At 41.7% G+C, this 55,788-nt stretch overlaps 1 protein-coding gene across 2 annotated transcripts; it reads right to left on the bottom strand.

Moving 5' to 3' along the window:
• Nucleotides 1–9,672: 9,672 nt before the first annotated feature.
• Nucleotides 9,673–46,688, bottom strand: LOC125013535 (CD166 antigen homolog). 2 transcript variants are annotated; one of them, XM_047594308.1, is made up of 16 exons: nt 46,410–46,686; nt 23,002–23,108; nt 22,565–22,781; nt 22,408–22,472; nt 21,919–22,006; nt 21,573–21,746; nt 19,121–19,245; nt 18,907–19,042; nt 18,449–18,561; nt 18,200–18,326; nt 16,967–17,085; nt 14,288–14,420; nt 13,319–13,348; nt 12,740–12,851; nt 11,499–11,631; nt 9,673–11,374 (listed from the first exon to the last, which is right to left on the bottom strand). In XM_047594308.1, exons 1-15 carry the CDS (start codon nt 46,468–46,470, stop codon nt 11,529–11,531), a joined length of 1,710 nt encoding a protein of 569 aa, XP_047450264.1. In that variant the 5' UTR covers nt 46,471–46,686; the 3' UTR covers nt 9,673–11,374; nt 11,499–11,528. The 2 variants fall into 2 exon arrangements, with proteins under 2 accessions (XP_047450264.1, XP_047450265.1); XM_047594309.1 differs by lacking the exon at nt 13,319–13,348 and having other exon boundaries at nt 46,410–46,688.
• Nucleotides 46,689–55,788: the final 9,100 nt, after the last annotated feature.

Below are 55,788 nucleotides of genomic sequence, written 5' to 3'. Positions count from 1 at the left end.
TTATTTCTCCCCCAGTGATTCATGAGCTCTCCCAACGCACCCATAGCCTATAGATACCCATACATGATACACCCACCATATAATACACAGGCCTATATATATATATATACACACACACACACACACACACACACAAACACACACACTGTTATGATACACATGCATTTATCCACTGTGTAAGCCTTTATAAGTCACAAAAAAATCCCCTTTATGACTAGATAAAATAAAATAAAAACAGAAAAAACATAAGTCATTTTTAAGTTCATGATCACTTTCCACACAGAGATTTTCACTTTCACTGTCAGTTAAAAACATGACTTTCACTTTGAATATGAAAACAATATTCTTATTTTCACTTTCAAGGGTGAACCGCTCATAAAATACACAAACACTTCAGTTGGAGACCTTGTATTGAGGCATACGGAATAAACAGGTGCATTCAAGGAGGAACGTTTCATACATTTGTCGAGTCTCATTTCATGAGTTTAGAGGAATGAGTGTTCGTTACACTTTTGTTCCATCACAGGCAGTCATGCAAGTCAGTTAAGTCTCAGTAGTGGTTAACACTTGTAAGACTAGTCTGACTTATACACTTGATTTATAAACACCATCAGGTAAGGAGAAACAAGCTGTAATTATAAGCACAGAGGCCCCATGTGTGATCTGATAATAATATAATACAATAAACACAGAAGGAGTAACATACAGCAGAGTTAGTCATTCTAATTTAAAGACATTTGCTTTGAATATGGTCCTTATGTGGGAAAACAGAAATACTAAATAAAGACAGCTTAAAGCAGGGAAAACATGGAACTAAAATGTATCCTTGATGGATAAACATGATATGAAATGAAATCCTCTATAAAATTGTATTTTTGTTAATATGTAATGTTAATACGCTACTTTGAGTAATTGGATCATGTGTTGACTCTGAAAAGAGATGTGACTGTGTGTGTGTGTGTATATATATATATATATACATAGATATGACCATCACAAATGAAAGTCAATTCACCTCCAGAAGACCCAGTGTGACCACATGTAGATATTTTTAATCAAAATGAACAAGAAGTTCAGTTAGATGTTAAAGTATCAGCTCAAATATGTCAATCCCTGTTGTAATCTTTATTCTTTCATAGCGCATTAACACATTGTTCACATGCTTTCCTGTCCACAGTCTTTGCTTAGTGTAATTTTTCCCCCATCATTTAAATGAAGGTAACAGAAGATTTTAGTCTGCTTTGCACAATGACAGTGTGAGCCAGTGTTCCCCAGTCAGCTGCAATGGAAGATTAGCAATAAATAAACAAGAACTGTTGTGTTAAAAACACAAACTTGACCCTAAAGGACAGTAAACCTCAGATAAACTTTGAGATTGAGATCTTTGATTTCCATAGAAAGAACTGAACAGAGGTTGTGTCTCATCTTATACAATGAAAATAAAGTCTTTCTGTGGCCAGTATGAACAAGTGAAGTGACTGCAACCAGAAAACAATGAAGCCTGCGCTGCACGGTATGAGTGTAATGAGTGCACACTCATTTGCCACTTCATTAGGTACACTGGTAAAAGCAAATGCATTCTTATATATCAATCCTGCACTAAATCTTAGCTTCGTGAAGGCTTGTACCATCGTGAACTGTGTTTCGAATTCTTTGACAAACCCATTTTCCGTCAGTGGGCTAGACTTAATAAATAGACTTTGTGTTCAATTCAGTCCAGTTTAACATCCTCCAAAATGATCACACAGTTGAATTACCACCGTCCTAACGTCGTTTCAACATAAACGTTATAACAGTCATGAAGAATGTTATATCAGAATACATTCGTTTTTTTAACTAGTGTACCTAATGAACTGGCAGGTGTGATATCGACTATGACAGCCACGGAACTGGACAACTCAAATTTATAATCAGTCCGTTTAACAGTTTCTAATAGTTTAAGATGTAGTGAGAGGTTCAGGGAACTGTGATGTGGGGAGAGAAATGGTCAACTTATGACATCTGCTGGTTGTGTTCAGATCACATGAGGAGCTTCTGAGTGCTCCATTCATTCGACTGAGTGACTAGGCATTTCCAAAAAGGGGTTGTATTTCAAATGAGTGTTGCTCTGTCTTAGTGTTTGTCATTATTGCTGAGTTACATGTTGTGTGTGTATGTAATTGTGTTACATTCAGAGTTGCTAGTACAACTTTATCATAAGTGGTGAAGTTTCCAGTTTTGCCTCATCATCTTAAGGCCTCTCGCTACCATTAACTTGGAAGAAACCATTTTTGCCCATGGTTGAGGTGGGTGCCCCCCCCCCCCTTTTTTTTTTCTTTAATCAATCTAATACTATTACTGAATCAGTGTCACTATTCATGCCATCTGGACAGTTGCACATGGGACATTTCTACAGACAACTGTCAAGTAGCTGATGAAGAGTATCTTGTCCTTGTGATCCCTCTCGGTTTGCTTCTTGCTTTGAGCAAAACATTCCACTAATCAATTTGCGAAGCAGAACAAATATGTTTAAATATTTCACCCACTTCATGCGGGACTTTCCGCATCCTTGGGAAATAAAATGAGGACCATTGTCACTCGCGAGTTGGTCAGGGAAACCAAATCAAGTAAACATTTCCGATGTCCGGCGTCAGTTTATGGGCATCCAGATAAATAGGGTACGCCGGATAGAAGAGCTTTCCGATAGTCGAGCTCGCTGTAAATAGATGCACGCGCGTAATCCTTATTTTTAGCTCGACAAAAAAGGTTACACAACCCGCATGAACCTTAGTACTGAGTCAAAGATGACACCAGAGGTTTATTTTCTGTCGGCTGGGGGTAAGTCCTGAGAAACATTTGCGGCTCTCACTTCTGTGTTCAACAACTTTCTTGGATTCACCAACATGCTGCAACATTGCTAAACCTGCAAGGAAAACAGTTTGTTAAACTCCAACAGCTATAAGCTATGAGAAAACATCTATTCATGTATTTTGGTCAAAACTTTGGATTGCTATAGGTTGGCAGCCACTTTTAGCGACGTAACATAGAAGACTAAGCTAAAACAAAGGCAACTACTCTTCACCACTCATCCACAAGACCTCTTCAGTTGTAAATGACTTGTGGGGGGAGTTTAGGTTGTTATTTCTGAACATCGGTGTGGAGCCAACCTGTAACGCACGAGACCAAGGCCTGTTTACGACCCAGTGGTCGCCCGAATTAGACAATGTTATTCAGATTCTGAAGCAGTCTTGAAGAAACCTCAAAGCTCAGTTGCCTTTTATTTTAGCTTCGGTTCAGTTGACTGAGCGTCTTCACAAACACAGAAGCGAAAACATTACAGACAATTTGCTGTGACTATTGTGACTCCAGAGATCACAGAAGACTGGAGAGAAACACTGTTCCTGAGACACCAGTGCTAACCAGTACCCAAATGTGGTAATGAAAATCTATGCCATGGCAATATACTGTACTGTAAATAAAGAGTGTATATACATCTGTAAAATAATGGCACTCCTGTGAACAAGTGATCTCAAACATAAAGATAATGTTGGCCTATCTGGGTGGAGACACAAGGATCAAAATATTAACCTGCACCACATGACAAAAAAAAAAAAAGATATTTTTCCTTCCTATTTTTTGTCTTTGTTATTATTCTATTATATTGTTCTATCATATTTTATTATTACCATTATAACAGAAAACAAACAGTAACTACAAGTCTGGTTGTTAAAGATTATCACACTGAATAACAAAAATTAAAACTGACCTACAGTACCGTGCAAAGAATTTTAGGTAGGTATGAAAAAATGCTGTCAGCTAAGAGGGCTTTCAAAAATGGAAGAGTTAATAGTTTATTTTCATCAATGAACAAAATGGAGTGAATGAACAGAATTGAAATCTACTTCACATTAATATTTGATGTGACCACCCTTTGCTTTGAAGACAGCATCAGTTCTTCTAGGTCCACTTACACACAGTTTTTGAAGGAACTCGGCGGCTACATTGCTCCAAACATCTTGGAGAACTAACCACAGATCTTCTGTGGATGTAGGCTTCCTTAAATCCTTCTGTCCATTCATGTAATCCCAGACACCCTCTATGATGTTGAGATCAGGGCTCTGTGGGGGCCATGCCATCACTTCCAGGACTTCTTGTTTTTCTTAATGACCTTGGCTGTATGTTTGGGGTCTTTGTCATGCTTCAGAATAAATTTGGGGCCAATCATCCTCCTCCCTGATGGTATTGCATGATGGATAAGTATCTGCCTGTATTTCTCAGCATTGAGGACACCATTAATCTTGACCAAATTTCCAACTCCATTTGCAGAAATGCAGCCCCAAACTTGCGCGAGGCTTCCACTATGCTTCACTGTTGCCTGCAGACACTAATTATTGTAGCACTCTCCAGTCCTTCGTTGAATAAACTGCCTTCTGCTTTTGACTCATCAGTCCAGAGCACCTGCTGACATTTTTCTTCTCCCCAGTTCCTGTGTGTTCATGCATAGTTGAGTCTCTTGGCCTTGTTTCCATGTCAGAGGGATGGTTTTTTGGCTGCAATTTTTCCACGAAGACCACTTCTGGACAGACTTCTCCAGACAATAGATGGGTGTACCTGGGTCCCACTGGTTTCTGCCAATTCCTCATCTTCAGTTTTTGAAGGAAAATAAGCTTGATGTGTTTTTCATCTGCTGCGCTAAGTTTCCTTGGCCGACCACTGCGTCTACAATCCTACAGAATCCCTGACTTTGTGCAAGTGTACGTATAAAGATTGATGCTGGTTTGAGGGCAAAGGGTAATAACACCAAATACTGATGTGACTTAGATCTTTTTTTCTGTTTGTTCGCTTTGCATTTTGTAAATGGATAAAAATAAACAATCACTATTTATATTTTTCAGAGCATTCTTATTTTACAGCATTTTTCCACACTTGCATAAAACTTTTGCACAGTACTGTATATCACGGTTCAGGCAACTAACTACATTTCAACACAATGTGAGTGCTTCTAGATTCTTTGAACGTGAATGTATATTAGTCAAGTTGTATAAATACTGTAGTTATTCTTATGCCATGCACTGTTAATCAGTGACAGTCATCAAGTTAATTCTATCTGAACCAAGACATAAGCTGAAAACAATGCACTGATCCCCCCGACATTTCTTCAACAGTTGTATCAATTTGAAGGCCGTGCTTTCTGTGTCTTACTGTAAATGTCTGTGGCTTTTACTCCCTAAACCAGCACTACAGCCAAAGTGTATCCAGTGGTATACGTCACTGAGTGAGTGCTATGAGTGAATGATAGACGGTAAATTGTAAACCTGCTGCCCATCACTTAAAACGTGCAGCCACAGCTCACAAACCTCTGCAGTCACCACAGACACAAACACAAAGCTGCAGGAAAATTTTTTTTTTAAAGCTGAATGAGACCAAGCCTAAGAAAGGCCATTCTCTGATGAATCACAACTGTTTTAGAGGCACTAGATATTAGGAGGGTGGTCATAATGTGCCTGATCAGTGTGGTAAATATGTACATTATGCTCATGTCTCCGATAAATCTCTCTTTCCTGCCATCTAGAGAATCTGAGAAACGCAGATTAAATAAATACTTGAATTAATCCTTTTTTCTTTTTTATCTATTTATCTTTAGAATTTCTTTAAAAATCCACCCAATAAAATGTACATATGTGCACAGAGCAATTCGTCAAATGTGTGACTGAAAGGGGTAAGTTCATTCTTTTGGTGAAATTGCAGGCCCAAAACTAAAATAAATAAATAAATAAAATTGAAGAAAGCACATATGTAAGATTTAGTTCAGTGAGAACATTTATAAGGTCAGAGATCTGTACGAGGAGAGGCCTTCACCATGGTAGTTCATTTAACGCTTCATTGAATCCCAACATACAAGAAATTTCTGTGGTTATTTGAAAACTAGAATGTTAACTCTAAGGTTTGTTTTTAACTTAAATAAAATTAAATTTTTCTTGCACGGTGGCAGCATGGTAAGGTCAGAGCAAGAAGGCTCTGAGTTCAAACCTACCAAGGACATGTTCTCTTGTCATGGCCCGATGACATGAAGTCTTACCTCTGCACAAAAACAACAAAGCTTGTGACCTAGAGAACACTGTGTCTACAGTGAAACTTGGTGGTCACACAGGAGTCTAGACGTTCATTTTATATACCGTGAATACTGTGGTAAAAAGGCTGTGCTAAGGCAGTGCTCCTCTAACTTGACAGACATGGAACATTTTTCTATATCTTTCAAAAGTGGGAAAATATTCCCATGTTGTGATCGGACAAGCTGACAGACTGATAAAGCTCCATATTACAATCTTTGAGTTTCCATACGTTGTATTTGTTCAGGGCAGGCTCACACAGTTAGGTTATTCAGCTTTTTTATTTATATAATTTTCCAGCTTACAGTGAAATTGGAGAGAGCATGTCTCTTCCAGTAACAAGAATGCAAACAAGACCACTTGTAGAATGTATAAATAGAGAGGAAATGTATATTTATATATAAACATATATATGGGGGTGGGGGGTATACAAATATATACTGTATATACAGTGACACTGGTAGTGTATTGACCGCCTGAGACCCAAGCATTTGTTTGGAATGCATCTTAATTTCTTTAAAATAAGATTAAAATCCATGGGTATTTGGGATTAGTAGGAAGTAGTAGAAGTATAAAAAACGAGCATCATCTTTGAACGGGAAGTAGTTTTTGAAAAACATAATATGTGGACACGGATTATTTTGGTGTATATTACAATTTAAGTCACCACTGTGTACTAAAATATAAAAGCAGAGTTAGAAACAATGAAATCCCAATGTCCTCAAACGAGTACTACATGTCATATTAAACTGGAAACATTAATAATAACTAAGTGGGTTGACCCTTCTCTACTAGTACATGGCAAACAAAAGTGTGTCCTTATGAGAACAACAGGTCTAAATGAAGCACACTTAAAACGTAAAGTCCCCATATGAGGACGCTGGGTCTCGGGAGATTAACTAAATCTGAATTTCATCTTCAAAGTTAAAATAGAAAAGTATTTCATGTAGCTTACACTTTATAACTGTGTGCACAGAAATAACTAATTTAATTTCACTTCATCCCAACGCCACTACAGTTTAGTCAGTATATTCTTGGGACACAAGATGGCAGCAGAAGCTCACTTTGGTTCTTTCCATGCCGGTTCAACGTCCATGCCTGGTGCATTTTTTGGTGTCAACTTGTAGGCGGACATTCAGCTCACTGACACTGCAACCAACCAGCTCAGTAGAAGCTGGGGAAAGGTCATGACTGATCATGTGCTCTGCCTGAATCTGTTCTAGTAATCAAAGGTCCAAGGTGTCTCTTTGCTTAAATTAAGACATTCCTGCCTTTTCCTCTTCATTAATGCTCTCGCAGGCCTTTTCCACCTCACCCTGGCTGTTCAGTAAATTTAAAGGAGTTCCCTTGATGTTGTACGCTTAGACATGACCTTCATATTAATGTGAGGTTAATTGAAATGGTGTAAACATACATCAGATCCATAACAAGATCACAGAATAAAAACAGTGTTATCAACTAAATAAAGTATGAGACCTTGTTCTGCCCGGTCATTAGTTTCACTTAAAATGATTAGATGATTATTAATGATGAATGATATTAATGGTTCACTCTGTAAAATCATAGTTCATATGTTGATAGTTGTTTTTAGACATCTTAACTATGGCTCTACACTGATCAGCCACAACATTATGACCGCCTTCCTAATATTGTGTAGGTCTCCCTTGTGCCTCGAAAACACCTGTGAGTCATCAGAGAATGGACATCGGCCTTCGGAGGCTGCCCTGAGGTGTTTGGCAACAGGATGTTGTTAGTGGGGGTCCTTTGGGTCCTATGGGGTAAGGAGAGGGGCTTCTGTGGATCAGGCTTGTTCCAGTGCACCCCACAGATACTTGATCAGTTTGGCTTCTACCATCACAGAGTGTCATTGTTACGTGGTGGGGGTGCCTGGTCTGGTCTAGGTGGGTGGTACATGTCTAAGTAACATCCACATGAATGCCAGGTCCAGATGTTTCCCAGCAGAACATTGAATTGTCACAAGATGGTGACAGTGGCTTTAATGTTGTGGCGGATCAGAGTGACAAATAGGTGTCACAGAGCAAATACATGACAGCTAAAGTAAATGCAGTTACTTTTCAGCAAATGCTAATGAGTTTTAAAAGGGTTCAAAACAGATATGATCACAAGTGGCCTGTGGTGTTTTTTTTAAAAAAAGTTTTTTTGAAATTTCGATTCCTTCTATTTTTGTGTCTCATGCTGTGTTTAAAATGACACTGCATGTATTGAAGAAATCTAACACCAACTAGAATTGTGTGAAAAAGTATTTGCCAACGTCAAAGCTGGTTGCAGAAACACCCAAGCCTCATTAACAGCTCCTAGAGTTCCGTCTAGCCAACAGTGAAATACACTATTTTCAGAAGTATGTCTTGAAGGTCTCGGCTGTCGTGCACCATTTCAATCCCTTTGGAAGTGATTGAAATACGCGAATCATGAGAACTGTTAGAGAGCTTTTATTTTGGCTCCACAGATCCACGGTTTGAGACGTTGAAACCAGAGTGAACCTTCCAAATTACTCTTTAGGGAACAGTGACAACTCATCCAGGAAGTCACAACAGATCCAGTGAAGGTGTAGAAGGAACTGCAAGACTATTTTTAACTTAGGGGGAATAACAAGACAAAAGATTTACGTCTGCTTTTGTTGCCGAGCAGGCTAGTCAAAGTACAGACCTGGACCCCACTGAGAAGACAATGTGGGACCTGTTCCTGCTCGCAAATCCTCCTGTGGATAATCTTTTGTTACTTTTTACTTTGTTCTTTTTACACTGTTTTGCTTTATGTTAATTGTATTTTATCCCAAAAATCCAGAAGCATTTTTTTATGCCTAAATGTGATTTAACATGTATAAACTACAAATATTAACCGGGTACGCTGCATGAACTTCTTATAACTGGGATAAGCTGAACTATCTGTTCAGTATTTTTACATAAATTTTCATTATATAAACTGCTGTATTGATTTGAAGGCCCAATAATTAGATCTACCAGGTCTGAATAAGGGTTAAAAGGGTTCATTTTTATAACAGAATATATTAATATATTGGGATGTGGTTGAATACTTCTTACAACACTGAACCATCTGCATTTAAACTGATAACACAACCTCCCTTTAAGCATAAAAATCGATCTCCGCAAGAAGATGCAATCCTGATATTGTAGATTAAAATTGAGTTGCAGTAATGTTGTTCTTTTGTTTTTTTTTCCAGATCGTGCCCTTGGCAAAAATCCCGGTTCAATTTTGACACGAGTTTTGGCTCATGCTGAAAGTTTGTAATTTTTAAATAATTCACTGTAACAGCAATATAGATATGAATGTAGAAATATTATGTATAATATATTGTGTTTTTTGTTTTTTTTTTGCTGTTACATAGTATGTATGTTGTCGAGTACCTGTACATTGCGCACATTTAATTTACAACTACAACATAGGATATCATTCTAAAAATAGTTTTATATTTTGCAGAAACAGCTCTAAAAATGCATGTCTCTCTTTTTTTTTGTATAATAATCTCACAGTACTGTTATCATACTGTAACTCTACCCCATGTTTTCAGGTTCCCGGATGCATTTACAAGTGACAAGAAAACTAAGGTCTGAACCAACCGCGTTGCTCTTTATTTCAAAAGATGATCAGAAACCCATGACAACATAATTAATATTCAGTGGGCATAACTTTTCCAAATGTACACTTTATTTTAAACAAAAGTACAAAAACAAACATCAGATATTTACAATACTTGCATGGCAATGTTCACTTTCTTTGGTCATTCTTCCAATTTGATGGTTTTTCACACAAGGTAGGCAACAAACAGCAGCTTGGAAGTCTGAGATTATCACATGCTGAATATATTATTCAACCAGACGCCGAGCAAACTACTGATGACTCAGAACTTAATTATTTTTATTTATTTTTTTTGCAAGCAATTTATCAAATCCAAGATATGAGTTATGTGACGGTTATTGAATTTTGCCTACCAGGATATTTAATCTTGAACAATATAAATAGCAAAAAAAAAAAAAGAAAGAAAAATTACATATTTTCACAACAACGTCCTGGTCTTAATGCATTTTCAAATTTAGCGAACGCTCTTAAAGGACCAAAATTGTGTACAGCTGCGCGTATTTCGTCGTATTCTACATAAGTATGACGTGAAACATGAACCCTAGTGCACATCACGAACTGAAGCAGTTACAGGTAGATTTTCAAAAGAAGGCAAACATATGATAAAGGCCACCTCGAGACAAACATCCCGTACCCTCGGTGGCCTCGGTTACAAAACTCTGCCATAGCTACGTAACAATCAATCGTACCTCAACACTGATGTAGCGCATACGAACTTACGTGAAGCCTTTAGAGATAAACTGAAACATCTCTTCGTTACTACAAGGCTCAAGTACTTTTTTTCTTCAGAGAAGCTTGAAAATGAAACTTTTTACGCAAAGCAACGTGCGCAGCCGGTAAAACAAAAGAAAAAATTAGCTGATCTGTGCTATACATTCTCCCAATAATCTACCTGCTTGTGTCGTACAGTGGCTACATCAAATGTACAGTACGTTTGAATCAAGACGAAAAGGCGAAATGAGTAGTTTTCTCACAATTAATTAAAGAAAAAAACAAACATGTAACACCAAAGAACTTCCTGCAAGTTGACGTGTAAATCATATTTCCATCTACAACTAATGCCGAGTATAACACTATACCCATAGCCCTTTCTGGAATTTCCTCTCAATTTCAACATTTTTTTCCGTTTCTTTTTCTTTTTTAAACTCCTGAATGATGCAGCTGAAAACAAATGAGCGGATTGATCACACCGATGTTGAAGGCAGAGGTTGAGGTGGCGTGAAACTAAGAAGCAACGGTGGTAATGTCTCTCGGGTCAGACGCGGACTAATGCAGGCCTACACATCCTTACAGCAAAGGCAACTGGTCTAGTAGTAACTTTACTTCCATCGACTAATGAAACTGAAAAACAAACAAACAAATTTTCTGCATTTTCTCGGTTTCCCAAATTCCATTCTAACAGACATGAATCCTAATAGTAGACAAGTTTACACGTGTATCAGTAGTGCAGACAAATTATGTATATCACATACAGTATCTGTTTTTATTTTTTCTTTCTTTTAGGGTTGATGGGCTGAGGGGTGGTGGAAGTTTGGATATGCTTTTTAGCAAAATTCTCCCTGAAACCAAATCCAAACTGTCTTCATCCCAATGTACACTCGATTTTTCTTTTCTTTTTTTTCCAAAGACAGAGGTGAAGAGAAATGTGCAAAAGTTCCATGTTCTTACTGCAAAGGAAAAGATTGGATTAAAAAAATAAAAAATAAAATGGTTTTTTTTGTTTTTCCAAAATAAAATCAATCAATCTTTTTTTTTATCAGCGCAACGCGGTGTGAATGTTTGGTTCTCTACCTTTGACATCCCCATTTCAAGAACGTTTCTTTACACCTCTGCTTTTTGACTGTTCTCCTCCACTTTCTCCTCCAGTTTTTTCTCCTCCTCAGAAGACCCGTTCTCCTTTTCACCGGTCTTCCAGCTTCCTTGTCTGTTGTGAAACAAAAAAAAAAAAAGAATCGCATTAACCTCTAAATATTCTTAGTTTATAGAAAACGTGAACCTAATCTGATGGTGGGAGGACTGCAATTAAAGCAGGTGCTCATAATCGATCAATAGTTAATTCTCATCAGTGGCTGATTTATTACCAAGCTGGGAAAGCAGTCAACCATCTGACCCAATGACCAAGACCCCCAAGAGGCCCTAAAAGGTTCACGACTTTCTTTTTGCTAATTTTGATCCAAAAGGTGAGGAGATCAATACCACTCTCACATCTGTCTGTCAAATATGAAGCGAGAGCTAGCGGCTGCTTTGCTTTCCTTAGCTTAGCTTATCCTAGCACAAAGACTGAAACAGCTTCCAAAAAGCAACAAATAATCGCCACATCCTGTCATTGTCTTCCTTCCAGCTAGCCGTTTCCTTTCTTTATGCTAAACTTGCCGCCTCTTGCCCCAGCTTTACAGCGGCACACCTGACAGTGGTATCAATCTTCTCATTTAACCACCGAGCGAGGACGATGGCACGAACGAAACAAATACGTTATTAACTGAGGCAGCTGCTGCGTTTATTCCCTGATCTCCTGGCCCCGTGCAAAAATGAAGTTTTTAGTTAATCACTTTGGTTTAATTGTGCTCGTATGGTCCATATTTGACATTCCTAAACAGAGCTGTGTTTAATCAAATTAGCATAAATCTATACACACACACACACGCAGAGAAAACCTGCTACCAGGTGGTGTTTTTCCAGCCCGTGTGCTCAGCGTGTACTTGATGGGGAGCTGGTGATGATTAGGTATGCACGAGAGTGATGCAAAGCTGTTCATTTCACAAACATATCTGTGTTTGGATTTCCATGGAAGCTTAGGGCTGAGGCTGTATGTCACATTTTAAGGCAGAAGTCATCTATTATTTTAATGTGATTTGATTAACGTCTTAACTTGAACCAGGGGATAAATGAAAAGTCGGTCTAAGGCTGCTGACAGTAAATTGACCCATTAGCTCAATGGGCCCGGAAACTGGAAACTAAACAAGAAAGAGTGTATTTATGCTCATTACTATTATAGAAATGCATTGATGGAAAAGTTCAAATTTACGTCTTACTTGGATTTCTTCATGTACACCCAGTATGCCAGGCCCAGAACCAGAGTGGCAACGAGGAGGCCGACTACAACTCCAACCACTACCTTGGTTTGGTCGCCGTCGTCCGACGGGTCTGCAACAACGATAGAACAGAAACATGAGACACCTGAGAGACACATTTAATTCTGAAAGCCCAGCCTGGATGCATGTAGAAAAATAAAAAAAAATAAAAAAATAAAAAAGCATCATGTGCCATTAATGCATTGATGAATGGACACACCCGCACTGTACATGAGCATGACTCATCGATTCGACTGTTAATAACAGATATCTTCTGTTTAATTTCGTCAGCCAATGAGCTTATGAACAATGTCGACAGCTTGTCAGGATGCTGGTAGCTCCATTTCCTCATACTCATCCATTTCTTAAAATTGATTTTCCAGTTGAACAGTCTGAGCTGATGTTACGAGATAAATATTTGATAAACAGCCTTCTTTCAGCGAGCAACATTTGTTTCCACCCATAGCTTCTGCTCAGCCACCCCCCCCCCCCGCCCCATCCCCACCGTTCCTTTCAAGCAAGAAGACCGCTACGACTTACCTCGTTTATCCATTCTCACCTCCTCATATACTGAAATCAGATATAAAATCAAAATTAATGGAAAAAAAAAGAGAAAAGAAGCATGTCTGACGTCAAGGAATATCACTACGCTACTTCTACTCTACTTTGGCATGCACGTGGTTCAAAGAGGGAAGAGATTAAACCCAGCATCCCAACATACACAGACACACGCTGGGCGAGGGAGGAAAGAACAGATGTCAGATGACGCCCCAAACACACAGGAATGACTGAGCAAGGGAGAGCAAAGGATGAAGTATGAACACTGCACCTTTTTAGACGACAGTGTGTGCGAAGAGCTAAGTGCATGCACCAGTTACATTTAGACAGTGAACAGTAACAGTAAAAAGATTTACCTTTAAAAAAAAGGTAAGGACCCACTTTAAAACAGCACTCATTTTTGTTTTTACTTCAAATATGATGTGTTTAGGATTTATTTTCTTAAATGGGGTGGAAGTCTAAAACATATTTAACTGATCGTAACATGTGCAATATTATACTCCTCAGGCTTTGACACATTCACCATTCACTACTTACTACTGTGTACAAATCTGTGCAACATCGAACAGTCATTATCTGTGCAATTCAATACTTTTTGTATATATGCCAATACTATTTTTTTATTCTATTCTATTTATCTTTTAGATTGTCCATTCTTAACTCTTGTTATTTTTATGACCCCTTTGAATGCTGCTGCAAACTGCAGTTTCCAAAATTGTGCACCAATAAACGTTTTCTAATCCTAATTCTATTAATCATAATTTAGGTGCGTTTTTATCTCAATTACTGCAAAAGCGTTGTCACTTCATTAACAGACATTGTGTCAAGTAAACATGCAGGCGGACGGAGGCAGTGATCGGAAGGCAGATAGGAAGGAAGATTTAGTAAAAGAAAAATAAGTAAATAAAGGTGGAGAAAGTCAAGTGGACCTTTATATCGCGCTGTACTTACGAGATGACACATTTATAGCTTGGGTATCAACGCCAAACTCATTGGACACTGTACAAGAGACGGTTAGATTGGCGGAGGGCACCACTGTGATGCTGTGTGTTATCTTTCCGTTCTCGAAGGGAGTCTCATCGAGCTGAATGACAAGAGAGAGAAAGAGGGAAAAAAAAGTCAAATGTCAGGGTGAACACCGTGAGATGCAGCTGGTTTCAAAAGGGGGACGCCACCGCCGTCGCCACTAGGGGGCGATGTTGGACCGGCGAGTGACTCAGCTTTTCCGTGACAAAGAAACAGCCTGCCAGCCTGTGGGATACAGACTCTTGAGGTCTCTGAGGAAAACTCCAGACACAAAGACAAAGTGCCAACACCCTTTTCACATCCTCTACATATGCAAGAGGATGTGGCAAATTTGCAAAATACGCTTGTGTATTCGGGGCTTACACTGTTCTCTCAGCGAGTGTGCTTTAAAAATCCACTCAGTTGTAGAAATACGTGAGGCGTACTACCAGAAATACATTATTCTTCAGTGTGCACCTTTGGAATTGTTTAATTGTTACACACCTGGGCCAATGTTTTAAGCTTATTTTTGCAGTTAAACACCGGACTTGAAAGGGCCGAGCACAGCCTCGGGTTCATGTGTAATTCACACTGCTTCATTGAGCGGCCCCTGCTATCAGCGTGCACACAGGTACACCACAGAAACAAAGGAGGAGGAGGATGTGGAAAAAGTTCCATTTAGAAAACAAGCCATTTTTATTTATTTATTTTTTTTTGTTTTTGTGACAGTCTGGGGCAGTCTGGGTGTTTTGGGGCCTCAGAGAAAATGAAGAAACGTATTATTTTGAAACACTGAGCACCACCGCCTGGAAGTGTTTGGGCCAGATAAGTTCAAAAGTGCGACAGCTGGGGAAAATACTAACAGTGCAAACAGGCATGCACGTAACAGTCCTGAGACTTGCTTGTTTCCTTGTTACTGCAGCGGGAGCGAGTACTCCCTAAGACGCTTAAACAGCCGCTGTTTAATCACACCGCCACATCGCTGCTAATGTTATTCATAGGTTTGTTGTGGGGAAAACACTGCCGTCATGTTTTAACAAGCCTATCAGTTGTTCATTTTAAAAAATAATCACAAAGCAGCTCATCGGATCTAAAAACAAAGCCAGAACTGGTGTTTTTGGTCAGAAGTGGATGTTGCCATCTCACAAAGGAAGACCACTGTCAGAATAAATTTCTATGACAACCGGTATCGATTCACAAACAGAAGAATAGTCCTACAAGCGGACAAAAAAAGAGGGAAACACTCAAAACACTCTGAATGATGCAGAATGACTTGAATACCTCAAGTCTCAAGTGCAGCTCAAGGTGATCGGAAGAATGAGTGGGACACGGGGTTCATTCTTTAAAGCTGTCATCTCTCTTGTTATTTTTAAGAGAGCATTGTGGCCGGCCGTGTTGGGAAACCGGACGAATTTAATAAGTACATGGGGGACTTTATTTCTCCATAATCTGTCAATGAGAAATCGGTGTGCGCTGCGACTTGATGGGTTGGTGCCGTGGTAGATGACGAAAATGATAACGGATTCTGTTGCTCGGCTACGGAAATGAAACAGTTTGCCACCATTTCCTGGTTTTCCATTGACTAATTCAAACAAAGGGCAGGCTTTGGCAACCAAAGCTATTTTATTTCCGTTTGTGACAAAAAAAAAAAAGCAGAAAAAAGCAGATGACGGCTAAATTAGTTGAAGAAGTCAAAACCCTTTTTTTGTATCAGTCTTATTTCTGCTGTAAAGTTGTGCTTTTTTCCCAGTGACTCTCTCAGTATATGGAGATTAAATCGTTTCTGGAGCCAGCTCCAAGTGGTCAATTGAGGAACAGCAGTTTTTTTTTTCGCACTTCCCACGCTAGCTAGCATGTAGTTGGTGTGGTGTCAGTGGACACTTCTTGCCATCTTTATAAGAAAAATTGCAAGCACATACACCATCATTGGCTTTCATCAGTGCAGACTGTTGTTATGCTCGTGGCAGGTCTTCACAAGACAATGACAGGTTGACCTCTGTGGATCAAAGCATGAAGCATGGGGAGGTGTACTGATCATAACAAGCCTACAGTGTGCTTGTTTCCACAGCCTCACTGTGTAAAAACCAACACAACTCACCCACAACTAATGCAGACGCAATAAATAAACTCACCGTATCGACATACTGATATTTTGCATTCGGCGTTGCAATTCAGATTTCAGATTTCATTTTGTTGAGGATCCGGAATAAACTCTCACAGCATCTGGTGTTAAGATGTCAGATGTCTCCAACCGTTAAGCCAATAGTCCGAACCAACCATCCTGACTTGTTATAAAATCCATCATTTAACTTTTCATCCTTTAAAAATGAAAGATCTTGATTTTCTCAGACAGTAAGCTGAATAATTAATACATCTACAGTCATGGTGCCAATATTAATACAGCGCATTTTCTCTCAAGTGTTTCTGAAGCCCGACCTAATGCAGGGATGTTTTTGTGTGCTGCCAACGAGGGTGCGCATGAAAAAAAAACAACATATATTAATCACCGTGAATAAAATATATGCGCATTGTATAAAACTGATGGATATGACCTTCAGAAAATGTTTAACATTTATCTGTGAAAGAATTTCACAGTGTGAGCTGTGAGAGCGTGAGTGTGCATACCAAGGTGCCGTTGATGCTCCAGGAGACTGTCGGCTTTGGGGAACCTTCAGCCTGGCAAGTGAGGACTTGCTGGCCGTCTTTGCTGAGCTCTGTGGACAGCTTCTGGATGACGGGAGCACCTGCAACAGGACGTAACTCTTCACATACATCTGAATGAGAGGAAGATTTGTGATGGTTGCATTTCATTCAAAATGACAGAGGTTTGATGCTTTTGGTGGAGCATGGATTTGCTTTTCTGCTAAAGAGTCAAATGAGACGATAAATGCCACTGTCGTGCCTGTGTCTTAAATGTGAGGATAGAGGAAGTCACTAATTAACATGCTGCTTCTTATTTGTTTAATCCGTACAGAAAAGTGTAAAGTGTAAGTGTAAAACCCAGCTGTGGCCGTGAATAACTATCTGGAATCTGTGTGTTTAGTGTTTTGCTGCCAATCCCAGAAAACAGTTGTCATTATACTTAGTTTTTTTTTTTCGTATGAATTAAATCAAGTAAATTTGGCAGCTTTACAGCTGACGTTTTTTTAAGATAGATCGTTTGCACGTGACGTCACAGGTAGCGAAGTCTCCATGGTTACAGCCGCTGAGTGGCAAAAAGTTACAGCTGAGCATGAGATTAACGTCAACTGGTTGAATCATCGGCTTTAATAGGGTCTAAACTGAAAAACTAAATAAAAATGATGAGAAGGAGCCGTCGTGCGATTGACAGTACCAACAGATTTGAAAAGCAGTCGGAGGTATATTTTTACAGGCTCCCGAAAGCCAAAGGAAAGAGAAGAAAAATGGATCGCAGCATTACGAAAAAACAACTGGAGTCCCGGCAGCGAAACCTGGTGTGGTTCACATTTAGTGTCAGGTAATATTAATTTATGCTGTATATTTTTTGATGAAGTCATACCTCAAGTTACTTCTTAAGTTACGTTCCGGAGGGCTGTCAGATAAGTTTGTGGATGTGTTGTTGTTTTCGCCTAGTTACGACCGACGGTAAATAGTTCAGTTCCAACACAAAATAACAATAAACGGAATATTTGCGATCACTCCTCGTCATCCTTTTAACGTCCGGTCGGACGCAACAGTGTTGTATGGGCTAATGTTACTTCTTGGTAAAACTCCTAGCGTTAGCATCTTTTATTTAGCTACACTATGCTAGCTACACTACATCATACATCATGCGGACTGCTTTAAAATTCACCCAACTCAAGGCAACCAAGAGTTTTCTTTAACGTCTTAACTTACCTTCGACAACAAGCATAAAAGAAGATTTCCGGTTCAGGGGTCCCAGCGTCACCTCGCACTCATAGCTGCCAGAGTCCATGAAAACGAGCTTGGTAAACTCGGGCTGCTTGTCCAATTTCTTGCCATCCTGGTTTAAATGAAGAGGATATCAACGCTGTCAACAACAATCACAAACTCTTCTTCAACTATTTGTTGTATATACTGTGTGTGTACATGTATATATATATATATATATGACATTGCTTTTACCTTTGTCCAGGACACCTTTGGTGTTTCGGGAGAAGTAATGTTGAGAGTTACATCCAGGGCATCACCGGCACGCTTGACGATGTTCCCAGAAGGGCTTAAATTGATGTCTAGGTCTAAAAGGAGGACATGATGGCGAGGAGATTGTTCAGAGGCCTGATAAGGGTGAGAACCTTCCTGTTGTTAACCATGCAACCCTTCACTTGGCTCACAGCCCTGCAGATGCAGCTTATTAGAGGCAGCACGGTTGACACTTTTCTCCACAAATCACCCGAAGACTGTGAGCCAAAGAACAACATTAGGACTATCTTTTCTCGAGCAAACACTTCCCCGCTCTCATTGTAACAAATAAAAGCGCAACAAAAGGGGAAATTACACTGACAATGCTGCAGGTGGGAGCGAAATTGCAGTAATTTCTTCTGTTTTTAGGGGCAGAAAATGCATTATTATTTTTTTCTTACAGTTGACGGTGACGTCCTTCTTGGATGATTCCATTGACGGGTTATCAATCAGAGAGCATTTGTATTCCCCGGAGGTGTCACGTGAGATGTTTTTGATGGTGTAAGTATCTCCGTTTTCTACTTTCATCAGCTCTCCCTACAATCAAACAACAATGATTTATGAGTAACGATTTATTTTCTCATGACTCTGAATCTCTGAGCTATCAATGCGTACCTTAAGGTGAAAGTAAAAGCTGGTAGGAGATGGGTTCCCATCTGCCACGCACTGTAGAGTCAAGTTGTCACCCTCTACGAGAGAGTCCTGAGCACTGACCTCAAGGACGATGTTCTCTGTCGAATCTGTGCGGGAAAATGGAGAGAGATGGAAAGTCAGAAACGTATCAGAGGGTGCGTCGAGCAGAGTGTGTTCCCTCGCCAGCCAGCTGACTGCAGGGGCGGCAGAGAAGTGTCTAAAGCTCTAACTTTGCGCCTCGGTGTTGGTTATGACCAACTTCAAAATGAAGCAGAGGAGTTGACTGAATTGCAGTTATAATCTGAGACACTCAACCAAGCAATCCTTTCAAAGCTCAATGTTTCTGCTCCATCTGTGGCAAAGTACGTGTTTAAAAAAAAAAAAGGTATACTATGGGTCACGATGAGCATCTGACTTTAATATTTAATGCAGCGTTCAGTACAAATCCCACTGTACCGATACAGAATCTACAGCCAATTTTTTAAACTCTAACCATCAAAGGTTTTATAACCATTGTCTGTCTACAGATATATAATACACACAGTCGATCTCTACTGACTGCAAAGAACATTTCTTGGTCTTCTTACGGGTCAGGAGCTGCTGTTGCTGTGCATTTATCAAAAGATTGACTTCGATTTAATAGTCAGAATTCCCTTTGTTTTTTTTTTTCAAATTCTCATCGTGTCAAATTAAAGAATTAAAGAGGATCTGGCAGAGGTTTACTCACCAAGAATACAACACAATCACATTACACCCATAGAAAAACCTCACCGCTTTAATAATTAAAGCTCAGAAATGAAAACAGCACCACTGTTTCATTTGTGTCAATACCAAAATGCAGCTCAGAAAATACTCAAGAGGAAAAAATAGCAAATAGTAAGTGAGATGAATCTTAAACAGCTCAACCTGGTATTTAAACAGTGTGGCTAGAGTGGCTTTCTAAAAGTGGTGAAGAGAAAAAGTCTGCCAGAGTTTTTCTAACTTTTCATTCCGTCAACAAATGGGAAGTGATCAGGCAGCAACTGCTTCCTTGCAGTCGTCGCACAGTCAATATTTTTTTTTGGCCTGAATTTGGATCTCTACCAAAACAGTAAGTGAACAGACAACCAAGAAGTAAAAAGTCTTTACTTAAAGGAGTAGTTCAACATTTTTTAACACATGTATAACATGTGGGCATTAGCTTAGTTTAGCAGAAAGACCAGTGATTGCGTATGAAGATCGATGAACCTTCTGTGACGTCACCCTTTAGTTTCCTAAAAATGCAGTTTTGAAAGCTCAGTGTTATGCCACTGGTTGTCGCCATCTTGGCTAGCTAGCTAGCTAGCGGACCGATAGTAACCTTAGGCATCGTAAACCTGTCACTCAAAGTAACCCCGCCCTTAATTATGCATAACTGAACACATACACGTTTATTTTTGCAATTTTGTGGACGACTATGGCTATGCGGCTGTTTAAGGAACTGCAGTTTTTGGCTCTTCAACTTCAGAGGTTGCTGTTTGAAAACGACTGAACACAGATATTCTTTCCAATCTCAACCAGGCACACACTGCATTATTTGAAAATAATTGCGTGGCATGATTATCATTCAGATTGGGGTGCAATGAATGCACAACCTTCAGTGATCTCAAGGGGGCAACAGTATGCAACCAAAATGGAGACTAATAGGATTTATGCAGACACTACGGAAACGGCGCAGAGCCTAGTGCAGTAACTGATTTGCAACTCCCTATAAATGGGTGCAGTACATGGGATGTGATTGGTCCCCTTGGTGGTAGCGTGTTTCCACCTTAGTGTTTCTGGTTGCTTCTCCATCTCCGCAATATTCGAATTGGTTGTTTTGCATCAACAAAGAATCGGTTTGGAGACATTTGTATAACTCGTGTTTGGCCAAATCAGCTGAACAAAAATTAACCCAAATGACAAACAAAACATTAACATGTATAATGACAAATAAAGCACTTTACCTTTAAAAGAAGAAAAACCAGAATGTGCTGCAACTTAGTAAGATGAAAACGATGCAGAAAGATAAAAGTGTGTGGGTGATGAACTAGTTGAGATGATGCAGTCAGAGAGGAGTGTATTCTTCAGTCAAAAGTGGAGGTGAGATTTGGTATGTGGTATGCTAGCTAATGTTAGCCTTGCCATATTTTGAGAACACCATCAGCTGCTTGTCAGTACCGACTTAATCGACTGAAATTTCTAAATGCTAAACATCACTCACAATAATGAGCGAGTTCAGGACTCTAATTGTCGGGAGAGGTGAATAATGTGATGAATTGGCCAGCACCAGAATTAAAAAACAAATCTAAAAAAAAAGCAGCTTCTTCGGAGAGGTAAGGCAAGCCATGGTATTAGTCTCTTAAGATAGTGTAACGTTACTGTGTGCTCTGCAAACAGCTCAGCTGCTGCAGAAAGTGTGTTCATTGTGACTCACAGGTAATAGTCAAGGTCAGTGGAGGGGACACCAGCTCTGCACCCACGGTGTGCTGAGTGCTGCAGGTGAACTGGGCGTGCGCGTCCTCCTTCTCAGCAGAGTACTCCAGGGTGGATTTGGTGGTGGAGAGTTTGGTAACAGGGTCTACCAGCACAGAGGACTGGATGGAAATCCCTTGACAGAAAACAAACAAACAGTCTGAAAACGCTAACAAGGAAAAGGAAAAGGTGCAATGGCCAAAACATGTCGGGGAGTGCAGCACGACTCATCCCAGCCGAACGCACATGCAGCTACAGGATAAAAACATATCCAATAGTTGAAAATGACAAGGATGAGGAATGCACACCTTGCCCATCAGCCACCAGAGGTTTATTGTTCTTCAGCCACGTGATGTTGGCGGCTGGATTGGCATCTTTCGCTACACATGTTCCTAGCTGTAGGAAAAAAACAAAAACTTGAGAAACAGATACAAGAGAAACTGTGCTGGGAAATAAAATATTTTCAAAAAATCACTTTAAATAACCAAACATGAGATTTTTTTTATTTAGAGCCTCTCCGGCATTTGAGGACTAAAGAGTTTTCCATGCAATAGACCATGAAATGCCCAAAGCATTTTTAAAGCCCCTCAGATCCTCTGGGCATTTTAATTGCAGTCGAAGTGGGGGTTCTGCTTTTTACTAATTCATGAGAACCTCTTCAAAGAACTCATTACAGTAGCAACACGCATGGTCTCTATTAGGCCTTAAGATACGTTCGGCCGAGCGAGGGATTTCCCCAGATGAGCGCTGCTTAAAATAATGTAGGTATAAGCAATGTTAATGATGAAAAACTTCACCTTAGCAAGTTTGCCAATCTCCAGCTCCGTTGCGCTGTCAGAAATCTCCAGATCTGACGGCGACTCTGTGATACATAAAAACGTATTAATGGACGGTAACTTTGGATGTGAGGCCATTTGTTGTTCGTTGATCCCAGTAACTGTAATTCTCACTCACTGTAGATCACCACATTGACTGGGTTTTCTATGATGTCCAACTGGGACACCACCATGCAGGTGAAGGTCCGCTGGTCGGTGAGCTTGGCTGCAGAAAGCAGCAGGCTGAAATTCGCGGCCATGCTCACACGGCTCTTGTATTCATCAGTGGCGCTGATTACAACGTCCTGGTCTTTCCGCTTTACCAGCAGGTCTCCCGAAAGGCCGTCTCCTTTGTCCTGCAAAGCAGAACGGTGTGCACTTGTTACAAGTCAGTTGCGTACGGCAGTGGCATCCAGTTCAAATAAAAAAGCACGCCTTGTTTTGTTCCACACTCTGCGCTGCATGCAGTGTCATATGGAGGGACAGCTGCACTCAGACTGGGCGTGGTCCAGATAAGTGACTAGTCAGACGGGCGTTACTACCATTTTGGAACCACTGACTTCCACTGCCACTTACGTATTTCCATTTAATGATGCCGGCGTCTTCCGCCTTCACGGCTCCGCTGTTGCAGGGGATCTCGACCGTTTCTCCATACAGGCCGACGACCGTCTCCAGGCCGGCGACTGCAGGAGAGAAAAAGAATATCAATTACTTTTAAAAGAATGGCTAATACGGAGAGCTTCAACTCAGCATGAATCTTTCAAACAGAGAACTGAAATCCGTTACTATTCTGAATGCTTCAAAGGCCGCTCCTTTCTGCACACATTTGACTGATATTTATCAATACCACTTAGTGGCCAAACACTCAAGGACAGCAGATTCTATAGAGTTCTGCTAATTTTGCAGCTCTCCCTTGGTTAAAAAATAAAAAAAAATAAAATCAACCTCTCCTGCCCTAAAATTCATTCAAAACATTGCCATGGAGACAAAGTGCTTGAGATGAGGGTGGTAGGAGGGTGCCAGAAGAGTATAAATGGGCTGCGTTGAGGGGTTAAAGCCAGAGGGCTGCATGGAAGAAGCGACTGCCATGGCCTGACTGAAAATGAGGTGTTCCTCTGTATATTTTATTTATTTTTTATTTTTTCTCCTCGCATTCAGATTTACATTTCAGGCCGCTCAGAGTTCAGGCTAAGGTAAATGCACGAGTGGGCGGGTGGAAGCATAAAGCTGACAGCTACAATCCCAAACAGCTCTCAACAGCAGTTCAGCAAAGCGCACGAGAACAAAGCAGCGGCCGGCCAGTTTCTGTCTGTTGAAGCAGTGACGAGTAATCTGTGCAAATGTACAGGAAAAGTGCAAAACGATGAAGATGCTCGAATATTCTGTGTGCACTGAAGGCTGAAATTGTCTGATTATATTCGTGCACAAAAAACAGCTGCGCGCTTTAATGTCATTTCCGCACCGAAACGAAACTTTGGCTCTCACTCTCCCACTTAACTCATCAGACATTTAAAGGTTTCCTCGGAGTGGTGCAGGCATGGGGCGCATTCATTTGCATTGTGCGTGATACTCATTTGAATCGGGTTTGAATGGAAGTAAATACTTTTACTATGGTTACCATTGTCTACATCAGGGCAGAGTGACGACTGGGACCCTGAATGCATATTTGCACGGTTGAATGTGATGTCAGGCTGAGCGCGCAGGTTCAGAGGTGCACAAATGTTTGTTTCCCGCCCGGCCTGATTTGCTTCCCACACGTCAAACCCTCAGCTGTCAAGAGTCATTTTCACATCAGGACTATTAAACAAGTCAATGAAATGTGCTATGTGCCGGTGCAGTGTATTATTTTACTAAAGGGACGACGACATCAAACAGTTTGGCACGAGTCAATAAAATCTGCTGTTATCGCCGTACTCCCGAAGCTCGGCTGAACAGCTTCACACTCCCAACACTTGTCACTCATCATTATGAGCTGTCAGCTCCGAAACAACACGGTGAACTGACCAGTGTACGTACAGCCTGTCTTTAAAACCGCTAGAGAGAGAAGACGGCAGAAAAAAAAACAGACCCTTTGACAAAATGATTTGCCCCGCAGATCTGATGCCTTTTAAGCTGTTCTCTGCCTTTTCTGCTATTGCCGTCACTTCAATGGACCCTGGTTTCACTTTAAAAGAAAAGCTAGACGTTTGGGAAATACACATGTGGCTCTTGGAAAGTGTTAGATGACATAAAAAAGACTGATACCGCTCTCTTATGCCTTGGTTGTGAAGCTGTAGTCTCCAAGCAGTCAGCAACCTTCGCTTGAAGATTTTATTTGAAGTGTTGGTAGTTTATTCCGTACGAAACTTAATAGCAACGGCTAAAGCAGAAGGTCTGCAGTTTGACTAATGTCAAAAGGCCATCTGTAAACACCTGAGGGGCCTAGTTTTGTGGTGCCTCCAGAGCTGCTGCCACTAGTTGCCATCTTTTCAGCCAGTTCAGCAAGTTGACCCAGCAGTAGCAGCTAGCATCTAGCATAAAGTCACGTGCAGACACAGGTATTGTCTGCCGGCTGTTCCTTAACCATATCCGAAAATGCACGAGTTGTGATTGCAATGGGGCTTATTCCTTCCCTATTTTAAGTTTTTATACAATGCTAAGCTAGCAGTCTTGTTTCTGGTGTGATACATGCGATATACATATATAACAGTTGCACTGATTTTAACTAAACTGAAATCATTCCTGGCTTCCTGGTGTCACTTTGTTTTTATTTTCATAAATTTTAATAATTTTATTTGCTACGGAACACTAGTTGTATATTATAAGTAGCTCGCAGGCTTCCCTGTTCAACATGCCAGCTGTAGAAAAAGATTTATAGGCGTAGAGACATCGGGAATTACCGGATGACAGAAAACAAAACATCCACATAAAGGAACAAGGTGTCTCTAAAAGGTGGGAGGGACAGGGACTATTATCAGCGCTTACAGCTGCATCCATGAGCCGGGGACAGGTTGTGCGAGCATCAAAGCACAGAAACCCAACCCAATAACAACTATCTGAGAAAAGCACAACGCCACCACAGCACTTCATCCACACAGATGCAATCCCTGCATTTAAATAAGATTCGGCGACATTTAGAAGTGACAGCGCAGGACAAAACAAACCTCACCACGTTTCAGGGGCTGACACTTTTACCGCGAATTCTTCACCAAACACGGGATAAGCTCTGTCACTTGTCGACTACAATACAATTAGAGCCGTTTCCTGCATTGATTCCTCTCATTGTGCCTGATTTACCATGCCTTGAATCCATTCCTCACACATTATTAAAAGATTTAAAAGCTTTCTTTCTAATCCAGTCTTGTATTGATCAACCTCAATAGATGACTTCGGTTTGAGAAAACGTTACACAGTGTATTACCCAACTTTGGGTATTTGAAAAGTTGGCATTTGGCCATGTTCAACACTGCACGCTCCCGACTATGTGAACAAAGTTTGCCTCATTGAAAAGTTGTTCATTTGGATTTTCCAACCGAGTAAACACCTGTCCATTCCACCTGAAAGGGTAACACACGCTGCTGATGTGAACGTGGCGTTCTTGTCTTTCTGATTTAAAACTAATGAAACGTGCAGGTTTCTGATACGGGCAGAAAGAACTGCACACGCTGAGTGGAAAAAAAGCAAAATGGACACATACTGAATACATTAAGAGCGGGCTGTTAATGAGCTCTCTTTGCAAGACACGGAGACCAGTTTTGCATATGTGTCAAATCCAATGACATCTAGCTATATTTTATTTTTGGAGAAATTTAGTGTGACAAAAATAATCTGTCAGTGCCTTGATTATGTGCTACACCTGGGCGTGCTGGTGCCAGAATACTAATGGTTGAGGAAGGGGGGAAAAAAAATCTAAATGTTTTTCTGAAGTCCACATGCTCTCAGGAGACCGTGCCGCACAACCTGCTCCGCTGAATATTCCAACCGAGTCAGTTATATTGAGGCTGCACTGCAAGCACTGCAGCCTTGGAAAGGTTATCGCATTTCCTGTATAATAGACTCCTTACATTTCACATTCAAATAGCCAATTTTTTGAATATTCAAATAAAGCTGCATTCAGCGTCTCTGAGAACTTTTAAAGAGTCTGCATTAAGGAAGAGGCACTATCTGCGCAGATTACACTGCTGCACAATGAGAACTAATCGCATATGTTGAGTTACAGAAGACAAAGCTCCTGCTGCTTACCGAGATAAGGTAATCCTTCGCAACAAAAGTAGGTGAACGGAGGTGGCTCCGCAAACACACACAAGTGCACACAATGGCGACCAAACGGCATCACTTCAAACATCTGTCTGTGAGGTGAGGGCGCGACGGAGAGAGATAACAGGTTGTTGAAACTGTATTTCACTTCCTTGTTTTTTATGCAGGTGTTAATAGATTTTTTTTAAAAAGATTCGATCTTAAAACACTAAGATCATAACCTTTCCCACTGCCACTGATTGGACTTCGGATGGCAAGTAAAGGACAAAAACTATTTTGGAATACAGACATAGGTCCTATTTTTGCCAGAAAGTACTTCAAAGACAAAGAAAGGTGAAGTTTATTATCCTGCTAGCTATGAACGACAAAAATAAAATCTATCTAAGAGAACTCCAAACTTACTTAGGATTTGGATGATATGGCGCTGTATAAAAAGTAGTGATCAACCGATATGGATTTTTTAGGGCCAATACCATTTTTTTTTTTTTTACACCAGCATTGGCCGATAGCTGATACATGCTGCCGACTCTTCTGAGCCAATATATTGAGATGATACTGTTTTTTTCACAGTTTCTGAGTTTCTGAAGTTCTTAAATATTTCATCTGGTTGATATGTGCTGCCCAGCAGGGGGCAGTAGTCTGAATTCATTATTCAAATGTTTAAACCAGATGAGCGACCATTAGCTTGTATCTCCAGCTCAATGTTTATTCAGACAATCTGAATGTTCAGGACGAGAGGACAAAGAGGCAATTTAAACAGCAAATCAGAGCGATCTCTCTCTCACTGGCTGAAAAAACCCTGTGACAAAGGTTCGACTTCTGCTTATAAATCATTCTAAAATATGATATGATAAACAGGATTCACTCTTTCCCAGACAAATCTAAAAAAGAAAAAAAAAAACGATTCTGAGAGCTCCTACAGTCCTCATATTGGACTCAAAAAAATTAGCTCTAGTAATGATAAATCAAGAAGAAGACAGAGACAGAGACAAGTGACAGAGACAGGAGGCAGCACCGCAGGAGATACTTTCATGTTCCTGATTAAGGTGCCTCTTTCCCTTAGAAGAGACAGGTGACGGCAGCTCAGATATAAGCTCACCAGGGAAATCAGCCATCCTCCCCGCACTAGTCTCTATATCCCTGTTTTGCTACCTTACGCCCTCTCGTTTGTGTGTGTGTGTGTGTTTGTGTGCGTGCGTGCTTTTCAGCCGCAACATCCAAAAGAAAACCGAGGCCCAAACTTATTAAGTGCTGAAAATGAGGATTGTGCAGCGAATGGAGATCCCATGGCACACGTCCACAAAGACTTGATGGCAAATAGCCTCGTTTCAGAAGCGGTTCAGCGGTGAGGGAGCAGACAGAACCACTTCAGCTGGATCAATAATACTTGAGGAAAGGCTGGATTCTTATAGTGAGTGGCACTTGCCTAAGGAGCAGAGAAATCAAAGAAAACCTAACCTCCCGTGACATTCAGCTTCTCATCCTTGTCTTCTCTTTAATAATTTAACAAGTGCTGAATTTTGATTAGCCATATCAAGCACCTGAAATGAGAGGGATCTGTGATTTAATAAGATCAATCTCTCATTACTTGCTGTCAAGAAAAATCGCTGTCACACAGAAAGGTGTGGGAAGGTTTCGGTTGGAAAATTGCTCAGTCTAGCAGCGGGGTCCCCAAAGCCTCCTCGTAGCCGCTCTGTAATATATGAGCTCTATAGTCGGCTGTTTTGTCAAATCCTTCACTCTGCACACGCCCTCCGCTCATATGTTACTGACTGTGACAAGCACATGACTATATTTGAATTCTGCTACAGTATCAGATCACGCTGGGGAAGTGTTCCAGACCATCAAGCTGAAGAGAGATTTAAAACGATAAAATTAAATAAAAAAAATACACACTGCTACATCCTCAGTATCTCCGACTATCTCTCTTGAGGGAAAGGGTGTAATCATGTCACTGATGGATAACTGACAGCACAGCTTGCACAACATCCCTGTCACGGTTTCTCTTTCTGTCGCAGGCTGAGCCATTTCAAACGTCAACATTGTGTGCTCTATAATTTGGCTTTTTCCCTTCCCACTGTAATTGCCTGTCAGTGTCTTTATAGCATAAAACTGAGGACACTGGCTTGTTTTTCTTTTTTTTTTTTTTAAGCTGGACTGTCAGGAGCTGGTCAGCAAATGAAGCTTATGTCCACAGCTGAATGATTCCAACATTTTTAAATATGTAATGAAGAATTACAAACAGCTCTTTTTAAGTGGAAGGTTACCAACTTTTTAGCCACGCTAGCAGCATGGTCAGACCCACAGCTGTGGTTCAACCTTGAGTATTTCAAGAACTTGTGAATGGACTGGAAGAAAAATTGATATGAACATTACTTCCCCTCTGGATGATTCCTAACCACCAGAGATGGTCCTTTAAATAATGTATCTAGCACCATCAGATCAAAATTTGAGCCAAAATATCTGCAAAAATGTGGACACTCATCCAGGTAATTAGCTAACGTTAGCATGCTAATACACCACCATTAGTTGATTAATAGGATAAAACCTTAAAGCCTGTCAGCGTGTTAGCATGCAAATTTCCCCACGGTGTAAGAAGTAAAAGCTCATCTTATCATATCTTAAAATGGTAACACAGACTAACTAACCTTTGATGATATATATTGTTAGCATGTTAGCACTGTTGCTGTGAGCATGTTAGCATGCTAGCTTCCTCATTGTGGGATAAATACAGCTTGCTAAGACACTAAGAGATGATTTAGATGGTGAAGAGTTTAGAGCATGTTTAACATTGTTATTTTAAGCCTGTTAGCATGCTAACACACAGGCCATAGATAATAAAAAAGGTAAAACATTTACCTGTCAACACATTAGTATTTCAAAGGAACAAATTAGCTAGCATGGCTGTACACTGTAGCAGCGCAACATCATTTGAAACCTACAGATAGTCTACATCAACTTGTTTATCCGTTGTGTAATGTTCATAATAAGATTTTCACAGACCAAAACCCAAAGATATGCAGTTTATATTACTATCATGAGAAAGAAAAGTCACTACATAATCACAGTGGAGGAGAATATTTTGTATTTTTCTTTGTAAATACCTACAATTATGTATTGATTATGAGCATAATTGGTGAACAGTTGCTGTTATCCAAACGTAAGCAGCTGGCGTGAGTTTTCTCAGTAGTTTTGGTTAGACAAAGGCCACATTATGTGAGACGAACGTCACAGATTTCGAGCGTTTTTTTCTTATTTATGTCTCGCCATCTGTTTCGCAGAGAGCTACACGACACCCAAAGATGCTGCCCTGTGTCTCTTTGACCTCCAAAAGGGCCTTGAGGACTTTTGGACAGTTCTGAAAAGGAGGTCCATTTATAGCCAGATAGACTTGGGACAAAGGTTTCATTTTCTGACAACGTTCCCTAAAGGCTCTATCTGCTGAAAGTAGGCCTGTCTATTCCTTTTTTGTTTTTACTAAGTGATCCACTCTCTGCGGATGCTTATCTACAAGTTCCATGAGAAACAGCATCTAAACACATTTATTAGTTTTATGTGTGATATTGTTTGACATTAATATAACACTGAATTGATGCAAGGCAGAGAATGAGAAATTAGTCTCAAGAAAAAAAACAGCCCAATTTATTTTCACACTTATCTTTTGCTACAGAGTCAACTCTGTGCAAAATATACATGAGATATTACTTTTACGGTTTGCGTTTGTGATTTAAATGCATTATCGGCTAATTGAGAAAATAATAGTAAAAGTAGGCTTTAGCCGAAAATTGGGCTTGCTAGTTCCAAATTGTAAAATGTGAGCAGACATGCTTATTCTTTATAAAAACAAATATATTCAGTTTACAAGAGCCTAAAACAAAGAAAACGATGGTAAATTGTGTCTCAGAGATTTTAACGAGCACTCGTTTGTCACAATAGTCCCCCATTTTCTGTTACCCAACTAATCAACTGATTACTTCAGCTTGGGGACTTGTTATTGGTTAAATAGAGACCTCATGAACCAGAGTGAAATAATGATAATAAAAAAAGAATAAATAAATCCATCACATTTTGTCAGCCTACAGTAGTCTGAGCCATGTTTGTCACCTCAGGGCAAAATAAGCCTGTGTACTGGTAAGGAGGAGGATGGACGGCAAATGGAGAATTATGTAGAGTGTGCAGCACACTGTATTATTAGTCTGAGTCTATTAAGTATATTGGCTCCCCTCTTTCGCCCCAGCAGTATGGACACATTTTTAGACCGCTGCGCTCAAAAACCAACAAAGGCATTCATGCTTTGGAAAACAAAATACTCAATCATAGAATCCATGATATTGTTGAGTGTTATTCATGAGAAAAAAAGGCAAAACCCAAACACATATGTAAGAGGTTTTTACAAAACATAAGAATGCAGAGGCTGTGAGCTCCAGAGACTAACTCTGCATGCATCTTCCTTCCTTCGACTGGTGTGTAAAATGCAGCTTCCACTGTGAAAATTTTATGTTTTCCAGAGAGACATATAGATAGCTCCGTCTCAGCGTCTGCCTCAAAGAAAGAAAACAGTGCTCATTTGCCACATCATGTGTGGTCACACAGACTCCTACAGACCACAGCAGGCGGGAACAGGGCTAATGCATTGCCTGCGGTCTCACCTGTCTGCTTTCCATTGTTGCCTCATGACTGAAAATGCTGGCTCCATATTCTCTGGTTTCAGATTTGTCCTAAGCAGGGCCTAGTACCTGTGCAGACCTGCTGCAGAGGTTTCAGGTGGCTGCTTCTGCGTCTCGTCAGGGATCGAGACGAGAAGACAAAAGAAAGAGAGGAAGGGCTCAAGAAGCAGGAAAAGATTTATTTTGTTTCCAGGGGGCTTTTAAGCCACTTGAGGAATTAATGCCTGGCTCCCTAAAGAAAACACAATTGTTATTTGAAAAGTTTTAAAGGAGCCCAAAATGTTTCATTTGAATCAGCTTTTTACTATAAAGTATATTTCCTACCACTGTACATTTATGTTCATTTAAAATGAGAACCTTTGACATTCGTTCTACTTTTCTGCTGTTCACATTAATTCAAAGTGGGCGTGGCTTAGCCAGCAAAGGTGATGTCACATGTGGCCATGCACCAATCAGGTCTCATCAAAATTTGAATCAAAACATGATGAGATTGGTGTTTATAAAATGTGATCAAACTACTGTAGGTGAGATTTAAGGTTAACAAGCGAAATCAAATTTAAATATCTCCTCAACATAATCTTTTCGCTTTCTTTTCTTTTTCACAGTGGGAGTTAATAAGAGCGACTCTCTCTGGTGAACGGCACATGGCGCATATCATGTCATGTTTGCTTCTGCTTCTATGGTTTCCTACAATTCCCAGAGTACCTGTTGAAAATCCCCATAGAACAGGTGCAAACGCTTTTCGCCAGGTGCGGGTTACTCACGTAGGTGGTGCCAGTAAGAGCACCGAAATAATAAGCCTAAAAGGAAGACGTGAGTCCTGCTCTGCAGCTCTAAACCCAGGTCGTCTTGTCACTGCAATGCACTGCTCCATTAAGAACAATTGTTTCCACTCCGTTTCACTCTATTTATGTAATGAACACGCTACGTGATTCTGAGGCAATGGTTAAAAAAAAAAAAGGAAAGAAAATTCCTGTTGATGTTTCAGACAATAAATTTCCATTAAATTTCACTGTATTTCAAGACGTCACATTGTCTGTGTTTGAACCATTATCCAAAGAAATGAGAAGAACACAGCGCCAAACGACAAAATACACCAGGCTTCCAACTAGACCGCCAACACCTGTAATCTAATACATGCAAACGCAGAATATAGGCACGCTGTATTTACAGCATAGTACGTATGCACTGATTTTCTGCATCACTATTAATGAACTACCATACACGCTTTGAAGCTCAAAGGAACAAAGATTGACGTTCTGCAGAAAAAAGCTTCAGCAGTTCACCAACCTCTTGCATTTTTCCCTCTGATTAGTGAGTATTATATGAGGATTTAAAAGGGAAGCATTGTCAAGCATTTTAATAAATCATGTTCAAGTTACTTTAAATTGCTGTCTCAGTCTTAAGATGCTGACAGCGCTATCAAAGCAGACAATTCAGCTTTGATTCAGCTTAAATTGCTCAGCTACATTTGGAGAAGATCTATAACTAAACCAATATGTGGGATGAAAAAGTTTCGGTCGGTGCGAAGAGTAAAAGTAGAACAAACGTTTCCACAAGGCTTAAGAAGCTACCGTATACACATCATTTTATATAGAAAGAAAATGTGAAAAGGAACCTATATCTTGATGCATGACTCACACTATTGGCAGTATCAGACTTTTTGCAACATATTTCTCTGGGAAAGCAGATGGGAAAGATAAAAGCACATTACTAGACGAGTGATTATCACTCCAAATGACTCGCCATAAGGTTTCCTCGAAATTGATCTTATGGCATAATCGTTAGTCTTTGAAACGTTCTCCTCGGCACACTCGACCACGCGAGCGTCCGTAAAAACCTCTTAAAAAATGTCATAAATTGCATCAGCAGATGAGTCGCAAGGGTGCAGGGGCCGCTCTCAAGACAGCAGCCGGCTGGAGTGATCGGGTGGTGAGTGCACTCAGAAATCACGTCCATTATGTTGTGAATTATGTATTTGAGGGGCGCGGGCTACGGGGCCCGAGGGGAGAAGAGGTTGCGAGATCCCTGTGGTTAGACATGGCCGGTCGTAGGAGAGCTCACCGATCTAACATCCACCAACAACGGCCATTAAAGACGTACCATTAAAGCCAACATGAGGCCATTAACAAAGCACAGACCCAGCGCTTCCTACTTGTCCATTAACCCTTCCTAATGCAGCTCTGAGCCTAACGATTTGGCAATGACTTCATTCTTCTGCTGCCGGAAGGGTTTACATTAGCTCTTCCAAGTGTCTGAGCTATGAAAGGACGAAATAGAAGCTAATCAATCTTGACTCCTCCCTCCAAAGAAACTTTAAGAATCCAACCGACTCCACCCTATCTGCCTTCAATTTGCTAAAAATAGACAGTTTAAAAGGCAAAAGCGTAATCTTTCATGATTGCTACCTGTTTAAACGAAATGCCTCCTTGAATCCATCTGTTGAATGGATAAAGCTCCTTCTAATTGGGGTTGTGACACTTGGAAACGAGCATAATGTATCGTTTTTTAGTTAAATTTCACTGCAGAAGGTGACTGATCAACAATACGCTGAAAAACCTTCAGCGTTCTACAACACATTCAGAAAAGCTGAGGTTGTACAAAAAAAAAAACTCCATTCTTAAAAGAATTAAATATAAATATATAAACAGTAATAAATAGCAATTCTCTCATCAATATAAGTGAAGTGGCATTGAAAACTACTTCGCTTCTATACCTAAAAGACGTCTATTCAATTTGCTCATGAGTTTTTTTCTCAAACGGCGCTTTTGTGTGGAGGGACTATTAACTCTCAATTCACTCAGTTCAGACGTGTGATTAGAAACCAGTCATTCCTTCTTAATTATTTCTGAGTAATTTAAATGCGATAACGTACTCATATGCCGAGGAGCCTTCCAACTTTATTAAACTGGAGGATCCTACAAGTGTTATTGAATTTGTCCTGGCAGTTCGTGCCTGATGATGAGCTTGCATTCGCATGCGACATCCCTGCTCCTAATCACAGAGGCTTTGAATTTAAGTGAGTTAATCTTGTAGTTGCTGAAACACTTTTTTTTTGTGGAGCTAAATCTTTCTAAATCTCTTGTCACTTGTTTTCCGGAGCGCTGACATTTTGCGCATTTTTACTAGTTTTAAAAAGGGAAAAACACTCGTAATGAGGAACGTCAAAAAATCGCACGTTCGCGCCGTGGGTGTGTGGCAGGAAACAACGCGACGGGCAACGCGTGTCCCGAAAAACACCATCTGCACCACCGATCAGTGTCCCCACTGAATATTTGTTGGTATTTCAGAATACCCGACTAGATTCTCAGCACTTCAGCTGCATGCATCCGAGCTTAGCCGAGCTTTGATAACAGGTATCTGATCACATGGCACGTGCTCTTCCCCGGTGCTCCCTCTGCGTTTGAGATGAGGCGCCGATAAATGCGCACGGTTTCTCAGAGGGCACGACCGGTTATTTGAAATCTCTCTATTTTTAGCCATTATAATTAAAATTACGCACCCTTTCCCAGCCGCAATCACGGGGAAGACGAATCAGCTCAATTAGGGCTTTGTAGTAGTCACGCTAATAATGAAATAAATGTCTACGGTGTAAAATCAATGTTAAAGCAGGGTGAAACAGGTGCAGCAGATGGTTGCGATACTCCAGATGAAGCCAGCAGTCGGTTATGTTTTGAACTAATGAATGCATTGCCCTTTGAATCACTGAAGGGTTTGAACTGATATCCGTGAATCTGCGCTAAAGAAATCAATCCCGTCCAGTCGGGGCGCCGTTAACGGCAAAGCTCTAAAATATTCCTGACACATTCAAAACAACCTTCCTGACATCAAAGTGCTCCTCGTTGCACCAGGTCTTTTCAAGAAGTATCACATCAGACAGGAGGCACCTCGGTTTCTTTGGGTTTTTTTCTTTTTTGCACACAGGCCATAAAGCTGCCGGCCTCGCTCGCTCAGACTGACTTCTGGGGTAAGTGTGCGCGCTCTGGATTAAAGGCTGATCGTCATCTGTAATCAGTTTCATTAACGAGCCAAAGCGTCTTCAGCATGCAAGGAGAAGGAGGGTAGAGACCGGCTGATGCTGGAACAGTCTATTCTGTGAGTAATAGATCAGCAGAAAGTAAGTGAAAGCCGTTCGCCGTAGGTCATACATTTCAGCATCTAAAGTAAAAGATTCAATGTTTTTCTTTGCTTTATGTGCCCGTAAATTCAATACTTGCGGGACGTTTGTCAGAGGCCATCTACAGATGTCACCTCGAGCTCTGCAGACTCACTTTTTGCTATTTTCTAAAACTTCACAAACCGATATCTTCCTTTTAGTCAGAGAAAAAAAAGGGAAAGTAGACTATTCTGTAGTGACATGACATTTTGTAATGATGTTATTTTTTTCATTTTGTAATGATGCAATGATGTAATTACGCTGTTGCGGCCCCCTGACCGAGAACCAATCATCACAAACCCTGCACAAAATCATAACTGAATCTTGTCCATTCTTATTAGTTTTTTTTTTTATTATTATTAATATTATTGCAAAACTCCAACGAAATGTCAAAAAATAATGAAGATGTTTTCTCTGCTCTCTGGAAATGGAACTATTGCCTGGATAAAACGAGCAGTTTGGGGCGCTGCACACGTGCCGGCCCGCTTCCACATTATTTTCCCGACTGAAACGACAGGACAAATTGGTAATGAAAATAACTGTTAGTTTTAGCTCGGAGCAAACGGCCCTGGAGGAGGAGGTCAAGACAGAGCCATCCAGTGAATCATCAGACTAAAAGCATCCTCCTACTGTTAGCCAATTCAGCGCCTTTTTATTATTCTTTTTTTTTATTTTTTTTATTAAATATTAGCCCAGCTGGCAGCTACAGATTCCACTATTTACACAACTGCAATCAGCTTTTGTTCAAGTACCCGCCCGCCTGTCTGACTGCACACAAGTGCTCCCTCTCCTGTAAAAGCGGCCCCACCCAGCCCCTGCCCCCACGCCTCCCACACTATAAAATCCTTTGAACATTTGTAGCACTCTGGTCCCGGGGGAGCAGTTGTGTTTACTATTATGGTATCTGTACGACTGTATTACAGTTTCAGGTGGTGCCTGAGGATACCAATCAAAGCGGCTGCCCCAACACACCGCTGTTGAAGGCAAATGGATCCTGCCAGGGAAACCGCACACTGCCCTGACCAGAGCAATGGAAAAAGAGAGGGGGGAGGGGGGGTGCAGGGGGGGCGGATGAATCAGGCCATCACTTGTTCTACGTGCGTAAACAAGAACGCATCCACTTATCGATCTTAAAGTGCTTCATTATATGCTGCATGGGCCATGCGCTAAAAATGTCCCCAACTCAAAAATGGAAGATTAATGGAAATATGTGCAATATTTTTCTTATTGCCTGAGTTTAATTCAGCGCGCCCACCTTGCCCTATCAATAATGTATGTTTGCTCGCGCTGTAAACAACAGAAAACATTAACAGGTAGATATTTCCATTTGTTCGGCAGATGGCCCGTGTAGCTTTCATCTCTGGTAATTGCCGTGGCGAGGCTGATACTTTCACATTAGTTGGGCAAAAGAGTCGTGTTCGCCGTTGTGCACTCATAATGACAGAGCTGACCTTCTAACCCTTCACTGCGAAACGGAGCAGGCAACGCTCCCCATTCCAATAACTCAAGCAGCCTGGTTGGTATTAAGAGGGCATGACGGTTTCAAATTGTGTCCTGCTTCAGCTTTTGGCTCTAGGGGGGTCCTAAAGCCTCTGCTGGCTAAACAGAGCAGAGAGCGGTGGGAGGAATACGTGGAATGCAGATAATACATACAAAGGATTATGTACCTGCTTGCACATCAAATCTGTGTGGTTTCACATTTAATACCCATGGACCAACATCTGCTTTGATGGAGCACTGTGAAAGGCGGGAGATTAAAGCGCGCTGTTACTCCAACTGAGTCTTCCTCCGACTTCAGGTCTTTCAGATTTACATGGCGGGATAAGAGCTAACGTGATCTTGCTGCAAGGTTTTACCAGCGTGGACGCCAGTAGAGAAAGGCGATTTTAATGTATTCCACAAAGGGGAATATATTTGCTTATGCGCATTAAATTCACTTATGTCCAAAACTGAATTTATCTTTAGTCCACGCAAAGACACTAATATAGTTATCCTCCTTTTTTTTCAGAAGACACATACCAGATAAAACTGTCACAACAAACCCAGTCCTCCTCTTTTGTTTCTGTAGGATAAGTTAACCTCTCAGAATATATGCAATTCAGCATATGTCACAGTCTTCTTGGGTACACGGGACCTTTACGGCTTGATAATTAAATTAACGGGGGATATTAGATTTTCTTCTTCCATCCTGACATAAGGAGAACCTATACATCAAGTGAAATGCTTTTAACCATCCACCCACTAGCTGTGCTATTTAACCGCCCTCCCCCAGCCCCCATTGCTTCTTGTCCTGTGCGGTACATCCCAAAAATGAGCAGAAAGAGCCCTGCAGATCTGTCTGATAGCAAAAGCTGAAATACTTCACAGAAAAAGAAGAAGAGGGAAAAAAAAAAACAGTCAATAAGCAAAAAATGTGCCAAATCCTCTCTTCTGAAAGATGTTCAGAATATATCTGCAGTGTGGTCTAAAGAGATCAGGGGTGAAACAAAAAAAAAAACTCTCCTTGGGAATATTTTGCACAGACTCTCCCCCCTCCAAGCAAACTGAGTCAACACACGGTTCGGAAAAGTCCCATGAAGCGATGAGCTGCTTCCACTGCAGGGTCAGACACAAGCAGAGGCTTGGAGGCAAAAAGTAAAATCTCCACGGAAAGTGTTAAAAAAAACACACACACAACACAACAAAAACACACCTGGTAATTGGGAATACCTAGGCTGTGCACATATATATTAAAAATAAATCTAGTGGTGACTGGATATCTGGAAATATGCAATAGGAATGTGCTTTTGGTCATGCTAGTAGCCGTAAGGAATGTGCGGTATTGTAGATTAGTCCACCATTTTGGGCCTGACAACTTGTCTACATGATAGATGGCCATGAAACGTTGTGCAGACATTTGTGGCTCCCAGACACTGAACCCTATGTGACCTTGGTTATCCCAACATTGTAAGTTTTCAGGACTTTTTAGTTTGAACGTCAGGAAATAGAAAACAATGTTCACTTTAATCCATCAGGAAAATAATAGCCTAAGATCTTAAAGTGATCATTTCATTAATATATGCATATATATAAAACCCTGGCAACCAGAGCTTGGAGTGACCACCATTGACGTGCTGTAAGCTACAAAGTTAAAATGCTAAACATCTGAATGCTAGTTTTGCTAATGTAAGCATGTTAGCATGTTGTCCAAAGCCCTAGCTTGATGCACCAGATGGTTTATTACAATGAACCATCTGGAAAGTCGTCCAGGGTAACCATTTGGAAAGGGAAGTTGCTTTCAAGAAGCAAAAAAAAAAAAAAAAAAAAAAAAAAATACTTGGTAGATCACTGGATGAAAACATCTAACAAAACACAACAAGCTGCAATTTTTGGTGCGCCAAAAACACACCCAGGGCTACCAACAGCTCCACACTGATTTGTCTGCACCAGCAACAGCTCATGGATTTATTTGTTTAATATTATGACAAGAAATATCTCTGAAATCAAAGCCAACTATATTTAAGGAGATACGTTTTTATCCGTCTTTGTTGTCACGAATAGAGCAGAGCATGCATAATGCCTGAGATATGAAAATGCACAAAACACATTCCAATATGAAAGTCATTCACTCAAGTGTGATATCCGAAGAAATGCTGCCCCGAGCAGAAAGGTAACAAAGTTGTCCAATTATTAGAAACCCATGGGGGGAAATATTGTTTTGTGAACAACTAAAATGTGTCTGTGATGTTGTCTTCGTTTTTGAGCGCTGCTTCTGTTTATAGATGAGCACGTTCTGGCATGCCCTTCTATAATAAGACAGGTAATCCGGAGATTTCCTCCTAAAAGAGTAGGAAATCCAGATTGCTTTAGCCAAAATGTCCCAAACTTATACTCCCATGAAAGAATCACTGTTCATTCTTCACTGTCAATTTTTTTTTTTCCTAGCTGACCCCAAAGTCCAAATAAGATCACTACCATTATATGAGGAAATGATGTGTCATCTCTACTGTGTCTTCGACGTGCGTGAGAGGAAATGAATGACAGCGTAATGGGTTATGTCATCTTCATTTCTCAAAATTAAACACTTAACACGCCGTGCACGTTCTATACACTACCCAGGCACAGTGGTAATGTGAGTTTTACGTCTTAGGTCTGTTTACTGTTGAGCAGCTGCTGCTTTCTTTTGTGACCATCCTGCAGCCTCAGTAACTCTATGGCTAAACACACTTCTGCTTTTTTTTTTTGCATTAAAATTCTGCATTTAAATCGCACCACTGAGATGTACAATGCTTAGAAAGTCTCCCCAAGAACACAAGGCTACTTGACCTCTTAAGTTGTCCCATTAGAGAATCAAGTATTGCATCCAATTACCAGACAAGCACCTCTTCACCTTCCTCGTAAGGTCTGGCAGTGTAACAGCTGAATACTTAGCAGCAAAGCCGAGTGTTTTATCATGGAACATCTAACAGATCCATGCATCAGCCGGAGCGTCGCTCGTGGGCTAATTGCCATGCGAAAAGCCACCACTTGTGTTCTTTGAATGAAAACTGACACTGAACGGGAGCCGACTGCGCTGATTGTGCATTCAGTTAACGTCACAACAGTTTTGAGAAACAGTTTAACCCGAGGCAAGAGCAGAAAACTTAAATGTTCTTAAGTGGAATGTAACAGGGTGGCGCCTTTGGAAGGGAGGAATGGCGAGGAATGATTTGATGTGGCTGGGCGGTTCAGCTGTTAATCTCTTTTGTTTTTATATGGACTTTTATCTGTATTTTTTTTACTATTTTAATGGGTGGTTTTAGTTCTTACAACTGCCTCAAGCTGGTGAGAGGTGTGCACTTAACAGCTAGCCTACCGTACTAGTCGCTTACGCAGTATTTTGACAGTAACTTTACAAAATAGCAACATTATACCAATTAGATGTGCCATCTGGAAGGTAATTTCCCTCTTGAACAAATATTTCAATGTGTGTTTTCAATCCAGAAGCGGAGAAAAACTTTCTGAACCCAGGTTTTAAATTTGAAGAGAACATTCATTGTGCTTTCGCCCAGAAGCCTGTTCTAGTCTGCTATAAAATGTTTACGGTAGTCTCAAGTGTGTACATCGATGACCCTGAGAGAAACCATTTAATCTTTGTTTGTAACTCAGCCACTGCCAGAATACCAGGCTTTTAATTCCAATCAGAGATTGTGAAAAGAGTTTCCCCAAGTGAGAACTCACTGTCTCCTACAAGTTCAACCGTTGCAGCATATAATCAAAGATAGCTCCGGGCGCTGCAGGCTACTGCTGCTGCAGTCTATGATGGAAGGATGGTGGACATCAGTGCAACACAAAGAAACAGCTTTTAAAATGGAAAGAATGCGAATGCTGAGGTCAAGCGTAGACACAAAACCATTCTGTTGGGTCCCAAGGGCGGGACGTAGCGGGAAGAAGCGCAATGTTTCATGAATGAAAAACTGCTAAACAGCATCACAATGAACAGACTGACTTAGCGGCTTGGTATTGCAAAAGAGCTTTGGAGCCAACAGTGGGTGATTCAGAAATGAATGGGAAGACAGAGCTCCATGTAATTTTATTAGCTGGCCTGGGGCTCGAAATGAATGTTTCACCTTTCGCACAAAAAGCTGTGTCAACCAGCCGGACTCCCCTGAACCTCAGACAAAGTCAAAATAAAGGTTTGATGTAATAGTAACCTCCTGTCTTGCTAAGTGACTCCCATAAATAGGCAGAAATAATGACTTTATGGGAGTGCAGGCATAAATATCAGAGGGTCACCTGCTGACCCCCTTTATGGGTCAGCAGAAGCCCCTGCTGTTAGTCCTCCCATGTGGTGACGGCGTTGTCAGCGGTGAAGCTGCCTTGCCTTGGCTTTATCTATAAGATTAATTTTAATATGATAAACCAGTCCATTAACTCCAGTTTACAAAAAACAAAAGCCACATAACCCACCCCGTAGCTTCCCATATACATGTACCCCCTTTGTGCTACTCCTTAGACGCTCTCAGAGGTCGAGTCATTAACATCACAGTTAATGGAGGCCACTCAAAGAATTCATTAAAACAGAGCAATGACTCTAATGGAGAATTCGAACAAAGATCCCGGGCCCTGTTAAAAGATGGGTGTGGCCACGGGCTTTTCATATGGAGGAGGGATGCTTCCCCCCACAGTCAGGTTGCACATGTGAAGTGCAGGGACCGGCAGCAGCTACTCTGTGCCCTCTCCGAGGGGTGTGTGCTGTTCCATATTAATGACAAAGAGAGGAGCGGGGAGCAAGAAGTCGCTATCATACACTCATTTGTTTAAAAAGAGCCTGCCTCACAATACTGTCGGCAGGAGTCCACAGGAATCCAGTGAAAGCTAGGGGATGCGTCAATGACAAAGGACAGAAACAACCTCACTTTTTTGTTGTCCCTGAAAACAGGGGCTGCCCAATTCCAGGGCGCCGTTCATCTTTCACCAAAACCGAGGATAGCTTCATGCATGTCAATGGGGGTATTCCTGCATAGAGAAAGGAGCACTACTGCAAAGCATAGTCATCTCTCTCCTGTTGTTAAGTCTTTCTTTACAGCTGAAACAATAGAACTCCGGTCCCTCCCCTCGGATAACAAATAAACTATTATTTTGCACGGTGGAGCGGCAAACCTGTGGGCAATGAGGACAGTGAGAGAATTGCGAAGGGAAAACTAAAATATGTAAGCCAGCCTAGTAGAAGATGAAGCTTCCCCTTCTGCTGTAAAAACAATAATCCAACCTCACTATAACTATGCAGCATGCATAAAAAAGTCAATAAAGGAGGAAATTCGCTCACAATCTTTATCCCTGACCAGCAAATTAAGGCGAGAGATGGACGACTGAAGAGGCAATTTGGGCCGAGATTACAAAAGTTGAATATATCTCTCACTCTGGCTCTAAGAGGGTTCCAAGCCAATCACCAAAGTGTAATTAAGATTCACTTGCTGCTGTTTTACTGATAATCCTGTGTGTAAAACTGTCACAGGCGAACAAAGGACCTTCTTCTCATTGAGTTATTGCCTGAGAGTGATTACTTTCGCCACCCAACTCCTTTCATTTTCTCAAGGAAAAGGCACTCATACATCTCCCAGCCTTGTGGGTCCGGCGGAGGGAATTGCTCTCTCTGACATGGGGAGGGGGCTGTGGGCGGGAGGGGGCTCAGCATGTGGTAGCTCATATTTCCTTTGCTTCTGTCTCAATACATCTAATCTAAAGTTTGGTTGAGCGGCAACATTTTTTTTTTTTTTTTTTTTTGGAACAAAAGTAAACAACTGTTTTCTCGCTCTTCTCATCAACAACGGGAGGCTGAGTGATGGGAACACACTCTTGTTCAACAACTGTACACGCAACCGGGGGAATCATAAAGAGACGCCCCTCCTCATCCCCCACCCCATCCGTCCTTCACGGCTCGAAAAAAAAAACAAAAAAAAAACAACACTTCTCCACCTGTTCAGTGTCCTGCTGGGGGGTGGGCGGGGGTGGAGGCAAGGAAACAAGGAACTGAGCGAGGGGTGCAGGGAAGACAAAGAACCAAAAAGAAACCTATCTAGAATTACAGTTTTAAAATAACTCGCCGTCCCAGACTATGGATTTGTCATCATTTAACTTAAAGGCTACTGTATGCGTGTCGCATGTCCCGAGGCACCAAACAACATATGGTAAAGATGCACACGTTACGAGCATTATTTCTCTGGGGACGAGCTGACGCACCGGCCCGATTTCTCAGAAACCCGCCGTATGCCGAGCCTTTTCCGCCCCCTCTCCCAAGAAGTAGAGCAGGTTAACGACTGCCTCTAATCTGAGCGTTCCCACTTTTTACATTTGCAATAAAACCCAGTCTGCATCAAAGACAACGGAGCGACCAGCTTCATCCTAACCTCGGGTTATTTTTAGTTGCGCCCCCAAAGCGTTCCATCTTTACTTTTAGGTATTTATAGTTTGAAGTCTGTGCTTGTTTAAGCGTCTCGGCTGTAAAGCGTTTGCTGCTGCCAGGGGCGCCGTTAAGAATTCTGCACCCCCTGATGGGAAGTGACACTGGTCCCTCCACGCGAGCGCTGCTTTAATTTACAGTATGACCTCGCCTGTCTGAAAAGGCCCTCTCTTGTTTGAGGAGCCTATGGAAGTGCCACCCCCTTCCCCTTCCCCTCCTCCTTTCTTTTCTCTCCCCCAGCAGCACCTCTGCTCAGGCTTCCACTTATTTCCTTATTCAGACCGAGACCAGAGGCGCACACAATGGGGCACAGAAACCCAATTCTCCTCAGCGAGCTTCTATCTCTTTCTTATGGCTCACTTTCTATTGTGCAACTTGAGCGCATAATGGCATCTGTCTCGCTTAATACTGCGGTGTTTTTCATCCAAAACACAAGTGTACTAACTGCGCGATACTAGAAAAGAATCCCCTTCACACTTTCTCTACACACACACAAACGCACACAGATGAGAGTCCTACAGAGCCTTTTGAGAGACATTATCAGCTGCCAAATTTGGGTTAAGCACCCAGCAGGATAATAACTTGTATAGATAACACGTTTGGGAGCGTTTTAAGCATTCCCATTATAACAAGTGACAGGAACTGTGGATTAATAGTGCGTGTGCTCCTTTTGCTAGTTTAAGAAGTCGGATTACAAATGTTTTGCAGCCCACTTCGTTGTTTTAAATCCGTTAGATTCCCCTGTTGTCTTGTGCACATACTCCAGATATTCACAATTAGATGGACAAACAACTATTTGAAGAGATGAGGAATTAAAAAGGCAAAGTGAAGCAGAGGCAGAGGACTCCCGTTCCAAACCATGATGCGGTTGAGTTGCCACACTTCTCCTCTGAATTTTGCATGAAGGCATACAATGCTTTGCAAGTCACAAAGAAATCTCCTTTCAAAGGAGATACAACCACAAGCGAAATGTCGTCAGACATCAAGAGGTTGTGCACAAGACGAGACGTGCACAGGCACACAAATGAACAGCCGCACGAAATCTTTAACCCAAACATACAATTAAAGACTTCCCCCTCACTCCCCTCTTTCCTGTGCATTAACTTCAAAACATTCACGAGACAAGTCCCGACATAACCGAGTTAGGGATGAAAGAGGGGGAATCTATCTCAGGTGAAATTGGGTGACCTCCACGAGAGATTAGTCCATTAGCAAAAGGGAGAGCCCCACTTGCCCGACAAGTAATACCAGCTGTGACACCGAGGAGCGCTGTGTGTCTGTTCAGGACGGGAGGGGGGGGTGACATGGGAGGTGTTGGGGGAAGGGTGGAGACAAGGGACTGAACAAAAAAACAGATGCATCTTTCTAGACTATTTGTTCCGGGACTAATTCAGGATTCTGTGTTTCTGTTGTATCTGGTTACAGCCATGCCTTCAGCAATCTGGGAGCTTTTTCATCTGTCCTAATATAATAAACACAGGCCTGTTTCTAATTACGAATATCGATGAAGTTTTTTATTGCATAGTAACCTCCCCCAAACCACTTTAGACTAGATTTCTGGGTTGGGTTCAATCCACTTTTTGGACTTTTTTCCTTCCCTTGGCCATGTGCTGCGTAAGCAGATACACATGTTTTGACCATCACTCAAGGCAACGTGTCAGCTACACGCACAGCACAGAAGCACGGGCGGCCATAAAGTCAAACCTCATTACCAACTCAGAGCACTCTCCTCCGCTCTCACGCACACGGCACTGCAGCGGCACAGTGGTGTAAGGACGCCTTAAAAGGGCCGTTCGTTTCCTCCCTCAAACAAACCACCTGAGCTTGACTGATAGGTGCCGCGCGGTGTTAATTTACAACAACAGGCGCCACCGTAGTGTGACGGGGTGAAAGGGAGCATGGCGAAATCAGCATCTCCGCCCCTTCCCCATTGGAGCACTCTGAGACTGTGGCTACGGCCCGGCTGAGTGATGGGAACACATGGTGCTGCTACCTGTTGTCCAGACAGAGCAAACAATGGGCCGCGGAAAACATCTCCTGCACTTAAAATACAGGAGAATTAAAGGCTTCTTTTTAGAAGAAGTACAATTTGTTCTTTTCTTCTTTTCAGACGGGGGGGGGGGGGATCTATTCCTTTCTTCAGGCCGCAATTTAAAATCGCCACAGTGTCCCCCGAAGATGCGAACGGCTCTGCTAAAACTTGGACTTGGCTCACTCATGCAACCCATTACAACTGCCCACATCCTTTTGTGTAATTACTGGAAGGAGCACGACAGGAGGGGCCCTCCTCCACCTCAACAGGCAACCCATAATTACAATAAATCATATGGGATGTGAAGGTAGCACCATTCAACTCAGCAGTCTGCTTTAACAAGGAGGGAAGAGTAAAAAAAAAAAGAAAGAAAAAGAAAAAAACTGAAAAATGAGGCCTGGTGATGACATCATGGCATGAGCACATGATGATGATGATGATGATGATGATGATGATATACCTCCCAGTGAGACAATGGACAGGTATCACAGAGGGAAAAAGTCACTTTTATAACTGTAATAAAGCTTTTAAGGAGGCGAGAGGAGTTTTAAGAAACTATTGGATCTTTACATCAATACATATTTTCTAACTAACACACAGAGAAGTGGTTACAGCATTATGTGTGGTTTATAAGCAGCGTTTTTTTTTTGGTTGTTTTTTTTTTTTACATAGCAATCATTCACATGCAAATTACATCTTTACCCAAGCGCATAAAAGCGAGCGTGTATGATTAAAAACTGCAACTAACAAAGATTATGCTGCAGCTTAGTGATTTATAACTAAGGAAAACACCGGTGTTCCCTGTTACGCTTCTGCCAGGAAATGGAGTGGATAACCCGGGATGAAGTTTTGGTGGCGCCTGCGTGTGACAGCTGGGACTTTCCCCCCTCTCTTTCTTTCTCTCTCTCTCTCACCTGCGGCGCCCACCGCCTCCGCTGCCTCTCCCCGGTCTAATGAGACAAGAGCGCTTACCTTGGCACAGGAGCGCGGTCAGGAGCAGAGCGCACACGCAGCTGGTGGACAACAAGTGCATCTTCGCGAGAGTCGTCTCTGTCGTTGTTCACAGGTTGGGGAAAAAAGAAAAAGAGTAAAAAAAAATAAACCCACTTGACTTGAGTTAAATTTTTAAATTGTCCTGGTCGCTGGTGGAGGCAGTTCAGCTCAGTTTGGGCTCCCAACGTGGCATGTGCTCGACAACCCGCGCTCGCTTCAGTTCTGGAGGAACAGGTAATTGCGATGGGCTCACAGACCAGTGCGAGGGCGGGGGATACTGTCTGCAGCTCCGCCCCTCACCCCCCCTCTCTCTTTCTCTCTTTCTCTCTCCCTCCACCTTTCTCCCTCTGTTTCCCCTCCAGCAGCAACCCCCCCTTCCCCTCTTCCTCCCACTCCTCCTCTCACACACAAACGCACCCACCCCACCTCTTTCCTTAAGACCCCCCTTGTGTCCCTCTCCTCCTCCTCCTCCTCCTCCTCCTCCTCTCACCCCCTTAACTCTCATCTCCAACTCCCCATTCCCCCCTCCTCCCCTCTTTCTCTCTTTCCATCCTCACTCTGCACACCCACACAAAGGGAAACCTTCATTCAAGCAGCAGCACCTCAGACTTAGAGTGGCATAGGCACCCCCCCCCCCCCTCCTCCTCCTATCCACACCCACCTGCATTTTAAAAAAAAAACTTAACAAGCACAAACACACTTATTATGTAGCAGTCTCACCATTTTCTCTGCGAATCAATTAATCCGTCAAAACATCGAACAATGGAGAAAAATGCCATGGTGACATTTTCACTCTGCTCTCGATTCGTCCAGAACCTTAAAGGACGGCTGATCGATTATCAAAATAGTTTTGGCTGTTTCAATAACCCGTTATTTGCTTCAGCCCGGCGCCGCGCCACGGCCTGAACTCGAGAGTTTTGAATGTGTGAATAATGAAACGTAGTTTGTTTTTTCCCCACCCCACCGAATCAACTGAAAGAGTTATGTTTGTTCGTAACTCACAGTCGTGACATTTAATAAGTCAGAAATCTGAAAGTAACCTGCGAGTGAAGGCGTCACATGAATGCGGCGAGGTAAAATGTCTGTGTGAAATGCTGCTAAAAGTGGATTTCTCCCAAGATGGAAAGCGCCAGAACCTTAAAATTGTCCTTTAACAGAGTACACGAGTACTTGTTACTTTCTCTCCCTTTTGCTGCATCCAGCGTGCACTCTCATCACACACACTGGCAGATGCATGCAGTCGCACACATGCTGAGGTGTATTTTCAATCAGCCCCTGCCTCAGACTTGTCTCACGCAGAAAAACGCCGCGCTGCCTCCGTGCCTCACAGGCGGAGAACATACGGTTTATGTTAAAGCGCGCTATAGGGTGTGTGCGCGTGTGCATTTCGAGGTTAATTACAACTCACATAAATAATTGAGCCGTTATTAATTATTCAGAATCCTTGCTCATATCTCTGTACTTTTCAATTATTTCGAAGCGCACATTGAAGAGCAACGCCGCCTTAATTAATATCCATATAATGTCTGTCTAATAATTAGAATTAATGCCAGTGCTTTGGCACTGAGGCGGCTTTTGCTGCCCTTCATTCGCACTCACTTTTGGCGCTATTTTCAGCAGCCGCCTGTATCCACTTGCATGTTGCAGGTTTCAAGTCAGGATCCTCGACAAATAGGTCGTGACTGTAGACGAGGGCTTTCTGGAAGGGCGGAGGTACACACAGCGCTGTAGAAAAACGGGCGACCGTCTCAGGCAAGTCCATCTCAGAAGTATGTAAAAATAACACCAGAGCATGCGAAATGTCATTAACACCGCGCTTGCTTCAAGTAAAATGATTTACTGCTGTGCTGTAACTGCATGATCATGCTCGTCTGATCACAAAATGTGTGCGCCCAGTGTGCGCGGGGCCGAGGGGAGAAATCTATTGGGGTGAAGAAGTAGGTATTCCTCACCCTGGGTGTGAAATTCGTGTAGGTTCTGTGATGGTTTGTGCAAATGGAGTGAGGGCACAGGCTGTGAAAACCTAATGCAATTTGATTAGAAGTTAACCGCAAAGCAATATTTTTCCTGCCTCAGTGCGCAAGGGGGGGAGAGAGAAAAGAGAACTATTTGCTTCTTCTTTTTCTTTTTTTCTTCTTACTTTCTGTGTGGGTGAACATGAATGAGACTGACTGATGACCAAGCCGGGAGCGGTTGTGTTCAATTACCAAACAATAACATCTCGGTCATAATTGGGATTTCTAGGTGAGGCTGCTCAAGGACTAAACACGGAAAGAAAAAAAAAAGCCTATGAGAAGATGGTGCTAAAACTTCATGTCATGCTTTTTTCATTTGACTGGAATAAATGCAGCTGGAGCTCAGGTTGATTTTGTATTCACAGGAGAGCATTTTCAGTCAGTCCCCATGACTGGAGAAAGAGATTACACACAGAATAATGAATTACAATATATCATGTCATAGTGGAGGAACTGTACCAGCTCCTGCTGTCTTTTATTTGATGAAAGAATGAGCTCTCCTATTTTGACATCTTGTGAGACATCCTGTGACACTGCTCCTGCTATGAGCATGGAAACAAACAACCTTGTGTTGCTATGGACTCAGGCTATGAAAGTACACATTTCTGACATTCGGGGATGCTGCAGACAGAAAATCTCCTTTTTTCTCTCTCTCTCTTTCTCTGTCTCTCTCTTCCGGCACTGGGTCAAGTTGTAGATCGACACTAATTATCGCACGTGAGATTCAAATACTAAAATAATTAAAATGAGCTTTGTCAGAACGATTGCAACAGCAGCGAGCTGAAACTTACGCGGCGGCTCGCGTTACGGACTGAACAGGATACCGGTCGCTTTGAGCTGTCTTGTCTCGCAGACCTTCATTCTCTCCCGGTTGAAGGAGCAAATATGGCGCAGGTTAATTTGGCTGCTCTCCAAGTTTTCATGAAAATCAAATTTCTCCTCCACCCCGCGGAGGTGCTGGCCCCTTCAGAACAACACGTGGGAAGGCAGACGAGTGATTAGTCTCCAGCAGATTGGGCCTCGGTAAACTGTGTCAAGGAGCGAACACAGTGACCCTGACATTTTCTGCATGGCCAAGGGAGAGGAAGATCCGCTTAATGGCTAGTCCTGCGCCAGCCCGCATCCCCACTTTGGATCGATAATTGCTTCATTAGTTAATCTGATTGAGTGTGTGAGCAGCCAGAAGTCGATGCGAAGTTACCTCTCTTCTGTGAGGAGTCTGTGTTTTATTGATTTCATTGTTCTCTTTAGAGCCTAACTTTTCCCCCCCAACTAATCCTCACATTTACACGAAGAAAAGGAGAATGGATCTCTTTGTTGGCGCTCCTCATGCCAGCCGTGCCTCGCTTATAATAAAACCGATCGATGGGAACTGCTTCTTGATGGCGACAGTAAAACAAATGACAGGGAGGAGTCAACAGGTTGCCACGTTGTTATGCTCCCTGTTGTTTAACAGTGGCAACGGGCCCAGTGGTTTGCAGCGTGCACACAGTCGCATGCGCATTTCTAAAACGCATGTGCGCAGGTACGTGCGGATCTGTGCCTCGTGCAGTTTGCACATCCTCGCGGGTATAAAATGAGATGGGTCCATGCTGAACATGCTAGCAACCTGCCGCATCATTAGCGTTTCGTCTGAGTCGCATTTCGTCCGACCGGCAGATGCCTCACTGACAAAGGCCGCGCCTGAACCGGTGCAAGGAAGTTCATCAGTTCGCAGGAGGCGAGGCGAAGTAGATGGAGGGACGACAGCGGTTGAGTGCGTGGATGAAAGGGATGAGAGTGGTTGAATGGGGAGATGGATGATGGTATCAGGACGTGGAGGAAGACCAGGGAGTGGGACTCGGGGAGGGGTGGTGCCACGTCTCAGGAACTTTGGCTCCTTGTCTCCCTTGGTTCCTGTAATGAAAGATGGAAGCAAATAAAAGGAAGGGATGGGGAGGGGTTGAGAACTGATACGAGCAGAAAGAGAGAAGCTGCGCTTGCCAATATAGTTTTTCTCAAAATAAACAGGATATCTCTGAAATTTCCATAAAGTACAGTTGCGCTTTGTACGTGTTTCCATAAGAAGGTGTTTTGCGAATGAGCTGTGACTCCCGTAAAGTCTCGTCTCGCATTATCCCATAATTCTCTTAAGTTCTCGTCATGGGAGGCTTCAGTTTGAGGAAGATGGGCTGCATATAAACCAGTCACATGACCCCCTCAGTCATCTCTGGTGACACCGGTGACGGGGAAATGCAAAAAAGTGTTTCCATTCCACTTGTGCGCTAAAACTTCATATCGATACATTTGAAAAACCACCTCACGAGAGTATAAAAATGCTTTAGTGATAGTTGAGACGTTTTCCGAAATGTAGCCGTTTCCATTTTTACAGTTTTTTATTGCGATATTTAGGTTTTTGCACATTTCTACTGGTAGTGGAAACGCAGCAAGTGAGAGGTTAGACATACCTACATATATAGAGGGACATGAGACTTTGTCTTTTCCTAAGTTCAAGTCCACAAGTTCACACGCCTGCAGTGCTGCCACTGAAAAGATGCTGAAACTCTGGAGGAAGCTGCACAGTCTGTGTGTTTAGAGTAAATCCTGCATTACCTGCAGTCATTTCTCTCATTCTTTATGCAAAAGGAAAATACTGATAACATCTTTCCCTGCGGGATGGGCCTGACTGCTGCTTCACTGCCTTTGGCTTTTCATGTAATGTATTCTTTCTTGGTCTTTCGTGGTTTTCTTTATCATTGTGTTGTCAACTCTATTAATAGTAGTACAGTCTTGTTCTGAACAGGAGGAGCAGGGAGAGGATGGCACATACACAGAGCTAACCCGCTGCATAAAAACACAGTTACAGGAGGAAGAAAATAAAATGAGGTCTCCGTATAAATCACCCCAAAAAATGTTCCTGAAAACATTTAAGTGTGGATTTCTTCTCACACGTGACAAATTACAGTGAACACATCATGATCTGAACCGGTTGAGGAGCATTAGCCTTTTTAATTTACGCCGCGCTCCTTTCTGAACGCGTGATTGTTCCCCGCACCGCTATCGCTGTCGTTGTGACGCGTGAGGTTTTCATCCTGTCTTTTAGCGGGGTTAATCCTGTATTGTGGAACTGTCTCGCGTGTCGCCGTAAATTCACCGAGACAAATTCCTTGTGAAAGCATTGTGCTCGGAGAAAAGAAAGCGATTTCGCCGGGCCCGCAGCCCCGACGGGAAGATGCTGCAACAGAGAAGCTAATGCAGTTTTCATAAGTGTTAGCACGAGGGAGAATTCCTCAGAGTGCGGAATAAAATCTCTGACGAGTGTCTGTTAGATCCCACAGGTACAGGTAAGACAGCATCCCCGTTTATACAGGGTTGTGGCTTCATGTCAGCGGTAAAACAAAAAAAAACACATATTACCCCAACTGAATTCAATGATAGCACTACTCAAGCTGTAGATGGACTAACTCGCCTGGTTTCTGACCACCTTTAACCCTGACGTCTGCCCCGCTTCTTCATGCCCCCCGACCCGGTTGTGTCCCGTCAGTTGTGGTGGCTTACCCCTAATGGATCTGTGCACTTGGTACGGGCCAGGTTAAAATTAAAAGGCTAGGCTGAAAGCCCGAGGGACATAAAATAGTTTTAAGTGGACTCGGTAGACTAGTGTGACCAATAAGAGCTAGGTGTTGGAGCTACCCTTTAAGTTGCCTATGATTTTACTTTCATGAGACTACTTGTACCAAATCCGAGGAAAATGACTGGCCAGGAAGATTCTTCTGACTTTTAGAGACAAATTTTATTTGCAGGTTCAGCTTTAGCAATGCAACAGCTCGAAAATCAATCAAAACCATAATCAGATGTTTGTCACAATAGTAATCATAAATCAAATAATCTATCAAAAACTAGTTAACTCTCGTCAAATCAACCATAATCATTTCCGTAATGTCATATGAAGTTATTGATCAAAAAGAATTGCTCATGAGATGGATGGATGGAGTAGGGGTATGGAAAATGTCCAAGTCTGTCCTAAAATCCTTTTTAGAGAAGGGAAGGTTGTCGAGTGAGCCGCACGGCCGATGCGACCACACCCAAATCCAGACCTTTTACTGCTTCAGTTATGAGTTGGTGAAATAGGGAAGCCCCGATGAACAATGTTTCTGTCCTTTTGGTAAATCCCTTAAAATCCTTGCCTTGTAATCCAAGATGTCTTCTCGACCCAGTACAAAGTCCAAGAAATAGAAATCCAGAATGCCAAAGATAATCCAATCTTCGACTGCTAGGCAGACAGAACTTTTAAAGCCAAAATAGCACGGGGGGGAGTTGTCTCGGTCCACATGCAGCACAGTCCGTGTCCGAGGTGAAATTCCCGTAATACACTTACATCTTTTATACTCTTAATTTTAAGACACATCCCATGTCTAACACAACATCATGACTGACCATCACACCATCACCTTTATCCAATAAGGGTCTTACACTCATGACTTATTAATTAATACTCAGACATTAGATCATTTTCTGTATTCCTCCACTAACTGTGTGTTTGGATATGTCCTGACTGGTCTCCAGGCCTACAGGTTTCAGTTTCCCTTCTTACCCCAGTGCACACACACACATACAGCTGTATCCTGTTTTACTCATTCTGCTCCTGATTTCACAATCATTAGTTACATTTCTTCAACTATTATTAATCTTACCTTCTGTGTATGATATACACTCACTGAGAATCATTACAATGATTCAAAATCACTTACAATCATCAATATCATTCTTCAAAAATCTATCAATTCATGTTCCGATGGCGCACTTAGTACCGTGCTTTATGCTGTAGGTTAGCCCAGATCCAGCTCACTTGACACGTCGTACGGGCAACGTATTTGACGAAGAGCAGACCTTCTTAAGCAGAAATTGCAAACACTTTTGTGTTGTGACATTTAGATCAAGGTCCAAGTGTTGATCAGAAGGGATGATTCAGAGACAAATATAGATTGAAGGACAGATCATCTACTGAGAATCATTGAGCAAATTCCTGTGTGAGACATCTATGTACGCACACATATAAACGTATGACTAAAACCACAGAAAGGAAGCTTCCATTTCAACGAGGGCTGAGGACAGAAACAGAGTTCAGATGTATTACATGTGAAATGCTCACAGCCGGTGCCTGCCTGCTCTCCGCTGTGGATGCAGCTGTTGGTGTGTGATGTGTTCGACTCAGTCTGGCAGGCTGGGCTGCCGGTTGTGTCTGTTTTTTTTTGTTTTTTTTTTAGTTTTTTTGTTTTTTTTCTTCCCAGAATTACCTGGCTGCGAATGCCTAAATGTAATTCATTGGGAACATGAAAGGCAGAGAAATTATTCATGAGCATGTAGACCGCCTGCTACAACTCAGGCATCTGTCAGCTGTCAGTATTGTTTATTTCTCACCTAAGCCTGAAACTATTTGTTGGTTTGTCAGTTAATGGCGGCTCATTGCCGGCGGAATCGACGGTACTTGAATGCCGCCTGCTGCAGGCTGAGTCTTTGAACAGCAACCCAGAGTAAACACAAGTGGCATATTCTTGTTATCCCTCTTTAATATGGCAGCGAATATTTTGGGAACACATCTTCATCCACTTTCTCATAATGACGTGTGACACCCAAATTCTCCATGAAATTAATTCTTAAACAAAAGATAAGTGATGTTATTAGAATTAAACTAATTTCCAAGTCGCCGCCATGTTGGGGTTTCAAAGGCAGAGCTATTGGAATAATTTGTCTGTGAATGTTTCTTCTTCTTTCTTTCCTTTTTTTTAACAGTAGTGGTGAAAGCAGGTTGACATTCTGCTCGCCAGTTAATCTTTAAAGCAGAGGACGTAGATACCAAGTGAAAGAAGATAAAATCTCTTGATATATTGGAGTGAAAAGGGCATGTCAAGAATATCAAACAGATGACAAAGTAATCAAATATAGAATATGATCTTTTTTTTTTCCTCCTTCTTCCTCTGCAACGACGGAATCAGCTGGTGCCATTTATGGTCCGAGGGAAAAGACTGTGGGGATTTTTACAGGCATTTGTACAATCGGTGAACGCTGTATGTTCTGTTTCCGAGATTTACATACATTATAATAATCCTGCTGTCGTTTGGCTGGATGAAAACTCACCACCAGACAAGTTTGAACATGTTTCAGAGTGTATTTGTTCAGTTGTGACCAAAGTACCTTTATTAACTGATCTCTTTCACCCTTTCAATATATTAGTGGTCCGAGTTGGACCCTCGTAAGGATATACATGACGCATATCACAACCTTAAAGCACCTGATCATCAATCTGATCAAGAAATAATAATCAGTAAACAGAGAAGTACTGCTTGCATAATGGCTTCATGTAATTCCCCATAGTTGTCAGTTACTGTGCCGGAAACATCGAGAAGTTCCAACATGTCAGAGAGTGAGATCCTCCGAAGAGCCTGGCTATCATTACCCAATCTCACATCACCGTTTTCTAACTGAAATGATGACATGCTCATACTTGTTCCCTAATTTAAGAAATGATAACAAGCCAAGTGAGGCTTGTTATCATTTCTTAAATTACTGGCTGCATTGGTCAAACATGCCATTTCCACCGATTGCTCTTCTTTTAGCTCTATTTTGGTCTCCACCAACTTCTGCGTAGCTGCTTAACGCTGCATTGCATTGACATTCTTGTTGCTAACCTCCCTGTCTGCTGTTTGGTACTGGGCAGGTCGAGTATGCTGAATTTGTGAGAGTTACAAACCAAAACTGTGAATATGTGGGTCCACATCTAACCACCAAAACAAGCTGAAAGACACCAAAGAGCAGATTTGAATCGTTCGCGCTGGGAGGTGATCGTCAATTTGTTCGCTACAAGCAATATTTCATGTTATAAAAGTAATTTGAGCTTGTGTTAATGTAAGAAGAAATGCGTGGGAATGTATAAGAGACGATGCATTACAACATAGAAGTTTAACCGTTGCAGTCTTGGTTTCTACACATTTTACATTTGCCTAAAAGTACTTGCTTTGTATAAACTTAGACCTTTAATACTGCTCTACTCATATACGTTACATCACGTAGAAAGTGTTGACAGAGCCATTAAAAACTTTGAGCACTGATGTCTTAAAGCCTTTTCTTGTTAGCAACTTTTATTAGTTTAAATATCAGCCTGCAACTACAAGATTGATGCCTCTATCTTCACATGGCCTCTGGTGATCAACCCCACTCTCAATTTATCTCAGTTTGGCAAGAAATAAATATGAGTAAGTAAGTCTAAAATAACATGCATTTATCTCCAGTGAAGCTGCTTTGCACAAAAGGGAATAAACATCTGCAGCTTGGGAACCTTCTCCGCTCCACGCCGGCGAGTTCTT

Source organism: Mugil cephalus, chromosome 9, assembly GCF_022458985.1.
Source record: "Mugil cephalus isolate CIBA_MC_2020 chromosome 9, CIBA_Mcephalus_1.1, whole genome shotgun sequence".
Classification (NCBI taxonomy): domain Eukaryota; kingdom Metazoa; phylum Chordata; class Actinopteri; order Mugiliformes; family Mugilidae; genus Mugil; species Mugil cephalus.
This window is presented reverse-complemented; position numbering and strand designations above follow the sequence as displayed.

What these genes read in the sequence shown, in the direction of transcription:
- LOC125013535 (XM_047594308.1), bottom strand. Translation starts at nt 46,470, where the DNA reads ATGCACTTGTTGTCCACCAGCTGCGTGTGCGCTCTGCTCCTGACCGCG. An exon ending in AGTCAATGTGGTGATCTACA is followed by an intron (nt 22,473 to 22,564) that starts GTGAGTGAGAAT and finishes TATGTATCACAG; the next exon opens with AGTCGCCGTCAGATCTGGAG. An exon ending in TCTGGTGGCTGATGGGCAAG is followed by an intron (nt 21,747 to 21,918) that starts GTGTGCATTCCT and finishes TTTTCTGTCAAG; the next exon opens with GGATTTCCATCCAGTCCTCT.